At 37.3% G+C, this 69091-nt stretch overlaps 6 protein-coding genes and 1 long non-coding RNA gene across 7 annotated transcripts; 4 read left to right on the top strand and 3 right to left on the bottom strand.

Annotated features, from left to right (window-relative positions):
* Positions 1-6772: 6772 nt before the first annotated feature.
* Positions 6773-9579, bottom strand: LOC148767018 (uncharacterized). The gene has a single exon (XM_088825659.1). It carries the CDS (start codon positions 9464-9466, stop codon positions 6962-6964), a length of 2505 nt encoding a protein of 834 aa, XP_088681785.1. The 5' UTR covers positions 9467-9579; the 3' UTR covers positions 6773-6961.
* Positions 6773-9748, bottom strand: LOC148767019 (uncharacterized). Its single transcript, XR_016034424.1, has 2 exons — positions 9596-9748; positions 6773-6932 (listed from the first exon to the last, which is right to left on the bottom strand). It is a non-coding gene; the product is annotated as an uncharacterized LOC148767019 (long non-coding RNA).
* Positions 9749-11150: 1402 nt separating this feature from the next.
* Positions 11151-15463, top strand: LOC105971153 (Phospholipid/glycerol acyltransferase family protein). Its single transcript, XM_012996000.2, has 5 exons — positions 11151-11671; positions 12216-12343; positions 12900-12985; positions 13573-13710; positions 14884-15463. The coding sequence occupies exons 1-5, from the start codon at positions 11466-11468 to the stop codon at positions 15175-15177; spliced, it is 852 nt and encodes a 283-aa protein (XP_012851454.1). The 5' UTR covers positions 11151-11465; the 3' UTR covers positions 15178-15463.
* Positions 15464-17324: 1861 nt separating this feature from the next.
* LOC105971121 (uncharacterized) lies at positions 17325-18242 on the top strand. Its single transcript, XM_012995967.1, has one exon. It carries the CDS (start codon positions 17325-17327, stop codon positions 18240-18242), a length of 918 nt encoding a protein of 305 aa, XP_012851421.1.
* Positions 18243-19113: 871 nt separating this feature from the next.
* LOC105971120 (uncharacterized) lies at positions 19114-19603 on the top strand. Its single transcript, XM_012995966.1, has 2 exons — positions 19114-19513; positions 19557-19603. Exons 1-2 carry the CDS (start codon positions 19114-19116, stop codon positions 19601-19603), a joined length of 447 nt encoding a protein of 148 aa, XP_012851420.1.
* Positions 19604-29102: 9499 nt separating this feature from the next.
* Positions 29103-30538, top strand: LOC148767020 (uncharacterized). The gene is made up of 3 exons (XM_088825911.1): positions 29103-29312; positions 29459-30132; positions 30233-30538. The coding sequence occupies exons 1-3, from the start codon at positions 29234-29236 to the stop codon at positions 30536-30538; spliced, it is 1059 nt and encodes a 352-aa protein (XP_088682037.1). The 5' UTR covers positions 29103-29233.
* A 3210-nt stretch (positions 30539-33748) lies between these two features.
* Positions 33749-34896, bottom strand: LOC148767021 (uncharacterized). Its single transcript, XM_088825912.1, has 2 exons — positions 34758-34896; positions 33749-34644 (listed from the first exon to the last, which is right to left on the bottom strand). The coding sequence occupies exons 1-2, from the start codon at positions 34894-34896 to the stop codon at positions 33749-33751; spliced, it is 1035 nt and encodes a 344-aa protein (XP_088682038.1).
* Between the last annotated feature and the right edge of the window lie 34195 nt (positions 34897-69091).

Genomic DNA, 69091 nt, shown 5'->3' on the forward strand with positions numbered 1-69091 from the left:
TTTGAGACCTGATAAAGAAATCGAAGAAGATGAAGATGAAAATGATAAAGAAATCAAAGAAGATGAAAATGAAGAAACCAGTGTATGTATATTTGTGTATGTGTGCTGAATTTGTGTGTATGTGCTGATTAAGTGTGTATGTGTGTGCTGATTTTGTGTATGTTTGTGCTGAATATATATGTGTGTATGAAATGAAATGGCAACCTCTAAACATGATGTGAAAGACAATTGGCGGGTTTATAATTTCATTTGAAAGGGATACCAAACTGACCAGGCTTATAATTTCGATGGAATTTTTTTTCTATATTAATTAATGAATTATACATGATAAAAACAATACTTTGAATAACTAAAATATTTGTCATGCTTCTTTTCACCGGCATCAGTAAGAGTAATTACTTACTAAAAAATGGCAAAGGATAGGAGTTGGGTTTTGATAGATGATCATCGATTAGATGCATTTCTAAAGGGTTGTGAAGAAATTTTGGCTTTTGCTTTTAATAAGGCTGCAATCGAGGATAAAATATGGTGTCCATGTTGAGATTGTGAGTGTAGAAAAATTGGGAATCGGGAATTTTTCCATGGACATTTACTTTGGAGGGGTTGGGATAAATCTTATGGTTTAGGCCAATGGTTAATGCACCTAGAGTCTAAGGAAGAATATCTTCTCGGACATTAGGTTTGTGAAACAAATGAAGGTACTGATTTCAAAATTTCTGAAGTTGAAGATGTGAATGAAACTGATGGTAGTGCGAGCGGTCGTGAGAACATGGATGAATTGTTGCAAGCACGTCTTCATCTTGATCATCTTGATCATCACGAATCATTTGAAGACTCTACACCGGGAGTTGATGATTTTCGTAAACTCATTGAAGAGTGGTGTATCCCTCTATATGATGGATGCCAAGAAAATTCTAAACTTTCATTTGTGATGGAATTCTACAAAATTAAATCTCGAGGCAAGATGAGCGATAAGACGTTTTTAAATGCACTCCAACTAATCAAAAAGATTCCTGGTTTAAATATTTTCGACTCTTTTTATGACATTAAGAAGTTGATTGGGAAATTGGGGTGTGGTTATGTGAAAATTGATGCATGTTGTTCTAGAAGGATGATATAGGCATAGATTCATGTAGAGTCTGTAATACTTCACGATGGAAGACTTCCATGGAGAACCAGCCGCGTTCTTCAATCACTCGCCGCAAAAGAGTACCCAAAAAGTTTTGCGACACTTCCCCTTGATTCCGAGGCTTAAGCATTTATTTATATGTGAGAGAACATCCATTAACATGAGATGGCATGCGGAGACTTGATACAATGATGGAGTTCTCAGGCATCCTGCTGATTCCGATGCATGGAAAGAGTTCGATAAGAAACATGAGTCATTCTCTTTGGAACCCGAAACGTAACGCTAGGTTTGGCTAACTAGGTGCAAAGAAATGTTGGAATAGATGAAAATCTCAGTGTCTTAGCTAGTTCCCCTGATTTTAGAGTAAAGACTTTTAAGACATTTGATTTTTAAGGGTTTACATTTCGTACAAAATCATCTGAATAATCTCATTTTACTCAAAATAGTGGTGCTTTTGTCAAAGCATTGTATTTGCCCTCTTTTTGGTGTTGACCTTGAATCTGTTGATCATATCTTCATTTCGTGTGTGGTTATTAAACAACTTTTATTCACCTCTAATTGGAAAATTTCTCTTGAACCTTTCATTGATTTTGGTGTTAAAGATTTTATCACTCTACTGCTCAAGAAAAATGGTGGTCTGCTTTATAATGACCTTCTTCGTGAAGAATTATTAGTTTCGTTTGCAGTGTTTTTTGATGCTATTTGGTCTAATAGGAATATGGTCACTTATGGTCAACTTCGTGCTTCCTTCCAGGAAATGCTCTTTATCACCTCAAAAAAATCGGCTTCTCACTGGTCCAGCCAACTCTCAAGCGATCTCATAGATGGGAAGTCTCACTACCAGCATTAGAAGAAGCCCCCCTCCAAATGGTTTAAGATCAACACAGATTGTTCGTTCATTAATGGTTATGCTTCTGCAGTTTTTGTCATCTGAAATAGCAATGAATTCATTGTGTTTGCCCATGCCAAGCAATACCACTGCCATGATTCCCACGCAGTTGAGGCTTATGCTATTCGTGATGCCTGCCTCTTCATCAACACAAAAAAAAGATTAAAAATGCTATCTTCGAGGCTTAGTGCCTCAATGCTATTCTTTTCATTAAAGATTGTTCTTCCCGATCCATTGATCTTCAAGAGTGCTTATTGATGAAATTCGGAAATTTTGGTCTCATTGGGCAAAATGAAAATTCAAATATTGCCCTAGGAATGCTAATATCTCTGCCCACAATTAGGGCTCGCATATATATATATATATATATATATATATATATATATATATATATATATATATATATATATATATATATATATATATATATATATATATATATATATATATATATATATATATATATATATATATATATATATATATATATATATATATATATATATATATATAGTTATTAATTTAGTCGGATTTTATTTGGATTGAGCCATGGTAAGCTCAAACTGAACTCATAATTTAATGTGATTTAACGAAAATGCTCAAACTCGACCCGACTCATAATTAATCGGCCTCGGCTCAAATAAAATCGGGTCGAGCCATCGGGCTTCCGGTAGGCCCGGCTCAATTGCCGGTCCTACTCACAATCTAGCAAAATAGGGTTTTGTTTCCAAATGGAATGGTGTTGTATCTGCTTCGGTTATTCCTCCTTCTTGTTTTTGTGACTACTGTGACTTTGGTTTCCCGCCTGCAAACTCTTGTTTTGGTCTTAATTAAATTCATTTTTTATTATCAAAAAAGAAAAAGCAAAAAAAAAGAGGTGTTTATGCCAGACCAACCACTGGCTTTGTTTACGTAGGCTCACATCGAATGTTCAAGACGTAAGCGTTCTACAACTATCGACATGACAACGAATCTACCTAGATCACCTACTCGCGCACAACAACCTACATTTGTGTTGCTAATTAACATACCAAAGTAAGTAATACTACATTACCATTATAGATGCTCAATTAGTATATCACAACTTATAACAATGACATATTCAAAACTATTAGTCTTATAAGCAATTTTAAATAAAGCAAGTCAACCAAAATCCAAAAATCGCACTACCTAAAAAACTACATGATCTCTTTGAAGAAATTGATAGTGCATGTAAACGAAAAAACTACGAGTCCATCTTACGAATAACGAGAATCGCTATTGAGAATACAAATTATAAAAAAAAACTTTTTATTTCTTTTTTCTCCCTCTTCTTTGCTTTTTTATCTTCCTTTCTTCGTTATCTTTAATGATTGCAAGGCTTTTAAATGTTTTTTGCAAAAAATGAAGGAAAATAAAAACAAAAAAAATAAAAAAAATTAAGAATTTATGTCAAAAAAAAATTAAAGTAAGAATTTTTTTTTTATTAAAAATTGAAATCATAAAAATGTTTGGTGTTATACACTAATAACCTATACATCTATACTTATGGATGAAAATCAGACTGATTAGATTGGAATTAATATTTTATAAGAAAAAAATCGGAAGTAAAAAACTAATTCCGATTTCATTACTAATAATTTCATAAAATTATAAATCACAATTTTGGAAATTCAAATGAAAAAACATGTTACAAAATAAGAAATTTTCATATTGGAATCTACGGGAATTGAGACTTCCAAATTTGTAGTCACCTATATTATTTATAATAGGATTATTAGTGAGAATCTCCCAATACATTAGATTATATGAGGATGGATCAACCCTCTTTTTCATTATTAGTCATACCCCTACTAATTGATTAAAATTAATATTCTATTAAATTATTATTTAATATTCCTAATTTTTCCTTTTATTTCTTGTCAAACCCGATTTTTCTTCTCACATCTCCTAAGGTCTCTTCACACACCGCTCTTTCTTTTTTCTCTCCCCTTCTCCATCTCTCATCAGTTTTCTCTCATGTTTCGTCATCCCAATTTTCCGTCGAATTTCTCCCTGTTATCTTTTCCCTATCACCGCTGCCATCGAGGCTAATGAGAATTGCGCTGTTGGAGCAGCCGGAGAAGGACAATTGGACCGCGACCGACGTATTTGTTAATGATGGATTCGTTCAATGTGGAAGCTTTCAAAATTCTCGTCATCGTGTATTATTTTTATTACCGAGAGAAACAGGGCTACGGTGACTTTGTCTTTCTCTAGTCAAATTCCTTATTTTGGTTCTATATTGGCTCTCCTTGAGCCATTTTTTTTCTCTGTAGAAGTGTTTAATAATTTCGTAGTTGAATTGGTGGTTTTCGGGGTTGAATTGATGTTTTTCATAGTTGAATTTGTGGTTTTTGTAGGTGTTTTTGTGGTATTTCCGTAGTTGAATTGGTGAAATCAATCATAGGGACGTGATTTATGAAGAATTGTGTTGTGTTGAAGAGTCGGGGATGAAGACGGTGAATTGGAGAAGATCGTATTTTTTGTAGTTGTATTTGCTTAATTTTATAGTAGTTTGCTGGAATTGAAGGTGATTTTTTTGTAGTTTCAATACTTTGTAGTTGTTTTCGATAATTTTGTAATTGTTTTCAAATATTTGTAGTTGATTTCAAGAATCTTATAGTTGATTTTGCTAATTTGTAGTTGTTATTTTTAGGTAAACCTGCTAGTGAAAACAATAATTTTTTGTTGTTTTACAGTTTTTTTTTTATAGTTGATTCAGAAAAAATGAACAAAAAAATAGTTGTTTTTAGTAATTTTGCAATTAATTTCAATTTTCGGTAAACTTGTTGTTGAACGCCACAACTTCGTAGTTGTTTAAGATAATTTTATAGTTGATCATAGAAAAATATGAAATAAAAAAAATTGAAAAAAATTAAATTGTAGATTTAGGAAATATTATAGTTTATTTCGGAAATATTATAGTTGTTTTCGGAAATATTATTGTTGTTTTCGGAAAATTGTAGTTGATTTCAGAATTTTTTTAGCTAATTAAAAAAAAAAGATTTTTATTTTTTCATTTTTTAAAATCTATTTTAAATAAAAAAAGAAAAAAATAAAAAAGAAAAGAAAAAAAGACACTAAAATGGTGGGTAAAGGGTATTGAATAGGAGGACGGTTTTGGAATAAAGGAAGAGATGGATCAATTACTAATAAGTGAAAAGAAACTGCACACATCTTTATTACAAATAATAATATAGGGGGTTCTCACTAATAGTCCCTATTATAATACTACATCACAATAAACCGGAATTTCAGAAATTATTATTGGATTGGAAATCGGGATCTAATATGCGTTGTGAACGAGCCGAGCTCGGCTGTTTTGCCCAGCTCGAGCTCGAGCTTGAGTCCATGTTGCCGAGCTCGAGCTCATCGAGTCAATTTCTTTTGGCTCGAGCTCGAGCCAATTTTGACGAGCTCGGGCTCATTTAGTTGTTTTTTTTATTATTATTTATTTTTTTATTAAAATCATTTAATTTTTCATTAAAAAATATTTATAGGAAAATAAAAAAAAAAATTATAAAATAAATAATGAACTCTAGTATACATCTTTATTTAATTTTTATATTATTATTATAATATTTTATATTATTATGAATCATCTAAGTAATATAGATTTGTTTCTATTTAAATACTAGAAATATTTATTATTATAGACTATTAACTATTTAGTTAATAATAATAGTAACAATAATATATATATATATATATATATATATATATATATATATATATATATATTATTCTGGGGCTTTATGTCAAAACCCCCTCAATAAAATTTTATGTTATGATAAATCAAATTTTTAAGTCGAAATTTGATATAAACTCATTTGACTTAAATTATCTAAAACGCCCTTATTATACTCTCTCTTTAAAATAACTTCCCCATAAATCTTACGGCATTTCAGTTTTTTATTTTTTCATTCTTTTTCTTTTTTTATTGATTTCAAAAAAAATATGGTTTTCTTAAATTAATTTTTTTTAAAATACTTTTATTTTATTTAATCTTTCTATTTAGTTTTTTTTTTCCAACAGGTAGTTTAGAAAATATAGAAAATATGATTTTAACTCCCAATTTTTTTTATGTTTTTTTTTTCAATTTTTTAATTTTTTTTCACAACGGTTATAAAAATTAAAATCCACTGTATATTCACCGAAAATTACTATATATTTTTGAAAACCACTATATATTTTCGAAAACCACTATAAAATTACCCTAAAAATCACGGTAAAATTAACGTAATCCACTTTAATATTAGCATAATCACAACAAACTTATCGAAATCCAGTAAAACATATGAAATCCACTGTGAATGAACGTAATCCACTACTAACACAACTCAAAAAACAACGAAAAAAATCCGCAAATCCACTATTCATAAATCCACTAATTCGAAACCTAAAACCACTATTTGAAAAACACACTATTTGGTCCAGAAAAAGTGCAACACCACCTCCAACAACAAGGATCGCGGGCGTCATTCCGGGTGTTGTACTACGGCGACACAACCACTTAAGTTTCATTCACGAACGCCCAAAACACACGTTCAATGACAAACCCTCTCTCGTGAAACTCACAGTGGTGCGACATGTGTCCAACCAAGTATCCGCCTTCTTGGTGGCCTATGCACCCTTCTTTCCCCATTTGCACAAAACATCCTTAATCTTATCGCATTATCTAACACAGGGCCGGCCCTGCAGTTCTGAATGCCCTGGGCGAACACGACAAAATGTGCCCCTAATAAAATAAATTAACGAAAAAGAGTACCCGATCGTTTATCATTACAAAAAACAAAAAAAAAAAAAAAGGTTCATCTACTAACTATTTATCTTCTATAAACTAAAATTTTATAGCCGAAGAGCCACCATTTTGTCCTTCAAGTAGCCAATTACCTACAAGAATAAACCAGTAGTTAGATGAATCATAGAAGATGTCTTCGAGTTGCACATTTAGAGGCAAAATCATCAATGATATCATCATATTGAATATTTTCCAACATATCTTTTTCAATAGATAAAATTGCTAACGCATTCATTCTACCTTGGGTCATTGTGGTACGCAAGTAGGATTTTAATAATTTCAATTTTGAAAAGCTTCTCTCGGCAGATGCTACAGTTACGGGTATCGTCAACAATATTCTATAAGCAATCATGACATGTGGAAACATATCCATCTTTTTTACAAACTCTAATATTTGAATAGCGGCCCATGGCTTACTTCTATCACATGATTCATTCGGTAACATCACTCGTAACACTTCTAATTCTGAACATAAACATTTTGCATCAATATCAGAAGCATCACCATGTTTCAAAGCATTTTCAAGTTTCACACAAGCATTCATCAAATCACCATCATCCAATGAAATCAATTTCGTAACATCAAATAAGAAACCAAATATAGATTCAAAGTATTGCAATTGTTCAAACCTGCTCTTCAATTGACCTATAGCAATATCTACAATAAAAAGAAAATAATCAATTCTAAAAGATTCTTCGGCAGATTGATTTTCTCTTTCATTATTAGAAACCTCATCGAAGTTTCTTTTTCTACAAATTTTACGTTTCTCATGAAAAAGAGGTTCAACTTCTAGTTCGTAAGCTATGTTTTTTGCCTCAATTATGGCAGAAGCAAACCCGTTTTCTCTATATAATTCAAAAAATGAAAGAAGTCCGGCCAATTGTTTTACAGCAATGTCAAGACGCATGTCCTCGGATTGTAATTTTTTGCTGACTAAGTTAATTTTATGCAAAATATCATGCCAAATCACCAAACTTAAAATAAATTCGAAACTTGAAAGTTCACCGGATGCTAAAGTTTCGGCATCTCTACTTAATTTCGCATCCTCACTGATTTCTACCAACTTAAACAAAGCTTCTCTAATTTTAGAGGCTTGAGTTTTTATTGCTTTTACAGATTCAATATGACTTTCCCATCTTGTTGTAGACAGTGATTTCAAAGTTAATTCATCAACATACTCAAGCAAAACATTCCATCTCTTTGTAGAATTAGCAAATACGTTGTATATGCATTGACATGCTCCAAAAAATGATTTTGCTCTAACACAAGAATTTGCCATATCACAAACAACTAAATTGAGACAATGAGAACCACATGGCATATAAAATGCTCTAGAATTAATATCAAGCAATCTTTTTTGCACACCTTGATGTTTACCTTTCATATTAGAGCCATTATCATAGCCTTGCCCCCTCACATTATCAATATCAAGTTCTAAAGATTGTAAAATAACTTGCAATTCATTGAAAAGTCCCAAACCAGTTGTATCTTCAACATTCAAAAACTCTAAAAAATATTCTTCAATTTTAATTGGAGAATTTGACATGTCTACACATCTTATTATAAGAGTCATTTGTTCTTTGTGACTTGCATCCGGTGTACAATCAAGAATTACCGAAAAATACTTTGCCTCTTTAATTTTTTTAATTATTGCTTCTTTGACTTTTGAGGCTAAGCAACACATCAACTCATTTTGAATCTTATGACTAAGAAAATGATAATGAATTTTTTTTTCTCGAATTAGTCGAAAATGTTCTTGCATTATAGGATCAAATTCCGCAATCATTTCAAGTATGCCCAAAAAATTGCCATTGCCATCTTCGTAAATTTTTTCATGTGTACCACGAAATGCCAAATTATGCGTAGCAAGACATTTAACAACGGCAATTATTCTCAACATAACATGCTTCCAATGTTTTGTATTGCTTTTAATTTGTTCTTGTAATTCTTTATCAATTGTGCTATTTTTGTTCAATCTCATTTGTAGTTCAACACAAGCTCTTAAATTAGTAAGGTGCTCTACGCTATTTTCATGTTGTTTCAACTTGGCACCTAAATGTTTCCAATCATTCACTCCATCGGTTGCTAAAGTACTTTTGGTGTTCATAACTTTAAACAACTTACAACAAAAACAAAAAACTTTATCTAACTCCTTTGAGTAGACCAACCATTTTCTATCGCGAGTCTCACCATTTGGTAACATTTGAACATAATATGTATAGGAAAAACGTCTAGATTCTTTATCCATGGGAAACTTGAAATTTTCATCTCTTTTAGGACCATTTTCTACAAGCAAATCTCTCATTTTTTTATCTAGACCATCCCAAGTTCTTGGGTCATAAATATTCAAAAGATAACTTGGTTCTTCATTCACATCATTTTCATTCTCATTAACATCTTCATTAGAATTATTTTGATTTTCTAAAAGTTCTTCATTCACATTATTTTCACTCTCAAAAAATTCTTCACTCAAATTGTTTTCATTCTCTCGATTATGAGTTGAATTTTCTACCGTGACATTGAACTTCTTACTCCAAAGTTTTTTAATTGAATCTCTTAAACGTTTATCCTCCTCTTCTTCGTTTTTCTTTTTTTCTCGTTTTTGAAATCCAGAGAGTTGTTTCATGATTATAATATATGATTCAATAAATTTATTGCAACAAGCAAGCCAATAACGCCCAAACAACAACCAAGTTCAAAAATAAGAAACTAAAAAAAAAAAAAAAATTCAACAGTTAACAAAGAAGGATAAAACCTGATATTAGCAAATTCTTCTCAATAATCTTGACCCATGCCTTGTGCCCTTGGAGGAGTTGATAGTTTGTTGGAATTGAACAATTATATTGCTCAAGAATCAAGATTAATGGAGAAATTTGAAGAAGTCCTATGTAGAAGCCCTAAGCAGTAAAGAAAAAGAAATAAATTTGGGTCTCTCACCAGTAAACCCTTCAACGTCTCTTTCTCTTTTTTATTTTTTATTTTTTTTATTTTTTTATTCTTTTTCGTGTTTTGGGCTGAAATTTTTATTTTTTATTTTTTTTATTTTTTTATTTTTTTTCGTGTTTTGGGCTGAAATTTGGGCTGAAATCAATTTTGGGCCCCTCCTCTATTTCCAACTTCAAAATTGTTTAGACATATATATATTAAAAAAAAAAAATTATGGGCCCCCCAGGATAATGGGCCCTGGGCAGCTGCCCCACTTGCACTGCACCAGGGCCGGCCCTGATCTAACATCCCTCCCCGCCGCCATTGCTCGATCTGTCAAGAAAATGTAACAAGGAAAAAGAAATCAAAGACATGTCAATTCAATTCATTCAAAACATCTCTCTTTCCAAACAACTTAGAATCCACTCAAATGTTAACGAAATTCACAATAAAATTATCCAAAATCAATTATCGAAATTCACTACAAAGTTATCCATTCAAATACGTTATCGTTCAAAATTCGAAACGAAATCAAAAAAGAAAATTTACAGAATACACAATTAATGCGATAAATACGATTAGAATTGATTACCGAATCAAAGAACAAAAAACGCTAACTTCTGATAGGGAAGATTGACCGGTAATGTATGTAGCTTTTCTGATAACGAAGAACTACCGCAAAAACAATATAGACAATGTGAAAAAGATGGGAAAATAGGAAGATTTAAAAAAAAAAAAACAAAAAAAAAACTTTTTGTGTAACCCAATATTGAAATGACTTGTCGGTTAATTAAATCACTTCAGATTTCGGAAATTTGATTTGGAAGAGAGATAAAAGAGCCGCGGTGATGTCGTGGTGGCTGACAAGGAAGCAGACGGAGGCGGTCCATCAGAGCGGTGAAGATGGGGGAGGCAGCGGTCCATCAGAGCGATGAAGATGGTGGAGGTCTCACCCTCGGTGAAGGAATCGAGATTTGGGGGGATTTGGGGGAAGAGATCGATAATCTGAAGAAGAGAGGGGACGACAGCTACTGTTGAAAGGAGAGAGAGAGAATAAATCTGTAGAAAAAGAAAAGATTTAGAACGTGAATGTTATTGGGTTAGGTGAAGGGCATAAAAGTGAATTAAATTATTTATGATTAATTAAAAGATATTTTGGATTTATCTTGAAAAGAAAAAAAAAAATTGGACCTCTCTTAATTGGACAGTGCATATGAGGGGGTTTGTGAAATAATCCTTATTAATAAATACGAGCCGGCCCGCGAGCTGTCGAACAACTAAAACCCGAGCTCGAGTTCGAGCCTTTATCGAGCCGGCTCGTCGAGTTCACGAGCCGCCTCGACTCGTTTACCACACCTAGTTCCAATTCTATTTCAAAAACAACCAGAGATATCGGAAATGGAAACTTTCTTACTCCCAATTTTCACCCCTACCTATACCCAACTTCTCCAAGAACCTATACCCAATTTCTCCAATAAAATAATAATTATAAATTTTCAATTAAACAAAATGATGATGGACAGTTCTATGAATGTTTAGAAACTTATGTTCACCTTGCTTTCTATAAAATCGTCCAAACCCTTGTTCAGGTAAAAGAATGGGACTCAACCACAGCGGAGTAGTAGTTTTAGCTCAAGTCAACAAACACAGGAATTAAATAAATCGACAAGCAACGCCGTGGCCGCGGCGGAAGGTGGGTGATGAGGACGATGGAATGGGCAGCGCGTAGAGATCACCTCGGCGGAGTACCACGGAAGTTGATCTTCATGGCTGCCGGAGCATTCTCCAAAACTGTAGCCAATCTGCTCAACACCACCACCGTCTACAACCTCGAAACCCTCCTCCGCCACGTCCGCCACCGCCCTCCCGGAGTCCCTCTTCTCACCGTCGCCAATCACATGTCCACGTCAGTCACTCTCTCAAGTAAAGTAGTAGTTTCTTTTCATTTTATACAATCTGCATTATTTCCTATAAGGCTCTGTTTGGTTCGTGTTATTTTGAAAATGAGGAAAATGAAAATGCAAACGCGAATGAGATCAAATAATTTGAGAATCTCTAGAATGTTTGGTTCTCAAGGAATAAGGAAAACGGTGATGAAATTGAATTTGTGGAAATTCTGCCATGGAGGTGAACTACACCCATAATTTGGTGTTTTCTAGGAAATCTATTTTACCTAGAGTCATTTCATCTTTTTACTTGGCATTTTCATTGATCCAAACAGAGCCTTAAATCAACTTGACAAAAAAGGGGAAAATGTGGGGAAGTATTCCGAGTGGTGGCAGTAGTTATAGGGAGACTCTCATAGTAATTGAATTTTGTTATTTCATTCTTTTAGTGGGTAATGAATGTGTTGGATTTTGTAATTCACTATTTGAATTTGGCAGTAAAAGAGTATACTGGTTGAGTTATTTTACTGGTCCATTTGATCGTAAATTGTTCGACTGCTTCAGGTTGGATGATCCATTGATGTGGGGATTCAAGGATTTCCCGATAACTGATCCAGAATTGGGGAGATGGGTACTTGCAGCCGAAGACATATGCTTCAAAAATCCAGTGCTTTCATATTTTTTCCGAATCGGTGCGTACAATTTTAGTTGCCATATCTCTTTTTGATAATGCTGTATTTGATGCTGGACATTTCCCCTAGACAACTCGTTTAAAAATAGTAAAAATAGGCTAATGTTTCTCCTGTTAGTTGCAACTTTATTGGAACCCCGATTAAAATTAAATCAATAACATCATAACTAAAACGAAAAAATTGCATGGTCGATCCCGCGGACTACTCCAGTTCAAAACATGGTTTTCTCTAACCACTAGAAGGAGAGACTTGAATAGTGATGTATCTGTAGATGATGCACATTCGTTTTTTGTTGTCTTCTTATAACGTTTTCATATGCATGTTTCACTTCTATATTGTGTTTCGGCTTTTTATTCATTTGCGGAGTTCATTCTTATTCAAAACCTTGGTTTTGGAGTAATTATTCCGGCTGATTTGGGAAACGTTTGCAATAGGTGATGATAATTTGTAAGTAATTTTGACGGTGAAGATTTGTTTTGTTTCTTGATTTCAAGTCAGTTTTGTAACAGTTTAGTTATCTTTAACACTCCTTATTCACAAAATGTAAAATTGACAGGGAAATGTATTCCTATAACAAGAGGAGGTGGAATCTATCAGGAGCACATGGATGAGGCTCTTGACCGTTTGACCGACGGAGCTTGGGTACTCTTTCTTGCTTGCACGTATTTCTGGACACGTGTTTATATGAAATATTTATATTAGACTTAGTAATCAATTGTTGGTAATACAATTATGTTCAGTAGTATTTTTTTCGACAGCCCTGTAATACATGTGCAGGTATAAATACATATATCCGTGCATTTACCACTTAAAGAGGGCATTGATATATGTCTCGCATTATGACTTTGCGAGAAGTTAATTTAGTTGATTTTATTGCCACTGCTTTAACCACTTCATATATAGAGATCGTCCTTGGGTATTATGCTCAAACGTAATCTCATTTTATTGTGTAAATAAATAATAAAAGTTTTTCATGTGTATTCGGAGTAAATAATTTTTCATGGAATTACTTACCACAGTTGCGCATGCATGAATTTTTTTTTTATTTCTAGTTGACCTTTTCTCATGTCAGTTTTATTTTGTTAGTGAGTATTGAGTTGATATTAACTGTCATATGCATACCGAATTGACTGAGTGTAGTTGTTTTTGCAATATCATACTAGTTTGTTCAACAGATAGAAAAAACTTATTCGTATTTGTGGTCTCAATGTTTTATGCATAATGAACAGGTGCATACGTTTCCAGAGGGGAAAGTATGTCAAGAAGATGCACCTATAAGGCGGTTGAAATGGGGAACTGCAAGTCTCATTGCTCGTGCCCCTGTAACTCCCATAGTCCTGCCAATATTTCATCGTGGTTTTGAAAAGGTATTTCTTTATGTCCTAAATTCAACTTAGTTATCATCGAAAGTATATAGATATCTGGTGATTTATATTTCATGATACTATTTCGGTAGTGTTCGATTAGTTTTTGTAATGAAGTAGATCATCGATCAGCCATGCGTATGCCCATCATATTTAATTTGCTGAAGCCACGTTTATACCAATTAAAGCTTCATAATGCAGGAGATTTTAGCCTTTCAATCTTCTAAAAATGATTCGTTTGCTAGATTGGGATTCCTGATTTATTTTCTGCCCCTGAAATTGGAACAAATTCTCCACGTACTCAAAATTTAATAGGATTAGTGTTTAACTGTTTACTCAGTTTACTGTTAATGAAGACGGATCAGGGACCATGAACTGAAGAAAACCCTCTGTGTTTTTTCGAATTAAAAAAAAAAATACAATTTTTATTTTTATTAGTGTAATCCCCCGTGTTACATTTTTGCAGCTAATTGCTCCCCAAACAGTGATCTTTCTAAGAGTTTGTTTGCCTTTGATTTTCAATTATAACGTGGTTTATGATAATAAACATAACGAGTGATTTTTTTAGTCCTTGGAGTAAGTAAAGGGGTGCAGATAGCAAAAGAAAATCTATTTATAAAGTATAAACTCCGACACAATCATTGCATTAATTGAACTGTTCAAACACAACACCCGGATTGCACTCTTTATAATTGTAGTCGTCGTATTTAAATTGGTAGCTCGAGTAGTCCATTGCATATAGGTTAATCCTCCATAGACTAAGAGATTAATGCTACGGCATATGGCAGAATGTATAAGGTGCTTTCGGTGGTAATTGAGTTTGAGAAGCTCTTAGGGCAAGCTGAACTAGGGGTCCTAAAGATAAAATTCTGCTTTTTGGAGACTTTAGTCGATAATTCATCTAGTGGAAGTTCCTAGAGGGTCTTCCAATTCAGAAACCAACCTTTTCCTAAGTTGCTCTTTTTTTTTTTTTTTTCAAGATTCTAGAACAATTCATAAAAAGATTCAATTTACAGTGCCCATCACTGTATAATTGTTTTTATTTTTTAGAGACTTTGATATAAAAGTGAGTCTCGGAATGGGTCTCGAAAACAAGAAACGAAGACCCATTTTAGAGACACAATTAAGTTTTACCCTTTCGATCTGTTGTTCAGTCATGGTTTACAATATTTGCAGGTAATGCCAGAGAATTATATGTTTGGTCGAAGACCCCCTTTCCCTTTGTGTAAGAAGGATATAGAGATATATATCGGTGAGCCAATTGTGTTCGACATCCCTAAGCTGAAGCAGATGGCTGTAGACACGTCGAGGAAGGAATTTATATCACATTGTCATAGTGAATGGCCCGAGACTGTGTGTGGAATGGATGAGGCAGCACAAAGATGTCTCTACACCAATATATCTGACCGAATACAACTAGTCTTGGAGAAGTTGCGTACTGTTAGCAAAACATGTTTGAACACAAACTGATTCTTGATTATGGTTTAGGAAATACTGAATTAGCAGAGCAGGTTCTACGTTTTGAAACCCATTTTTGACTATGGGCATTTTTGTTGGTTCGATTTGTCAGGTTTTCGGATTGCCGTGAGAACCACCTCGAAAAACAAATCGTATTAGATAAAAAAAAATATGATCATTGTTTGAAGAAATATGTTAATTTTTTGTCAAGCATTTTAGTATGGCGAGATGGGTAAACTGTATAAAATCAATCACGATTGTTTCGAAATCTGCATTCTGTTCATTTTATTGTGTTAAATTTTCTTCGTGTTCTTGTTCCATGCACGAAACCCCCGTTCCGTTCAATCTGTAACTAGTGTGTATTTCAGACAACAAATGTGTGATTGACTTGGTTTTCGAATGATAAACAACTAAATTAGTCCGGCATATACAAAGTACTATATTGTTTTTCTGCACACAAAGTACCTTGTCATCCATTACTAACTTATTATGCAGTTCATTGAATGGTAAAATAAAAAAATTGCCGTGTACAACAACAATACTAATTCTTAAATAAGAAAAGACGCGCGCATAAAAGTATAACAGATAAAAGTTTGAAGGCGTGTCACTTGGTTCTCAAGACAAGATTTGACAAGATCGTATTATGCAATTTTATAAGAACTCAATTTTATAACTGGATTTGGGCAGTAAATACTCAATACAGTCTCTAGTAGAAAAATAACTTTTTACTATGATTTTTTTTTACTCCGGTAAAGAGCTGTAATAAAATATACATTTACTACAGGATAACTTTGAAGTCGTAGTAAATGTTAGGATTTACCGTAGCAAACAAATATTTATTACGAACATTTGCCGTAAAAAAGTTTTTGTCACGCCAGTGCCCGTATATCCTATGGGGCAAATTCGTAGGAAATATGTAGCGAAAACCTTTACACTACGGATTTAGAACATTTTACTACGGTTATGGTTATAGTAAAAAGTCTTTTTTCTACTAGTCAGTGAGTATTACACAATTTCTGAATACGCTCAAATAAGAGCTAGAGATTATAGAAAAATTTGATCCGTGAGTATATGATCCGTTTAAAACTCGTTATCAAAACTATTAGGGCCCTTTTGCTTTGGGTGATTTAGAGGTGATAAATTATATTGTCCAGTGAATCAAACGTTTGCTTGTTTTTTGAGCAAATGGACTATATGTGGGGCCCATGGACATATCCCACTGCATTATGATTCAATTGTCACACCTGGGAGGTGAGATTCCACAATCCACTCCTTCCCCGCGCTGGCCCACCCTGCAAAATGACAAAGTAGCCCTGACTTGTTTTTATAATTACACGGGAATCATATAAATAGTACTTCTCTTCCATTTCGATGGACGAAACTCACATCCTCCAGAAGATGACCATTCCGATTTCCGACTGAGAAGAAGAATTTCAAGATGAAGGAACAGAGAATGTAAAGCCGAAATTTTACGTATGCCTGAGATTGAACATAACGAATATGAAATGATCGAACAGGGCTAATGGCAGCTGAATAAGTGCTCAAATGCTGATAACACCATTTCCCATGTTTCCGAAAAAGAACGGCAACAACCCGAACCTACAGATCTGCCTCTCGAAGATTAATAAGGCGAAAAAAGATCGAATGGGACATAGCTATTTTTATAGGAAGTGTTGTCAGTAACTGTTCTCTTCCATATTGTTGGAACCCGAGCTCATCTCGAAATATTTCAAATTGGTGTAAGATAAAATGGATTGTTCCGTTGTTGAATGAGCGTCAAGGAATTTTAATAGCCAGAATGAGAAATCGAGCTTTGCGTTTGAAATGTTTTTGGCCTGTTTTGCATGTGTGAGGGTAAATTAGTCATTTCATTGACAATCCTTCCATGTCAGTCAAAACAAACATGAGGTTAAGATGTCATGCTTAATTTATTCAACACAAGCAAATATGAGTTCAAAAAAATTACATAATCATCTCCACTCCAAATCTATCTTATCTATATTAACCCACCAATCCATACCCCAAAAGCAAAAGGGCCCTTAGGGGTTTAGAAATGATTTTGAAGTCTTTCTTTTGGTGACAAATAACCTTTGATGCCATTTTCTTGATAACCAAACAAAGCAACAAAACGATTCTAAAAATAACTCATCTTGAAAATGATGGTCCTCAATTTACAGCAAAACCCTCATTCGGCACCCACGACCGCCCCTGTAATCGCCTTCACCACCCCGAAGAACTATGCCAGCAGACTCTCTGACGTCATACGCCTCAAGGGCTGGACTCCTCTGTGGTGCCCTACACTCTCCGTCGACACCACCCCACACACCACTTCCTCCATCCAACACTACTTTCTCTCTCTAGACCCCCCTCTCCGTCATTTCTCCGCCGTTGCATTCACTTCCAGAACCGGAATCACCGCCTTCTCAGAAGCTCTGTCCGCCATCGCCGCTGCACCTCCGTTCGGCCCAGATGGAGATCTTTTCACACTTTCAGCTCTGGGGAAAGATTCTGAGCTTCTCACTGAATCTTTCGTCGCTAAATTGTGCGTGAATCCGGCGAGAGTAAGGGTACTTGTTCCTCCAATTGCGACGCCGAGTGGGCTGGTGGAAGCTTTGGGATTGGGATTGGGGAGAAAGGTTTTGTGCCCTGTCCCTCTCGTGATAGGATTGAAAGAGCCGCCGGTGGTGCCGGAGTTTCTGGCGGGTTTAGCCAGGCGGGGTTGGGTCCCCGTCAGAGTAAATGCTTACGAAACGCGGTGGCGCGGCGGTGGTGTTGCGGGGCTGGTGGCCGGAATGATGGAGGAGCATTGCGGTGTGGATGCTATTGTGTTCACGAGCACGGCGGAGGTTGAGGGGCTGCTGAAGAGCTTGGAGGAACTGGGATTGGATTGGGGGATGGTGAGGCGGATGTGCCCGCGATTGGTGGCGGCGGCGCACGGCCCTGTGACGGCGGTGGGGGCGGAGCAATTGGGTGTGGAGATTGATGTGGTTAGTTCCAAGTTTCATAGTTTTTACGGCGTTGTGGATGCACTCGACTGCTGGTGGAAATCTTTCCACTGCTCAACTTCACCATCTTAGTCCTTTTACTCCCAAAAAAAAAAAAAAAAAAAAAGTATAGTTTATACTAGTTTTTATTTTATATTATTACTATTTTTCTTGGGATCACTATTTCAAATACTAACTTTTGCTTACTTGAATACCAAAAAAATAATAAATAAATAATTAATTGTAAATTACTTTAATGCTCTTAATGAAAATTAAAACCAAAAAAATATTACAAATACTATTTTTCTTTCTTAAATACCAAATAATCAAAAACCTAAAAAGAACATTTCCCTCCTCACTCACAAACCCCTCACCTCTTCCACCTCCTTCTTCTCCCTCCCCAAAAACCCTCCTAAAAAACCTCAAAACAAAAGAAATCAAAACCTTACACAACTTGCAAAATGGCGTCAAATGACAATAGAATGGTAGTTTACGAGCAAGGAGAACCCATTAAGGTATGTATTCATGTATTTTTTGAGCTAAAACATCGATTTTGATTTTTTTTTTTTAAACTCGCCATCAATTTTCGACACATACAGGTCGAAAATACTCTTATTTTTTCGACATGTATGTGTCGAAAAACATAACAATTCATATTTTATTCAGTTTCGACACCTAAGTGTCGAATTTTGATACAATTTTCGACACCTAAGTGTCGAACATGACTTATATTTTCGACACTTAAGTGTCGAAACTGACCTCTATTTTCGACACTTAAGTGTCGAAAATATGGGTCATTTTTGACACTTAGGTGTCGATTTTGTTCCTGTTGCAAATTTAGTTGTCTTATATTTTCGACACTTTTGTGTAGATCGATTGCACCCATTCATTTACCACGTCAGAAACATTCCCAACAAAAGAAGCTTTATTGGCATGGGTACGTGAAGTATGTAAAAGAATTGGAATGGTGTTAATGATTGCGGGTTCGAGTGACGGGGATAGAGGACGTAGGACACCGTATGTGATTGTTCGTTGTGAGCGTGGGGGCCATTATGTTGGCAAGAAGGTACCAGGTGAAGATGATCAAAGACTGGGAAAAAGGAGCACCGGTTCAAAGAAATGCAATTGTCCGTTTAAATTGAAGGGGACAAAAGAACACAAGGATGATGAAAAGGCTGAGTGGAAATTGGATGTTTATAGTGGTATTCACAACCACAACTTATTTGAAAACTTGCACGGACACTCTTATGTTGGAAGATTATCAAAGGAGCAGGTTTCCTTTGTTCACACTATGAAGAAAGCAATGGTGAAACCAAGGGCAATTCTAAGAGCATTGAAGGAAAAGGACCCGTCTAATGTAACTGGTATGAAGACAGTTTACAATACTATCTCTAAGTTAAATTTCAGTGAATTGGATGGGAGATCTCAATTGCAATCATTGTTCGTCAAGTTGAAAGAAGATGAAATTAACCCCAAATATATTTCAATATAACATAAATAACATATTCTAAGTGTTTTTTGGACAAAAAAAATAAAAATTTCAAATTATCGAAAAAAATTAAAAAATGAAACAGTTTAAATTCGACAGCTAGCTGTCGAATTTCAACTGTTTCAAATTTTTTTTTTTCGATAATTTGAATTTTTTTTTTTTTGTGAAATTAAGCCCAAATATATTGCAATATAACATAAATAACATATTCTAAGTGTTTTTGGACAAAAAAAATAAAAATTTCAAATTATCGAAAAAAATTAAAAAATGAAACAGTTTACATTCGACAGCTAGCTGTCGAATTTGAACTGTTTCAAATTTTTTTTTTCGATAATTTGAAATTTTTATTTTTTTTTGTGAAATTAACCCCAAATATATTGCAATATAACATAAATAACATATTCTAAGTGTTTTTGGACAAATTCATGTAGTCCGGCGAAGTATCCGCCTCCCCGAGTTCAACTTCAACAGACCTCGACTCCTCGTCCAGACAATACTCCTCCCACCGATCAGAGAAACGTTCGCCATACGCAACGAATATTGAGTTCTGGACTGATCGACCTTTGTTAACTAGAGCTTTGTACATATCTTTTGACATGTATACACGACCTGGAATAATTTGCACCCGGTTGAACTGCCTCAACACTCTGTCCGGATGATATGCCTCGAAGTGGTCCATGCAACATATCATCCCACTAAACCAAGCAGAATCTGGCATCGGGAAACGATCACGAATAGCCGTATACGGTGACCATAAAACCTAGTAAAATAAATAAAAAATTAGATTTAAAAACCTACTTAAGTAGTAATAACAAATTATTAAACTGGTATTTTACCTGATCGGGGATCAAATCATCTAATCGAGATCGCAGGTACGACGCTCGTTCAGGCGTTGAAGTAGTCTTTGACTGAGGCTCCCATCGGCTCGCTAATGGCCCCTCGAATTCCGTCTTCAATGTGCCACCCGCCAAATAAGGAAAGTGCTCGTAAATCCATGATTGAAAGAGCGTCAGCCAGCCAGCCATCGAGTTCGTTGATTTTTGTGAGGCTGACGAAAGCTCATCGTACAACCGACAAAGACATGCAGTGCCCCAAGCATACTCGCCGATCCGATCCAAATCAGAGACGAGATTTAGATACTCCACGCTTACCATGTTGCCTGTCTTGTCGCACAGTATAGTACACCCGAGCAAAAATAACAAATACGCCCGAATGGCGTATGTCCTCTTCTCCGCACTGTCTCTCATGGTCACTTTGCTAAATTTAGCCTTCAACCATTCCAACTTCACCGCTTTCTTCTTGTCTACATCGTCCGGGTACTCACCAAGCAACTCGAACATCAAACTACTGGGCTTCGTTTTGGAATCACGGATCAAACGCTCGCAAGATACGGTACGCCCAACAACTGGCAAACCGACCAACGTACTCACATCATCAAGTGTGATGGTCATCTCTCCAACCGGTAAATGAAATGTGTTGGTAGCTGGCTGCCATCTCTCTATGAATGCTCTAAGTAGATGGCCGTCCACAGTGTTTTACGATGCTTGTACAACTGACATTAATCCACCTCTTTGTACTACCTCTGTAATAAACGGCGCCGGCACCCAACCTTTCAAAGTTCCTGTGTGATTTCGAATTCGAAATTCTGAGCCGCGCTCCGAGCGCTCTGGACCTCCATTCACAATATGATAAGCAATGTGCTTATCAAAATTTGTGTACAATTCCGGTATCTCGGGACCTCTGACCGGTTCGTTGCTCGAATTACCAACGTCTACAGTCGAGGGAAGAGCCGGCATCAGATTCGTTGAGGAAGAACCCTCTCCAGACTTCTTCTTGGTCGTGGTCTTTTTCTTGGTCGTGATTGCCTTGCCCTTGCCCTTATCGGATAATTCCTTCCTCTTCTTACGGTTCGAGACAGTCGGAGGTATACGAGGTTCACGTGGTTCTTCCACTGCAAAATAACACAAATAAAAATAAATATACATAATATAAACACAAGGAAATAAAAATAAGAAAGAAAAAAAATTAATTAAAAAAAAAAAAAAAAAAGATTACACATAGTAATTTCGACAACCAACTGTCGAAATATGCTAGAGAATTCGACAATTAGCTGTCGAATTTTCTACAAAATTTCGACAGCTAACTGTCGAATTCTCTAGCATATTTCGACAGTTGGTTGTCGAATTATCAAAAAATCAAAATAATCGACAACTACATGTCGATTTTTGTAGAATTTTCGACATCAATCTGTCGAAAATCCAGCAAAAATTCGACATGTACAGGTCGATTATTTTGAACGAAGAACCGACCCACGAATCTCAAATCAATGCTCAAATCGACTGAAATTAGATGCACTCATTACTAATTAACGATCATTTCTACCTAAAACAATCAAATCCTAATTACCCATATCAAACAATCAAATCCTAAGTAAATATTAAAGAAAAAAAATTCGAAAAAAATTATTACTTGGATGAAACCGGAACGAAGAAGCGGCGGCGGGTTGATAACAATGGACGAAGAAGCGGCGGCGGCGTACGGTGGCGTTCGGCGGCATTCGGCGGCGGCGGCGTCGGCGGCGAGGCTTGGAGAGGGTTGGAGGTTTTTTTTTTACAACAAAGGTTTTTTTTCTTTTTTTTTTTATTTGGTTTTTGAATAGGTAATTTCTAAAAAAAATTGATATAATTGATATTTTTTGTATGAAAGGGTGTTTTTGTACTTTTCTTTTTATTTTGGTATTAAAGTAAGAAAAAACTGATAAATATGTACTCAATTTTGGTTTTAAACTTGGTAGTATTCAAGTAAGCAAAAGTTGGGATTTAAAATAGTTGCCCCCATTTTTCTTAGATCAATGGCATTTTTTTTAGAGTAAAAAGCAGTTTGCCCCCTAAACTAATGGCTGATTTGCACTTTACCCCCCAAACAAAAAAAATTTGCACGTTTTTACCTTAACTCGTTAATTCGTTGCACGGTGCCCCCTGAACTCAATTTTCCGGCAACTTTGACCGGAAAGTTAAAATATGTGCCTTGCACGTGAGATTTTCAGGGGTAAATTCGTCCATTCACTTACATTCTAAATATTAAATATAAATTAATCTTTAAAAACAAAAAAAAAAAAAAAATTGTTATCTTCTTCCCTTCACCCACCACCCTCCAAAACCCAGCCAAAAATCCCGTCAGCCACTTGCCGGCAGTTTAATCCGACGATGCCATTCTCTTAATCGTCCTCCACTCTCTCGCAACCCCCGACCACCAACCCCACCCCGGCAAATCATCATAACCTCTAAACTATTACCAACCCGCCGCGCCATTACTTGCCTCGTTTCCTCCTCCGTTTGCCGATCGAATCTTCCACCATAGAAGTATAAAAACAGAGATTCCCCAATTTCTATTTAAGAATTCACCACCTCCGGCAAATCATCTCCACATCCACCTTCCCCACCTTGATTCCACCTCTAAACTAATTTCAACCCGCCGCCGTCACATACCTCGTTTCATCCTCAGTCCGCCGACCGAGTCTTCGACCATAGAAGTAAAAAAAGGATCTTCCCCAATTTTTCTTTTTAAGAAATCACCATCTCTGCCTATGCTCCTTCGATGTGAAAGATCGTAATCTCATCCCGTTCTTCTTTGGATCTATGAGTAAAATAGGATTAGAAAACATTTTATTTGAACTGAATTTGGGGGTTGAATCTGGGCCGCCGAGGAGATGTAATGCACCAATTGACAGAGATGGATGTTGCTGTTGTTTTTTCGCCGGAGAATGTTGCGTGGCTCGCCCACGAAGCTATATCCGTGAAGAGAGGAGCGGTGTTGGTCGTCGGAGAATTTGGGATTTTCTTGAAATTAACGTTTGAAGTTTTTTTGGCCAGGGATGGGGTTTACCGTTTACTGTTTGGGAAGGAAGGTGGTGACATGGATTAAAGCTTTTTTTCCTTTTGTTTTTCTTTTTTTCTTTTTTCTTTTCTTTTTTTTTCTTTTAATATTATTTGTATTTAATATTAAAGATGCAAAAGAATGGACGAGTTTACCCCAAAAAATCTCACGTGCAAAGCACATGTTTTAACTTTCCGGTCAAAATTACCGGAAAATTGAGTTCAGGGGGCACCGTGCAATGAATTAATGAGTTTGGGTAAAAACGTGCAAATTTTTTTTGTTTGGGGGGTAAAGTGCAAATCGGCCCTTAGTTTAGGGGGCAAACTGTTTTTTACTCTTTTTTTTACGGGACTTTACAAATAAGCCCATCAATGGGTACTTATTTATAAAGAGATCAAGACAAAAAACTCTTTTACCAATACGTCCACACATGGTCCAGATTTTTGTAAAGGACTAAAATAACCCCTCATACTTTAATATGCTCCAATTTCATCCGTAACTTAATTTAACTTCAATTTGACCCCAAATTTCACAAATGATTCAATTTTGACCAAAACTTTTTTTTTTCAAATTTTTTTTTTTTTCAAAAACTTTTTTTTTTCCCGCCGGATTCCGGCGTTGACCGGCGGTCAACGCCGGTCTCCGGCATTGACTTTTTCAACTTTTTTTTTTTCTTTCTTTCTTCCGTATTTTTTCGCCGGATTCTGGTGTTAACCGGCGTTCAACGCCCGACGTTGACTTTTTAATTTTTTTTTTTCTTCTTTTTTTTTTCTGTAACTTTTTTTTTTTCCGTTTAAACAGCAATATTGTTGTGATTGATAGTAATATTAACTATCTTACTGTTAAACACAGTAAAATTAACTAAACTATAGTTTAACACAATAATATTGCTATATTAATCTCTAGCACATTAATATTAACACAACAAAACTCATTATTATTGTGTAATAAAGTAATATTACTATGTTGACCGTTCAACAAATGTAAACATAATAAAAAAAACCAAAAGAATTAATATTACTGTGAGTGACAGTAATATTACTATAGCAACAGTAATATTACCGTCAACCACAGTAATATTACAATAATATACAGTAATATTATTACGTTACTCCGTGAATAACTCAAACAAACAAAAAATCCAAATAAAATAATAATATTGATGTGGTTGACATCAATATTACTATAACAACAGTAATATTACCGTCAACCACAGTAATATTATTTTGTTTGCAGTAATATTACTATAATAGACAGTAATATTATTACGTTACTCCGTGAATAACTCAAACAAAACAAAAACCCCAAAAAAATAATAATATTGATGTTGTTGACAGTAATATTATTGTGTTTACAGTTATTTTACTGTCAACGACAGTAATATAATTACGTTGACTTGTCAACAAATCAAACAAAATAAAAAAAAACAATAAAAAATAAAAAAAAATAATATTACATTAATTTACTGTCAACGGCAGCACAATTACATAAATGTAATGTCAACGGCAGTACAATTACGTCAATTAACTGTCATTGACAGTATAATTACGTTAATTTACTGTCAGTGACAGCACAATTACGGTCAACGTTTAGCGGCGGACGTGGAAAAACAAAACAAACCAAACAAAAAAAAAAAAAAAACTTAAAAAAAACACTAAAAAAAGTCAACGACGGAGAGCGCCGGAAACCGGCGAAAAAATCCGGAAGAAAAGAAAAAAAAAAAAAAAAAAGTCAACGCCGGAGACCGGCGTTGACCGCCGGTCAACGCCAGAATCCGGCGGCAATTTTTTTTTTTTGAAAAAAAATATGTTTGTGAAAAAAAAAAGTTTTGGGTCAAAATTGAATAATTTGTGAAATTTGGGGTCAAATTGAGATCAAATTAAGTTAATGGATGAAATTGGAGCATATTAAAATATGCTCAAAAAAAAGTTAAAATTGAATTTTTGTGGTCAAAATTGGATTTTTGTAGACAAAATTGATTAAATTGGGGTTACAATTAAGAATTGGATATAAATGGTTGAGGGTAATATTGGGATATACATGAGTGTTTCATTTATTTATAATAAATATTAAAGTGATGGGTTTATTGGTGAAAGAGATATGTCCCATAAACCTAGAATAATAAAAATGCTTGGTTGCGGACTTTATCACAAAAACCCCTTTTTTTTACATAACTTTCTCCATTTAGATTAATCTTGGATGAACAACTTCTGATCATTTTTTAGTACTAGTAAGTGATACGTGAGTTTTTATGATGTTTGTTAATTATTTATATATTTATTAATAATTTACTTCATTAAAATTAAGATATATTATAAATAAATATTTAATAAATTAGTGATGTGATTTAGTATTATGTTAATGTAGATTTCCGATCGTATTGATTTTGCTTGATCTTGATGCAGCACAGTACATAACAAAATCTTCATATTCATTACTTCAAAACTTTTAAAGATTAGTGTAACAATTATCATTAATATTCTTCTTTCATCTAATTCATTTTTGGTGACGTTTTTTTCTCTCAAAATTCTAGCATCATCATTTATTTAATCAAATGTAGTATTTACTGAAAAATATTCTCTTGTGCGATTATTTTTTATTATGATATTTTTTTCTTATGAAAAATATACACTATAAGTGGGTATTTTTATTTTTTTAGAGGGTCATAGACTAAAATATAAAGATAAAAAATCAAAAAAAATTATCTGGAGGAACGGCTCCCCCCTTGGGGTGCCTCATTACGCCCCTTCTTTCATCTACTATAAACAATAGATGACTTACTTTTAACTTTAATCTTTTAATTTAATATATAAATTTATTGAATGCAAATTTCGCTTTCTCAATTCGTCCTCTGACCTCAAATTATTTTATCACCTCGTACTCTCAATTGCATCGATTTACCCCATGCATTTGTGCAATTGCCCCAATGTAACCCTCTACGTCAGTTTTTATGATTTTGACCTTGAAGCCGTTAGTCAAGATTTGAAAATTACAGGAATTTTGTGTTCAAGTTCTTTTGCTTTCAGTATCAATTATAAACTTTTTGCGCCTTCAGTTCCTTATTTGTATGTGAAAAGTGTTCAGCCATTTGCTGAAGCTCTTCGTATTTTCTTAAGCTCTAGCATCCTTTTGTTGATAATACAACCACAACCTCGAGCTCGTTCACATAAAGGAGGATCAACCATTTGAAAAAATCACAGTGATTCACTGGATAATTGCAGGATAGTTGCAGGACGTACATATTCTCCGTGAAAGCATATTGAACCTTACAAAAACTTACCATAGCAATTGTACAAGTTCCGCGGGAGTGGTGTGGAGGGGTAAATCGATGCAATTAAGGATGAGGGGGTAAAGTGATTCGAGGTTAGAGTAAAAGGGGAAATGGAATTTGCCCGTTTATATATGTTTTATCCTCAAGTTACTGTAGATATAATGATATTCATAAAATTAAAAATATTTTACAAATTAATTATTTTGATCTAAACAATAACATTACATGTATCTCATCCTCAAAAGTTTAATCAAAATCAAATAAAAAGCTAAAGAAATCTACTTAATTTTGAATAATATATTATTTAAATATTGAAGTATTTTGATAACTACTTATGATAGTGATGCTGCTTCGATGCTAACGAGTCAGCCCACTTGTCTTGAAGCCCAACGAGCCGGTCTCCAAATACGAGAATGTTGGGGGTCCTTTGCCATGTGTTGAAGGGGTCGGAAGGTGGGCTCCGCTTGATATCCTACAAAACCAATTAAGACTCTATGTGACTCATCGGGGGTGGGACCAACGATTACACTCCAACGCTCAAGTCAGATATTGGAAGTGATACTTTGCAAAGGCTAAAATATCACCCAAATTAGAGATAGTTCAACAAATGAATCATACCTTATATTTATAGGAGGAATAGACTACTAGTTTGTCGTGAACTTCCGATGTGGGACAATTGTGCTTGAATCTTAGCTCTAAGTAGATTTTCCCTCTAATTGGGCCAAGAAAACTACTTAAGCTCATCATTAAGCCCCCCACTCCCAATATGGGCCATAAGAGGATGGGGGAGTAGTATAAATAGAAGTGGTTGGTGCACTTGCATTAAGTAACATTTGACTTGAACTTTGAAGGAGAGCATATTTGTAGAGAGAGAATTTCCCACTTTGAAGACTCTGACCAAGGTAAGAAAACAATTTCCTCTCTTTCTTTAACTCTTCTTTTCCCTCGTCTCTCTCCTCTATCTTCTCCTCTCTTTCTTTTCTTTGTTTTTCACACTTTCCCTTCCCCTCTTGTTATTACTACATACATATATATTCTTCTTCCTTTGTCTTCTTTTTTTTTTTTTGGGTTGAATGGGTTGGACTTTGTTGGATGAGTCAAGTGATGAGTCGATGGAAGTAGGGGGAGAGGGGGGAGACGGTGGTGGGAAGGAGGATTTTGGTGGCGTTGGCGGCGGTTTGAGAGGAGAGGGGTGCCCGGGTCGTAGACAAAATGCAACGGGGCGGGGGATGTCGGATCGAAACCCTTCAGGTCAAAAATCAACCGGGGGATGTTTGGTCCAAGAGCCGTCGGGTCCGAGAGTTGCGGGCCAGGAGCTGTCGGGTCCGAAGTTAGTGGGCCGGGAGCCGTCAGGTCCGGGCGTAGTGGGCCGAGAGCCGTCGGGTACGGGTGTCGTGGGCCGGGAGCCATCAGATCCGGTTGTCGTGGGCCGAGAGCCATCGGGTTCGGGTGTCGTGGGCCGAGAGCCGTCGGGTCCGAGGGGTCCAGAGCCCGCGGCCGAGGCTAGTGGGGCGGCCGTCGTTGTTGATCCGTAGATTGATTTGGAAAACCCGGAGCATTGGGCATGGTCTCGAAAGATTGATATGTTCGGAACAAATCGCAATTTGCGGAAATTAAAAAGGCACAATGCGACGACGAAAAACAAAGAGCTCGAGTCTATTGGTCCATTTCTTTCGTCTTGGGGCGACGGCGTTCATGTCCTTAGCTCGGATTACTCGAAGGAAAAAATTGTTCGAATTTTATCCGAATGGATGGTCGACTTTCGCCGTTCGCGCCTACCCCGCCGCGGTCGCCGTCGGTGGAATCGTTGGAGTTGGTTGATGTGGGGATAGAGGGTAGTGATGATGGGAGTTGCTCGAATGAGTTGGGGTTGCCAAAAGTGACGCCGGATGAGGGCATTGGGCTGAGTGAGAGACTTGATCGAGAGCTCTTGAAGGAGTTAGATTTTGACACTTTGTTTGCTACGGATAAATTGGCGGATATTCGTGATTGCCTTGGGGTCATTGGAGAAGTGAAAATTAGAATGCCGGCCAAGGGTGATAGGTGCTATGCTCCGCCGGTTGGTTTCTTTACCTTCTATGGGGGCCCTTTCATGGTTGGCTTTACTCTACCGCCAAATCCCCTTCTTGTAGAAATATGTCAAGGTGCCGGGATTTGTATTAGTTAACTAACTCCAAATGCTCACCTATATTTCCTCGGTTTTTGCCATCGAGTGGAAGTTGCACAAGTTCCGGTATCCGCCGAATTGTTCCATAGTTTGTTTATCGTGAGGCCGTTACTATCGGGAGGGCCGCATTTTCATTTTTACCCCTGCCCCTCGTGTAAGCTCTTGCTAAAATGTAGCTATAAATGGGACGTTGGAAAATGTGGTTCTTGTATGCTCGAGATGTTGAGGGGTTAGTTTCGCCAAAATAGGATGGAGGTTCCCCCGTTTTGGTGACGGAAGAGATGCTTGGATATCAAATGTCGTGCGAAGGAATCGGTTTTTTTGAAAAACCGTTCGACCCATGGACTCTAATTCCTCGGGGTAGACTTGACACCATTTTTCTTAGAAACAACCTCATTTCCTTTTTATCCTTTTGTTTTTATTTATTATTAGTCCATTATATTATTTATTTAATATTAGTTACTTATCTTTCGTTTAAAATGCTCTTGCTTCCTCGTGGTTTGTAGGTGAAAGGATGAGCTACTCGGAGTTGAAAAAATACCGTGCCATGAGTGATGAGGAATTAACCAAGGTTGGTCGGCGGGACTCGTTACTGGTGTCTCGACCGAAGTTCGCTAAACCATCGACGGGGTGGGAGAATGATAACCGAAAGGGATCGGATAGCCAACGAAGTAATGGAAGGATGCCGACCGATGGCTTGGGTGGATCTCGGAGCGTGCCGACGGCGGGGGTGGCCGATGGGCGCGCGGGTGGTGGGCGGCGGCCGACGGCGAGTGGGGCTCGACCGGAGTCGGCGGGGTTTATATTACCCTCTCCCATCATCATTTCTCGTACTTCCTCTACTTACTCGAGGGAAACGAGGGTTCGATCTTTGGAGGACGGCGGGCCGGTCTCGGACTTAAGAGAGAAAAGACTTTGCGCCGCCGAAGTAGTTACTCCGTTACCCGCTAAGGATCTGGTTATTGATCCGGATCCGACGCCTTTGCCTATGGGAACCGGGAAAGGGTATTTCCTTTTGGGGACCAATCGAAACTTTGGCGGCGGCTCGGTTTTTGATACACTTGATGATAGCTTGGCGGTGGAGAAGGTGTTGAGCTTCCCGACGGAGTTTGATAAAGCTCGACTTGCGTCGAAGTCGTTTCATGAAATGATGGGTGGATTGGGAGGAGACCTCTCTTGGGTTAGTGGCTCATTGTTACCACTTGCTATATTCTATTATTCCTTATGTGTTTTTGATCGACATGCTTAGGCCCCCTTTTTTTTTTTTTTTTTTTTTGTAGGCTTTGACTTGGTATACGACGGTGCGTATGCATGGCAAAGGGATTGAGGAGGAATGTACAAGGTTGTGCGAGGAATCGGGTAAAACCAATTCCTTGTACGTGGATGCCCGATATCACAACGTGGCTCTTAAAGTTGAAAACGGCGGCCTCAAGGGGTCTCTTGAAGGAGAGAAGAATAAGTTGGCCAAGTTGGAGAAGAAATATAAGCAACTATTGGCCCTTTGGGAGAGCGAGAAGAAAGAGCGTCGCAATGCCGAGGCGGGGCGCAAAGAATTATGCGCCGAATTGGAGAGAGAGAGAAGTTAGAGGCTACCTCCTTCTTGTCGGCTCATAGTGGGTCGGCCGGGGTGTTGGAGACCCCGTTGGGTATCATGGTGATTGGGCCTTTTAAGGCGAGTCCTATTTTTGCAAAGTTGCAAAATGAGTATGTGGACAAATTCTTTGATGAGATCGTCCGGGATTGCCGCCAACAAGGCCGTCGCTTGGGTGTCGCCGAGGAGATTTTGAAGGCCATAGAGCCTAGTGTCTTGGAAGTCGGAGAGATGGTTGGGGCACTTGACAATGTGGACGATTGGGAGGAGCTCCTTGATGCCGCCGCACCGACGGTGGAGGGTGATCCCGCCACTTAGGACTTAGTATATATATTATATATATATATTTCTTTTTGAGATAGGTGCTCGTATGAGAGACGTATTATTGCTAGGGCGTGGTCTAGCTCTTATTTTGTCGGGTTGCCTTGGATATACCATTGGCTTCCTTTTCGCTCCGCCATCTATATATATGTTTTTTATTTTTTATTATTATTATTATTATTATTATTATTATTATTATTATTATTATTATTATTATTATTATTATTATTATTATTATTATTATTATTATTATTATTATTATTATTATTATTATTATTATTATTATTATTATTATTATTATTATTATTATTATTATTATTATTATTATTATTATTATTATTATTATTATTATTATTATTATTATTATTATTATTATTATTATTATTATTATTATTATTATTATTATTATTATTATTATTATTATTATTATTATTATTATTATTATTATTATTATTATTATTATTATTATTATTATTATTATTATTATTATTATTATTATTATTATTATTATTATTATTATTATTATTATTATTATTATTATTATTATTATTATTATTATTATTATTATTATTATTATTATTATTATTATTATTATTATTATTATTATTATTATTATTATTATTATTATTATTATTATTATTATTATTATTATTATTATTATTATTATTATTATTATTATTATTATTATTATTATTATTATTATTATTATTATTATTATTATTATTATTATTATTATTATTATTATTATTATTATTATTATTATTATTATTATTATTATTATTATTATTATTATTATTATTATTATTATTATTATTATTATTATTATTATTATTATTATTATTATTATTATTATTATTATTATTATTATTATTATTATTATTATTATTATTATTATTATTATTATTATTATTATTATTATTATTATTATTATTATTATTATTATTATTATTATTATTATTATTATTATTATTATTATTATTATTATTATTATTATTATTATTATTATTATTATTATTATTATTATTATTATTATTATTATTATTATTATTATTATTATTATTATTATTATTATTATTATTATTATTATTATTATTATTATTATTATTATTATTATTATTATTATTATTATTATTATTATTATTATTATTATTATTATTATTATTATTATTATTATTATTATTATTATTATTATTATTATTATTATTATTATTATTATTATTATTATTATTATTATTATTATTATTATTATTATTATTATTATTATTATTATTATTATTATTACTATTATTATTATTATTATTATTATTATTATTATTATTATTATTATTATTATTATTATTATTATTATTATTATTATTATTATTACTATTATTATTATTATTATATTTTTTTTTTTTTTAGAAGGTAATGTCCTTAACTTAAAAAAAATATGCGCGCTTTTGCTATATGAATGGATTGTTTCAATCGCTCTTCAATTTCGCAATTCTCGTGCCTTTGTTACATAGTGGTTGATCAGACCGCTAAGTTTTTATTTGAGGAGGCCGCTCGTACGCCTATGTTTTGATATGAACATTTTATGGCGGGGAGGGGTCCCTTGGACTTTTAGCCACTGTTTCTTTTGCTATTGCAGAGGTTATGGGAGGGAAATAACAAAGGCCGAGCTTCCCAAGCCCATATGGCCGATGATATTTCCTCCTCTACCCCGCGTTTTAGCACTTGACAATTGATCAAGTTTTTACTTATTTTATTGAGTGTGTCGACAAAGGGAAGTATGAGAAAAGTACGGCGGGCAGTATGCCCCCGGGAACTACTTCATTAATACTATGGAGAAAATGCGGCGGGCGACATGCCCCCGACTTGTTCGTAAAAAGCGGAAATGAATAAGTAGCGGGCCTCGCAGGACCGAGGGTTGGGAAATGGAAACCTTCTAAGAAAAATATTTCTTCAAATTACCGACATTCCAAGTCCTCGGCAAGTGGCGTCTATCAATATGCTGGAGGCGGTATGCTCCTGCATTGACAACTCGGGTTATTTTGTACGGTCCTTCCCATATTGGATCTAATTTTCCCACGGCTTTGGAGATTCCAACCTTTTGGAGTACTAAGTCTCCGACCTGAAATGTCCTTGGCTTCACCCGTTGATTATAGGCTTGCGCCATTCTAGCCTTGTAGGCCGCCGCTCGGGTTGACGCGGCCTCCCTCACTTCCCCTAAGAAGTCTAGAATGGCCCTGACTGCTGAGTCATTATGTTGGATTGAGTAGTTCGCGATTCACCATGAAGGTTGTCCTATTTCGGCCGGAACCACTGCCTCCATTCCGTATGCGAGGTTGAAAGGATATTCTCCTGTTGAACTCCGTGGGGTTGTGCGATAGGCCCACAACACGCTCGGCAACTCCTCAACCCAAACGCCCTTGGCATCTCCTAACCTCATTTTTATGTGTTGCAGGATTGTCCTGTTTGTTACTTCGGTTTACGGGTTCCCGACCGAAGTGAAGAATTGCTTGATCGAAAGCCCTTCACACCATTGTGCCACCTTGTCCCCGCAGAATTGGGTGTCATTGTCCGAAATTAAGGCACGGGATATTCCGAAACGGCAGACGATATTTCTCCAGAGGAATCGAATGACGTCAAGTTCCGCTATCTTGGCCAGAGGCTCGGCTTCTACCCATTTAGTAAAGTAGTCGACTGCCACGATGAGGAATTTTCGTTGCCCTGTGGCCGGTGGAAATGGCCCTACCAGATCCATTCCTCATTGGGCGAAGGGAATTGGGCTATCAATCGGGTGGAGCAAGGAGCCCGGCAGGTGCGAAATGTTGGCGTGTATCTGACATGGTCGGCACTTCTCGACCAATGACTTAGCATCTTGCTGCATGGTTGGCCAAAATTATCCTTGTCGTAAGGCCTTCACGGCTAAAGCCCTTGCTCCCAAGTGATTACCGCAGATGCCTTCATGAATTTCGCGCAAGACGTACTCCGCTTCCTCCGGGGCCAGGCATTTTAGGTAAGGGACCGAAAAACCTCTTTTATAAAGCTCACCTCCAATAAGTAGGAAACGGGAGGCTCTTATCTTTACTTTTCTTGCGGCCGCTCCATCTTGAGGCAATTCTGACGTACAAAGGTATTTGGTTATCTCGTCTTTCCAGCATGGTGTGTTGCTGGAGCAGAGGATTTGCGTGCTTGACCCGATTTCAGGGTGGCCCGATGACAGAAACGTGACTCGTCGGCTGTCGATTTTTGACATAGAGCTGGCCAACCGAGCTAGTTTATCAGCAGCTACGTTTTCGACTCGGGGCACTTGTTTGACCTCCACTCTCTCAAAGTCGGCTATGAGCTTGCACACAAGGTCTAGGTACTTATTCATTTTCTCATATTTGGCTTCGTACATCCCCATGACCTGGTTTACCACTAGCTGTGAGTCGCTATAGATTAACAAACTCCTAGCTCCCGCTGCTTGAGATAACTTCAAACCTGCTACGAGGGACTCATATTCTGCTTCATTGTTGGATGCCGGGAATTCCAACTTTAAGGCATATTCCATGGTGTCGCCTTCTGGACTTTGAATGAATATCCCTGCCCCACTGTCGCCAATGGTGGAAGATCCGTCAACGTGAAGGGTCCAAGTTAGGGAAGAGCACGTTGCCTCGTTTGACACCATCTCCACCAGGAAATCCGCAAGGACTTGCGCTTTTATGGTTGGTCGGGACCGGAAACTTACCCCATACTCACTTAGCTCGACTGCCCACTTGGCCAGCCTACCTGACGTCTCGGGGCTTCGAAAAACTTTTTTCAAAGGGAAATTTGTCAAGATCACTACCTGGTGGGATTGAAAATAGGGTCGTAACTTCCGGGTTGCGGTGACTAGTGCTAAAGCGAGCCGTTCTATCCCCGAATACCGTTGTTCGGCTCCTCGAGGGCGCGACTGACATAGTAAACTGGTTGGTGCCCTCTCTCTCCCTCGCGTACCAAAACTGCACTGACTGCCTCTGACGTAGTTGCTAGATATAGCAGAAGCTCATCTCCCTCTCTGGGCATGGTCAGGAGAGGGGGTGACGCTAAGTACTGCTTGAGCTCCTCAAAGGCCTTTTGGCATTCCTCTGTCCACTTGAAGTTTTTACCTTCTCGGAGTACCTTAAAGAAAGGGAGTCATTTCTCGGCCGAGCGGGAAATAAACCGGTTTAGCGCGGCCAAGCATCCGTTCAACTGCTGGACATTCTTGATTGATTTTGGTGGAGACATGTTCATGAGAGCATCGATTTTGGCGGGATTTGCTTCTATGCCTCGTTGTGAAATCATGTATCCAAGAAACTTCCCTCCTCTCACCCCGAATGTGCACTTTGAGGGGTTTAACTTTAACTTGTACTCCCGTAGGATGGTGAAGCATTGATCTAAATATCGCACGTGACTCGAGGTCTTTTGGCTCTTGACAAGCATATCGCCTATGTATACCTCCATATTGCGACCAATAAGTTTGTCAAACATAGTGTTCACAAGTCTTTGGTAGTTGGCTCTTGCATTCTTGAGTCCGAATGGCATCACCTTGTAACAGTAGATGCCCTGATCTGTAACAAAGCTGGCATTCTCCTGATCCTCCGGTGCTAACTGAATTTGGTTATACCCTTGGTAGGCATCCAAGAAGCTCAAAAGTTCACATCCCGAGGTGGAGTCCACCAGTTGGTTTATTCTCGGGAGTGGGAAAAAATCCTTTGGGCATGCTTTATTGAGGTCCGTGAAATCTACGCACATGCGCCACTTGCCTCCTGCCTTAGCCACGAGGACAACGTTAGACAACCACAAAGGATATTGGACCGGCCTAATGTGCCCGGCTGCTAAGAGTTTGTCAACTTCTTCTTTGATATGTTTGTTCCGCTCGGGGCCGAAGGTTCTTTTCTTCTGCTTAACAGGTCTAAGTTTTGGGTTGACGTCGAGCCGATGTAATGCCCTGGAAGGGGGAACTCCTTCTAGGTCTGCCGCTGTCCAGGCAAATACATCTCCATTTTTCCGAAGGAATTCAACTAGGTCGGCTTCTGTGTTGGGGTCAAGGCTTGCTCCAACTCTAAGAAGTTTCTTACAGTTGCCTGGGATTAGCTTCACTTCCTTAACCTCATCCGCTGCCGCTAGTCTCATGCTTTCGTCGTGTTGATTAACCAACACCGTGTTGCGCTCATCTTAAACCGCCAACACCCATTTCCTCTTCAAGTGGCCCGGGGTGTCGTCTCCCCCACCTGTCTGATTCTTGGCTCGAAATTGTGGCGTCTTCAGGGTATTTGTGTAACATTCACGAGCGATGCGCTGGTCGCCTCTCACCTCCCCTATGCCATGAGGCGTTGGGAACTTGAGCTTCATATGGTAAGTTGAGGGAATTTCCTTGAATATGTTGATGCTTGGTTGCCCCAAAATCACATTGTACGTAGATGGGGCCTTGACAACTAAGAAATTTATGGTGTTTGTGACCCTTCACGGAAACGAACCTATAGACACAACCAGAGGTATCTCTCCCATGGCCTCTACCACACTTCACTGAATCCCACCAGGGGAGTCTTCACCGACGTGAGTTTGGCGTTTGAAATTCGTAACTTTTCGAAAGAATTGTGGTATATGATGTCAGCCGAGCTCCGCCCATCTATCAGGATTTTCTTCACCAAATAGTTGGTGATTGAGGCGGAGATGACCAAGGCGTCATTATGATCGTTGCGCGGTCCCTCGAGGTCGGCGTCCCCAAAAGAAATCTCCGACTCCGGTGAGTAAATGTGCAGCATCTGCCCTGCAGGGCGTTCTGACGTAGAGATTGATCCGCTGGCAGCTCTTATTAAATCTCGACGGGCGCTGGGCGTGTCGCCTCCTGCCGGGCCTCCGGAGATGACGGCAATGATGCCTTGTGTTGGCAAATTATCCTCTTCTCGGCCCTTCCGGGGCTCGCGTCAATCGTCCTTGCCTTGGAATTGGGGCTTTCCCTTGAACTTTGTGTTCGGATGCTGGCTCACGAATTCTCCAAGGTGTCCTTTCTTTATCTACCTCTCAATTTCTTGCTTAAGTTGGAAACATTCGTCCGTCATGTGCCCACGGTCCTTATGATACTCGCAGTATTTATCCGACTTGCTTGGCTTCGGATTTTCTTTCATGGGTCGGGGAGGTAGGATTAGGCCTTTTTGCTCTGCCACCACCCACACGTCTAACAGCTTGGCCTTTAAAGGTGTAAACTTGGGATGGGATGAGGGTCGGTCTAGGCGCCTTTCGTCTCTCCTCCTTGGCTCATACCGGTCTTCATTGCGATTTTGAGGATATGGTCTATCTTCATCCCGTTTTCGTTTTACCGTCAGCCCCATCTATGTGGCTTCTTCAATTCGAATATACTTCTCAGCTCGACTAAGGAGCTCATCTAAGGTTGAGGGAGGTCGACCGGCAAGGGAGTCCCGAAAGCGCGCGTGCCGCAGGTTCTTCATCAGGATGCCGGCCTGTAACTCATGGTTAACGTAATGAACCTCGTACACCACATTGACGAACCGTTGCACATAGTCTCTCAGAGCCTCGCCCTCGCGTTGTATTACCTTAAAAAGATAAATGCCGGTTTTGGCATACTTTTTGTTGATAGAGTACTCTGGCTAAGGAATTGCTCTGTCAGCTGCGCCCACCCGTCGATCGATCCTCCAGGTAGTTTATTGAACCAACCCAACGCTTGGCCAGTCAAGGTGGTTTGGAAGACTTTGCAGTATGCCGCATCTGTGAGCCCGTAAAGGTCGACCTTTGCATAGAAGTTATTTATGTGTTCCTGAAGGTCCACGCTCCCATTAAACTGTGGTAGGTCGGGAATTCGAAACCCGAATGGCAAGACTTCTTCTAAGATGATCGGAATGAAGGGGCTTATTCTTGCTGGATGTGTTCCCACTAGGAGGAGGGGCGCCTACACCCGACGACTTCTTGCATTATTATCGTCGATCCTTGAGCGACGTCAGCCGCTCTCATCGCACTGAGACATCATGCTCTCCTCTTTGGCTTGATCATGGCCTCCATGGAGGTTTGGACGATGGGGCCTTCTGCCAAGATGGTCGCGCTCGTCTCGATCCCGGGAGCGCGCCCTGCGCCGGCGGTCGCCCCTTCGGGTGGGGTAGCTTGATGAGATGCTATCCGCCGGCGAACCGTGGCGTACGTTCCTTCGGGGTTCTTGGTATGGGGATTATCTAGGTTGTGGTGTTCGGCTTTGGGCATTCCTCGGGGAAGTTGAAAACTTCCGGTCACTCAATGACACTCTTGTTGGTTATCGTGCATGTATACGCAGCGGAATTTAAAAATTTTAGATCGAACTAATTTCGATTACATGCATAAACTAATCACATAGTCAACGTACCTTAACGCTTCCGCCATACATATGGTAATTATCGATTTTTATTAAAAACATGTAAAACCGAAAAATATAAAACATGCTTGTTCATCATATTACAAATATCGAAACACGTAATCACATATTACTCATGCTCGTAAATTAAAAATCATACAAACATGTTCGAATTAATTTACAAAAGTTTCGATTTAATTACCTCTTGTAGCGTGAGATTTCGGCGAATCGAAACCTAGAACCGAACACGTACAAGCTGCGATATACAACTCCTAGGGGCTGCAAGAATACCACCAAACGGCAGCTGGTCCGAAGGTGAAGCGACGGCGGCGCGTGCGTGTCAGCGGCGGCGGCGCGTGGGCGGTGCAGCGGCGCGTGCGGCGGTGCAGCGGCGGTGTGGCGATTCCGTCAGGGCAGCAGCTCCTCTCCAATTAGGTTTCACCTCGAATAAACCGATCTCCCCCTACTGTAGCACTAGATACAAAGGGGTTAGATAACAAGGGAATACGATAGAGAAAGGAGAGGGAAAAACCGGCGGATTCCGGCGGCGGACGGCGGCGGTGCGGCGGGGCAGCGGCGGCCGAGAGGCTGGACGGCTAGGGCTGGACGGCTAGGGTTTTGGGGTGTAAAAATCTGATCTCAAACTCTTGTTTGAGGTCTATTTATACTTAGGGTTCTCAACCCTTGTGGGCTTAAGTCATTGGGCTTGACCCACTGATGCATTAAGTCCATTCCCTCGTCAGCCTCGTTTCTAATAAACGATCGTCCACAAAATTATAACAAAATTATATTTGTGACGAGCTTAAAGTCCTCGTCGATACGAGTGCCTCTTCGAAATTTCCAATTTCCAAAAGTGGAAACTTCCATTTCAGTGGACCTGCTAAATCGGGAAACTTCCCAATTTTGAAAGTTCACTAATTTCCGCATGTCTCTTTCTCTACGTTTATTCCGACTCGTAATCCACAATCACGAATCTTGGACTCAATCATATTGACCTCCAACTTTGCAAAGATTAACATATTAACCTATGCTCATTGTTATCAAGGATCCGTGTTACACGAGAAGTGTGACCCTCAATGGTTCAGGTGTATGCTAGCCGTGGGCTCACAACTCTTTGTGATTCTAACAACACATTGTTCTTATTTGAACTCCTCCCAAGAGTCCCGATTAAAGTAAAACTCATTTTACTTAATCGCCGATCAAATCGGTGCCCAACGAATCAAGATTGGCGTCTAGCAACTACGCATCATGATTCCCTAGATACAAGTGAAGTGCCTGCAAGAACCTTATGATATAGTTAGCGTACAGTACGATCCCTTCGCAGCACATGTCCCGATTGAACTAGAGACATTGGTTCACCGAGACCTCTTATAAAGTTCAATAACCATGCGAACGTTCTAGGTATTATAAATCCGTTCGTGTGCGACTTAGGGAAACACATTTCCCTAATCACCCCACTATCAACTCTGGCCAGAGATTCCTTGGATTATAAACCATCAGAACACACATAGAATTACAAAAAATAATATCGAAAAAAACATATTAATCCGATTAAAATGTAAATTACGGTACGGTATGGTATTACCGTGGTATTAGAAATACAATACCAATACCGTACCATATTGTAATGGTACGGTACTAATACCGTACCGTAGACAATGGTAACCGTTCTTTCGGTAATCCTTGGTTGGTATACCATGGTATATGGTAATCGGTATTTTTTTTCCAGCCCTAGTTCTAGGTATTATAAATCCCTTCGTGTTCGACTTAGAGAAACACATTTCCCTAATCACCCCACTATCAACTCTGGCCAGAGATTCCTTGGATTATAAACCATCAGAACACACAGGACATCCATGACTACTCAAGCGCTCGAATCCCCTACTACAATGCACAGACTTCACACTAGATTTCGGATTGCACGAACGTTGGCCCTTGGATTGGTCCGTTGTGGGACTCAGGGACAGGTCACGATACAATCGGTCCTCTAGTGAAGTCACGGTGATGTCTGGGTCTTAAGGACTAATGGTGTACAACTATATCTTAGAAACCTATTACTCGATGAATGAGAACCACTTATAGATTTCTAGGGCGAGGGAGTTCAGTGAACTCATCTAGTATGAACACCCACTCAAGTATGCCGATGTCACAACACCGAGGACTGATGAGACGCAGTACACATACACTAAGTGCTAGTCTCAAAAGGGAAAGGCCGGTATCCTCATTATTGGCGTAACCCATCGACTAGGAACAAGGTTTAACAGTTACATTACATTGCTGAGTTATCTCATGATTCTACTAGATCAACTCACAGTAATAGAGTAACTCGTTAGGACTATATCTATGCTGCTTGCATGGGATAAGAGATATAGAATGCCAAATGAAATGTTTTATTATTACGAACGAAAAACGATTGTTTCATTACAAGGAAAAAGAGAAAGACCATAGCCACAAGTTGGCTTGTTGGTCACCTGCTCTAACAATCTCCCACTTGACCTAAAGCCAACTACTCATAAATATAAGTCCCATCGACTCTCGATGTTTCTCGTGGACTGATCCTGACAATGGCTTGGTGAAGGGATCTGCAATATTGTCCTCCGAGGTGACTCTGTCTAGCTTGACTTCACCTCTCTCTATGATCTCTCGGATCACATGGTATTTTCTCAACACGTGCTTCGACTTCTGATGAGCTCTTGGTTCCTTAGCTTGCGCTACGGCTCCGTTGTTATCGCAATATAGCCGTACTGGATCGCTAGCGTTCGGAAATACACCCAACTCTTGGATGAATTTCCTAATCCATGACCCTTCATTTGAAGCATCTGATGCTGCAATATATTCAGCCTCGGTGGTGGAATCAGCCGTTGTGCCTTGTTTGGAACTCTTCCAACACACGGCACCCCCGTTGAGTTTGAATATATACCCCGAGTTTGACTTCGAGTCATCCACATCCGATTGAAAACTAGAATCCGTGAAGCCTTCTAATTTCAACTCGGTATCCCCATAGACCAAAAACAAATCTCGAGTTCTTCGCAAGTACTTGAGAATGTCCTTCACAACCTTCCAATGAGCTGGGCCGGGGTCGGAGTGATATCTGCTTGTGACACTCACAACATACGCAATATCAGGTCGTGTACACAGCATGCCATACATTATGCTTCCTATAGCGTATGCATAAGGTGTCCTTTTCATCTCCTCGATTTCCATTTGCGTTTGAGGACGCATGGATTTCGAGAGACGAACCCCATGGGACATTGGCAAGAATCCCTTCTTGGATTCTTCCATGCTAAACCGTTTAAGAACGGTGTCTATGTACATGGATTGGGACAAGCCAAGCAATCTCCTCGATCTATCTCTATAGATCCGTATTCCCAATACGTATGATGCTTCTCCCAAATCCTTCATCGAGAAACGTGTGGATAACCATACTTTAGTTGACTGTAACATCCCTACATCATTCCCAATGAGTAGTATGTCATCAACATAAAGTACAAGGAAAGTCACTGCACTCCCACTAACCTTCTTGTAGACACAAGGTTCCTCCGGGTTTTTCACAAATTCAAACTCTTTGATAGTTGTGTCGAACCTTTTGCTCCAACTACGGGATGCTTGTTTCAATCCATAAATGTAACACCCCACGTGTTCAAAACACGATAATTTCTAAACCGAAAAACCTCCAGTCACGTAAATGCTAGATTTTACCAAATTAGGGCTATACGTGAAATATTGATATCCGAATTATTAGATATCAAATTTATTACGTGACCTTATGTGCCTATGTGTTTCGGTAATTATGCATGCATATTAGGAATTATTATAGTATATAATGTAGCATAAGTATATGTGTGTGCCGTGTATGTGTGTGTGTGTAATTAGGGGTGGATTATTAAATAATTTGAAATTAAAATGATTATCCTAAAGCCTAGCCTAACCCCTACTAAACCACTCCTACACTCCATGTCAAGCATGCTCCATAAGAAGTCCAAGAGTCTCTCTCTCCCTCACCATTTCGGCTGCAACATACCCCCTCTCTCTCTCCATTTTTTGCCTTTCTTTCTTCACCTCCGAAACCACCATTTCCACCGGCACCACCAAGCTTGAACCCCTCTTCAAACTCAGCAAGATATTTATCAAACCAACCATGAGAATTCCCTATCTCACCCTTGCACTTGAATACTCAAAAAATGCTATAAATACATGGTGCCCCTTCACAAATGAAAACACTTCTCACCTAGAAATCTACACGGTATCTTTCCACATTAAGGTAGCTTGGTTAAATCTGCAAGCTTGAAGAAGGCTCCCAAGAACCTTTCCCTTTTCATCTAGCTTTTTCCTTTCTGTTTTTCAAGGTAAGGAATCGAAATCCTTGCTGCAAATGGAGGTATCAAGTAATAAAAAGGGAAAAAAAAACTTCGAAATTAATTAAAAGACACCCCTAATTCTTATTTGTGTTGTTCTTGCATTTAAATTGTTTCTTGTGGTTAATCCGTAGGATTTATGTTATTGCATGTATGATCAGAGGTCTTAAATGGTAGATTGAGTCGATTTCCTTCATAGATGTTCGGTTCTTTCGAAGAATTGTGAAAAAGATTGAAATTGGAAAAGTTTTGGGGTTGCATGTGTAAATCGGCATATTTTCGGGCCAGATCTGTAATTTGTGAAAAGTCAGTCTCATATAAGTTTTCAAAACTGGTTTTTAACATTTGTTGAACTAAAATTTCAGCTTGAGAAAGGTTTTTAAGAAAAGAGTAATTTTTGGAACTTCTAGTGGTTTTGCATGTATGGATCTAAAAGTTTTGGGGTGAAAAATGGAATTTTCAAAGTTGCTGCATAAGTTAATATCTTAGCTTCGTTTTCTGCATTTTTAAATTAAGATTTCGAATTTTGGGGGATTTTCATGAAAAAGTGGATTTTGAAATCATAGTGTTGTTGCATGTGGAATTTGAAAGAGTTTTGGGGTAAATCTGTAATTTTCGAAGAATTGGTTTCAATTTGATTTCCAGGTCTGTTTTCCAGCATTTAGTAAAGTGTAATATTCAGTTTTAAAGGGGTCTTACTAGAAAAGGGTGAATTGTGCATTTTAGAGGTCTTGCATGTCTAAATCTAGAGAAACTAGGGTGAATTATGTAATTTCCGAAAATTCGGCATCAAATTAAGTTCAACTGAGTTTTCTGCATTGATCTGAAATTTAAGCTAAGTTAAGGGTCAATTTTCATAAAAGTATGAATTTTTGAACTTTAGAGTATATTGCATGTGTGAGTCTTGAACTTTGGGGGCAGAACTGTAATTTTCAGAAGTTATGGGGTGTTGTGCTGAAAACCCGAAACCTCCACAACTAATATGGTTCCTTGATTTTGAATTTTAATTGATATTAGGCAGTTTAGGGAAAGATCGAAGATAGATTAATCTTTAATAAGTGTGTGTTATATTCTTGGATGAATATGTGAGAATTCACAATTTGATCATGTTTAATCTTTTGTGAAATATGTGTCTAATTGTCACTTGATTGATATTTGTGATGTTTTGTGACTTTTATATTTCTTATGGGCTATTGTGGAATATTGATAACTGTATGTGCTCAACCGAAATTCTTAATACTTCGGCCGTGCCATTTTGTAATTAAGTAAAATAAATTGGGGAAATTAATGAAATACTTAGAAAGGATGAGAAAGGATACGGGGGGCCGGTATTCCAACCATAGATACTACAGTTGAGTGGTTTGATTCCACCAAAACGGGCTCAGAATAATCTTCTCATGTTCTAAGTAAAGAAGTTGATTTCTCATCGGATCCGATAAAATGAAGATTTCTTATGTTATATAGTAAATGAACTATATGTACTAGAATGTAAATTGTGCTAATTGTTGTTGCGCTTGTGCTATTATTATATAGTATATGTAGTACGACTATATTTTTAAATTCTCGTTATCTTTCGATAACCTTACTGAGCTTTGTTAGCTCATATAGATATTCTCCGTTTGCAGGTACTAGTACTACTCACTCCACCGGATTGGACTAGTCGACGTTTCGAGAGGACGATTCCGGGTTTTTGTTCGTATGGAGGATCTACTTATGTTGCTAGTAGTGCCATCTTTTGTGTACATTGTCCTTAGGACAATTACGATTTCTATAGTAGCTCACGTGTATTATTATCCGTGGTAGAGGAGACTAAGTTCTCCAAATGTGGGCCCCTTTTTGTTAAACTATGGTCCATTTATTTAATATGTAGTTTTAATTATGGACTTTAATTCTTTTCCTATGTTCTATCAAGGTGACACCACATAGAAGTTTATATTACGCAATTATTGGGTAATTGGGCGTACACTCCACCATTCCACTAAATCACTTCGCCGAAACATTTCCCGAAGCCGTCTCCGTCCTTAAATCCCGAACCTCAAAGGAAATAGTAATAGTATGAAATAGGTTTTCTAAACCCCTTACCCACATACCCAAACACTTAAATAATATCTTCAAAGCTTCCGTGCCTGGCAAACCCTCTCGGTTTGCTATACGTATTCTAGGGGGTGTCACAGATATGGTATCAGAGCAAAATTTGTAGAAACTCTATACGAGCACCGAACCGGATTTCGAAACCCTTGAAGCGTGAAGACTCGGTCGGTCCGGTAATTATGTGCTTACTTGTGTTTATATTTATTTTTCTATTAATCTAAAGGTATTTTTGCAACACATACACTAAGACATGACAGGAAGACAATCACGGAACACCACCGCCGCAAACAATCTCCCAGACACCGCTAACGTTATTCTTGGTCTTTCCAACCTTATCCGCGAGCAAGCACAGAATCATCACGATCAGATTCAACAACTTCTTCAAAGCCGCCAAACGCCATCTACGCCTCAACCAAATCCTCAAAGTCTATATGAACGTTTCCTTCGCATGAAACCCTCTGAATTTCATGGTGATCCCGACCCGGTCATAGCCGAAGAATGGGTCAAATCCTTGGAAGTGATCTTTGACTACATGCAAATGGATGACCGTGAACGAGTGCACTGTGCCCTCTTTCTACTTCGCAACGAAGCCCGGAACTGGTGGGAAGGAGCTAAGGAAGGTGTTGAACTCGAGAACTTGTCATGGGAAGCATTCAAAGTCCAATTCTTCGAGAAGTATTTTTCCAAAGACGTTCGGGCCAACAAACTCAAGGAATTCCTGGAACTCCGCCAAGGAGACCTCACCATGACCGAATACGTTCGATTATTCGAACGAGGATGCTTGTACGCCCCATTCATCGCCAAGGACGCCGAAGAAAAGAAGAATCACTTCACAAGAGGACTACAACCTGAAATCCGAAGGGATATTCACATGTCCGACGCCACTACCTTTCGCCAAATGGTAGACAAGGCACTAACCGCCGCTCAAGACGAAAACGATATTCAACAAGGGAAACGATCCCAGCCACCCGCGCCACGACCTTGGAAGAAGGCCAACTTTGGAAATCAAAAATTCAAAGGAAAGAAGGTCCAAATTTCAAACTCTAGACCAGTAACACCGGCAGCCAAGCCAACTTGCTCGAACTGCGGAAAGGCTCACTTCGGAATCTGCGTAAGGGATACCGAATTATGCTTTCGATGCAAAAAGCCCGGCCATAAGGCGAGAGACTGCCCCAATGCCCAAACTCGAGTCCCAGGCCGCGTGTTTTCCATGACCCGAGAACAAGTGCATCAAGACCCGACGATGATCGCAGGTACCCTTCTCATTCTTGGAGAACCCGTGTATGCTTTGATCGATTCTGGTTCTACACATTCTTTTATTTCAACCAATGTGTGCGTACGCCTTGGCCTAATACCGACCCAAGTAAGCCATGAATATCGCATCTCTATGCCCTCGGGCGAAGAGATGATTACTAGCGAGGTAGTGAAGGATTGCCCTATTCAGATTAAATCCCAACCCATGAGGTTCGATCTCATCGTCTTAGCGATCGAGAATTTCGACCTTATAATGGGCATGGACTGGCTGACCAAGTTCAAGGCTCAAATCAATTGCGCTCTGAAGACCGTAAGCTTTTCTCTTCCGAATCACGCTTCCCTAGAATTTCAAAGCGACACCAAGACCCAGATTCCCATAATCTCAGCAATCAAAGCCACCAAACTCATCAACAAGGGACATACCGGCTATCTAGTCGACCTTCTAGAGACTAACTCAAAACCTCCACCGACAATGTCCGAACTTCCCGTTGTTCAAAAATTCCCCGACGTTTTCCCCGATGACCTACCCGGACTACCGCCTGATCGCGAAATCGAATTCGAAATTCATCTCATTCCGGGAACGGAACCAATCTCAAAGGCTCCATACCGTATGGCTCCGGTGGAACTTAAAGAATTGAAAAATCAAGTCCAAGAGCTACTCGATAAAAGATACATCCGCCCCAGTCACTCTCCATGGGGAGCCCCGGTTCTATTCGTTAAGAAGAAAGACGGATCTTTCCGCCTTTGCATCGACTATCGAGAACTGAATAAGGTGACCATAAAGAATAAATACCCTCTGCCCCGCATCGATGATCTCTTTGACCAACTCCAAGGGTCATCCGTCTTCTCCAAAATCGACCTCCGGTCAGGTTACCACCAGCTGAAAGTCAAAGAAACAGACATTCCGAAGACTGCTTTCCGAACTCGGTACGGCCATTATGAATTCGTAGTAATGCCGTTTGGGTTAACCAACGCACCAGCCGCTTTCATGGACCTTATGAATCGAGTCTTTCATCAGTACCTCGACAAATTTGTCATCGTCTTTATCGATGATATTCTTATATACTCCAAGACCCAAGAAGAACATGCCTCCCAACTGCGAACAGTACTTCAAACACTCCGGGAGCATAAACTCTACGCCAAGTTCAGTAAATGTGAATTTTGGCTATCACGCGTCGTTTTTCTTGGTCACATTATCTCCGCCGAAGGACTTTCCGTCGACCCCAGCAAAATAGAAGCTATCTCAACGTGGCCAACTCCAAGGAACGTCAGAGATATCCGAAGCTTTCTTGGTTTGGCCGGATACTATCGCAAGTTCGTCCAAGATTTCTCAAAAATCGCATCACCTCTCACTCAACTCACGAAGAAGGGAGTCGCCTACCAATGGACCCCAGACCGTGAGGCTAGTTTCCAAGAGTTAAAGAAGCGTTTAACCACCGCCCCAATTCTCTCATTACCCGATGGATCCGGAAAATTTGTGATTTACAGCGACGCATCCAAACTCGGGCTAGGTGCCGTACTTATGCAAAACGGAAAAGTGATAGCCTACGCGTCCCGCCAGCTCAAGGAATACGAGAAAAATTACCCAACTCATGACTTAGAGCTCGCAGCAGTAGTCTTTGCACTTAAAATCTGGCGCCACTACCTATACGGAGATAAGTGCACCGTCTACACCGATCACAAAAGCCTGAAGTATTTCTTCACTCAGAAGGAATTGAACATGAGGCAGCGAAGATGGTTAGATCTGGTTAAAGATTACGACTGTGAATTCCTATACCACCCCGGGAAGGCGAATGTTGTGGCAGATGCCCTTAGTCGGAAATCGATAAACGCCCTAGTGGTCGAGTCCGAATTTCGAGGCCGCGTGAGGACAGCCCAAGATCAAGACCCCCAACTTCAGAAAATTCGCACAAACCTCGAAACAAACCCTAATTTTCGAATTTCCAAAGACGGTTTCCTCCAATTTCACAACCGCATCTGCATTCCCGACGATGCCGAAATCAAACGACTCCTTTTAGCCGAGGCACATCAAACCACATATACTTGCCACCCCGGATCAACCAAAATGTACCAAGACTTGAAGAAACTTTATTGGTGGCCGAGAATGAAAGAAGATATAGCTCGATTCGTCGCCCAATGCCTCACTTGCCAACAGATCAAGACCGAACACCAACGGCCCGGAGGATTACTTCAACCAAATTCAATTCCCGAATGGAAATGGGAAGAAATAACAATGGACTTTGTTCAAGGGTTTCCAAGGACCCAACGCGGATCCGACTCTATCTGGGTAATTATCGATCGGTTAACCAAATCAGCCCATTTTCTTCCGATCCGCAAGACGTTTAGCCTAGACAAACTCGCGGAACTCTATATGCGAGAAATCGTTCGGCTCCACGGAATTCCGACGACTATTATTTCAGATCGAGACCCACGTTTCACCTCAAGATTCTGGAAAAGTTTGCAAGGAACTCTTGGTACCAAATTATCGTTCAGCACGGCCTTTCATCCCCAAACCGATGGCCAGTCAGAACGCACGATTAAAACCCTTGAGGACCTACTTCGAGCCTGTATACTCGACTTTGGAGGCAACTGGGAATCTCGACTACCGTTGATCGAATTTGCATATAATAATAGCTTCCAAACATCAATCGGAATGGCACCCTACGAAGCACTCTACGGACGAAAGTGCCGATCTCCCCTCTACTGGGATGAAGTGGGAGAGAGAAAACTTCTCGGGCCCGACCTAGTTCAACAAACCGTGAACCTAGTTCGAGACATCCGCGAAAATATGCGAGTTGCCCAAAACCGACAACAAAGCTACGCAAATAATAGAAGGCGAGATTTGGAATTTGAAGTCGGAGGGTCGGTATTTCTAAAAGTAGCTCCTTTTAAAGGAATTTTGCGATTCGGAAACCGAGGTAAGCTATCTCCACGTTATATCGGTCCGTTCGAAATACTCGAAAGAATAGGCAGTCGCGCTTACCGTCTAGCACTTCCGCCTAACCTATCCCGAATCCATAACGTATTCCACGTCTCCATGCTTCGCAAATACATTCCCAGCCCCGAACACGTTCTCAAGGCCGAACCTATTGAGCTACATCCGAACCTTTCATACGAAGAAAAACCCCTCCGAATTCTCGACTCCAAAACCAAGACACTCCGAAACCGCGAGATTCACCTAGTCAAAGTGCAGTGGCATAACCACACAACCGAAGAAGCTACATGGGAACGCGAATCAGAAATGAGAAGTCTCTATCCCGAATTGTTCGGGACAGGTAACAAATTTTGGGGACAAAATTTTTTAAAGGGGGGAAGATTGTAACACCCCACGTGTTCAAAACACGATAATTTCTAAACCGAAAAACCTCCAGTCACGTAAATGCTAGATTTTACCAAATTAGGGCTATACGTGAAATATTGATATCCGAATTATTAGATATCAAATTTATTACGTGACCTTATGTGCCTATGTGTTTCGGTAATTATGCATGCATATTAGGAATTATTATAGTATATAATGTAGCATAAGTATATGTGTGTGCCGTGTATGTGTGTGTGTGTAATTAGGGGTGGATTATTAAATAATTTGAAATTAAAATGATTATCCTAAAGCCTAGCCTAACCCCTACTAAACCACTCCTACACTCCATGTCAAGCATGCTCCATAAGAAGTCCAAGAGTCTCTCTCTCCCTCACCATTTCGGCTGCAACATACCCCCTCTCTCTCTCCATTTTTTGCCTTTCTTTCTTCACCTCCGAAACCACCATTTCCACCGGCACCACCAAGCTTGAACCCCTCTTCAAACTCAGCAAGATATTTATCAAACCAACCATGAGAATTCCCTATCTCACCCTTGCACTTGAATACTCAAAAAATGCTATAAATACATGGTGCCCCTTCACAAATGAAAACACTTCTCACCTAGAAATCTACACGGTATCTTTCCACATTAAGGTAGCTTGGTTAAATCTGCAAGCTTGAAGAAGGCTCCCAAGAACCTTTCCCTTTTCATCTAGCTTTTTCCTTTCTGTTTTTCAAGGTAAGGAATCGAAATCCTTGCTGCAAATGGAGGTATCAAGTAATAAAAAGGGAAAAAAAAACTTCGAAATTAATTAAAAGACACCCCTAATTCTTATTTGTGTTGTTCTTGCATTTAAATTGTTTCTTGTGGTTAATCCGTAGGATTTATGTTATTGCATGTATGATCAGAGGTCTTAAATGGTAGATTGAGTCGATTTCCTTCATAGATGTTCGGTTCTTTCGAAGAATTGTGAAAAAGATTGAAATTGGAAAAGTTTTGGGGTTGCATGTGTAAATCGGCATATTTTCGGGCCAGATCTGTAATTTGTGAAAAGTCAGTCTCATATAAGTTTTCAAAACTGGTTTTTAACATTTGTTGAACTAAAATTTCAGCTTGAGAAAGGTTTTTAAGAAAAGAGTAATTTTTGGAACTTCTAGTGGTTTTGCATGTATGGATCTAAAAGTTTTGGGGTGAAAAATGGAATTTTCAAAGTTGCTGCATAAGTTAATATCTTAGCTTCGTTTTCTGCATTTTTAAATTAAGATTTCGAATTTTGGGGGATTTTCATGAAAAAGTGGATTTTGAAATCATAGTGTTGTTGCATGTGGAATTTGAAAGAGTTTTGGGGTAAATCTGTAATTTTCGAAGAATTGGTTTCAATTTGATTTCCAGGTCTGTTTTCCAGCATTTAGTAAAGTGTAATATTCAGTTTTAAAGGGGTCTTACTAGAAAAGGGTGAATTGTGCATTTTAGAGGTCTTGCATGTCTAAATCTAGAGAAACTAGGGTGAATTATGTAATTTCCGAAAATTCGGCATCAAATTAAGTTCAACTGAGTTTTCTGCATTGATCTGAAATTTAAGCTAAGTTAAGGGTCAATTTTCATAAAAGTATGAATTTTTGAACTTTAGAGTATATTGCATGTGTGAGTCTTGAACTTTGGGGGCAGAACTGTAATTTTCAGAAGTTATGGGGTGTTGTGCTGAAAACCCGAAACCTCCACAACTAATATGGTTCCTTGATTTTGAATTTTAATTGATATTAGGCAGTTTAGGGAAAGATCGAAGATAGATTAATCTTTAATAAGTGTGTGTTATATTCTTGGATGAATATGTGAGAATTCACAATTTGATCATGTTTAATCTTTTGTGAAATATGTGTCTAATTGTCACTTGATTGATATTTGTGATGTTTTGTGACTTTTATATTTCTTATGGGCTATTGTGGAATATTGATAACTGTATGTGCTCAACCGAAATTCTTAATACTTCGGCCGTGCCATTTTGTAATTAAGTAAAATAAATTGGGGAAATTAATGAAATACTTAGAAAGGATGAGAAAGGATACGGGGGGCCGGTATTCCAACCATAGATACTACAGTTGAGTGGTTTGATTCCACCAAAACGGGCTCAGAATAATCTTCTCATGTTCTAAGTAAAGAAGTTGATTTCTCATCGGATCCGATAAAATGAAGATTTCTTATGTTATATAGTAAATGAACTATATGTACTAGAATGTAAATTGTGCTAATTGTTGTTGCGCTTGTGCTATTATTATATAGTATATGTAGTACGACTATATTTTTAAATTCTCGTTATCTTTCGATAACCTTACTGAGCTTTGTTAGCTCATATAGATATTCTCCGTTTGCAGGTACTAGTACTACTCACTCCACCGGATTGGACTAGTCGACGTTTCGAGAGGACGATTCCGGGTTTTTGTTCGTATGGAGGATCTACTTATGTTGCTAGTAGTGCCATCTTTTGTGTACATTGTCCTTAGGACAATTACGATTTCTATAGTAGCTCACGTGTATTATTATCCGTGGTAGAGGAGACTAAGTTCTCCAAATGTGGGCCCCTTTTTGTTAAACTATGGTCCATTTATTTAATATGTAGTTTTAATTATGGACTTTAATTCTTTTCCTATGTTCTATCAAGGTGACACCACATAGAAGTTTATATTACGCAATTATTGGGTAATTGGGCGTACACTCCACCATTCCACTAAATCACTTCGCCGAAACATTTCCCGAAGCCGTCTCCGTCCTTAAATCCCGAACCTCAAAGGAAATAGTAATAGTATGAAATAGGTTTTCTAAACCCCTTACCCACATACCCAAACACTTAAATAATATCTTCAAAGCTTCCGTGCCTGGCAAACCCTCTCGGTTTGCTATACGTATTCTAGGGGGTGTCACAATAAATGGATCGCTGGAGTTTGCAAACCTTTTGCTCATCTCCAGAAGATATGAAGCCTTCCGGCTGCGCCATGTAAATTTCTTCCTCAATGTCCCGATTAAGGAAAGCGGTCTTCACATCCATTTGCCATATCTCGTAGTCATACCACGCAGAGATGGCCAGCAAAATCCTAATGGACTTAAGCATAGAAACTGGAGAGAAGGTTTCCTCATAGTCAACTCCTTGCTTTTGAGTATAACCCTTCGCTACCAATCTAGCCTTGTAGGTTGATACCTTTCCATCTACTCCAATTTTCTTCTTATAGATCCACTTGCAGCCTATGGGAACGATTCCCTCGGGTGGGTCTACCAAGGTCCATACCTTGTTGGAGTACATAGAGTCCATTTCGGATTTCACGGCATTTAGCCAATGTCCCTTGTTTGTATCCGATACAGCTTCGTTGAAAGTTCTAGGATCACATCCTTGGTCAACTTCATCAACGAGGAATAACCTATCGGGCGCTCTCCGAACTCTTTCGGATCTACGCAGCAACGGTTCAGGAGGTATATTAGTGGTTTGTTGAATTGGTTCATTATCTGATTGTTGTGCTTGAACTTCAGATTGTGGTTCTCGAACTTCTTCGAGATCAACTACACGACCCTTTCTATCCGATAGAAATTCCTTTTCAAGGAACACGGCATTTCTCGAGACGAACACCTTTGCCTCGGAAACATAGTAGAATTTGTATCCCATGGAATTCTCGGGATACCCCACAAAATAGCATAAGTCGGATTTTCTATCCAACTTATCTCCCACTAGCCGCTTCACGTAAGCGGGACAACCCCATATCCTAATATGTTTAAACGTGGGTTTCTTGGAGTGCCAAAGTTCATAAGGTGTGGAGTTAACTGCTTTGGTATTAACCCTATTCAGCAAATACACGGCAGTTAGGAGTGCATGACCCCACAGGTATGCCGGTAGCTCGGTGAACCCCATCATAGATCGAACCATGTCTAACAGTGTTCGATTCCGACGTTCGAAAACTCCATTAAGTTGAGGAGTTCCAGGAGGAGTCCATTGAGACAGAATCCCATTCTCTTTAAGATAGTCTATAAACTCAGTATTTAAGTATTCGCCACCACGATGGGATCGTAGTTTCTTAATACGTCTACCGAGTTGGTTTTCTACTTGGTGTCTAAAATCTTTGAACTTTTCAAAAGCTTCAGACTTATACTTCATTAAGTACACGAAACCATACCTAGAATAATCGTCGGTAAAGGTAACGAAGTAGTTAAAATCACCCCTAGCACTAACGCTTAGTGGACCACACACGTCTGAATGGATCAAATCCAAAAGACCCTCGGCTCGTTCCATCTTCCCTTTGAAGGGAGTTTTGGTCATTTTTCCTTTAAGGCAGGATACACAAGTTTGAAGTGATTTCACGTCCTCCAAGGAGAACAATCCTTCACTCACAAATTTGTTCATCCTTCTCAAGGAAATATGACCCAGTCGAGCGTGCCAAAGTTGTGCGGGGTTAAGACTTATATCTTTTCGTTTTGCTGATATAACGTTAATTGGTATTTCATTTGGATTTAGTTCATATAAGTTGTTTATAAGTTGTCCCTTACAAATCATATTTTGATCCTTTTGTATAATGTAAATCGAATTTCCACAAACAAAAGTAAAACCTTCATTATCCAAAACAGGAATAGAAATAAGGTTTCGAATAAGTGACGGAACAAATAAACAATTGTTCAAAACAATGGAAAAACTAGAATCCAAAATAGAAAGATAAATCGTCCCAATGGCTTCAGCAGCAACCCTTACTCCGTTGCCCATTCTTAGGTAGGTCTCACCCACATTAAGTCTCCTACTTCTTGTCATGAGCTGCAAATCATTACAAAGATGTGAGCCACAACCAGTATCCAATACCCAAGAAGAAGATTTAACGGACAAGTGAACTTCAATTAAATACGTACCCTTTTCAGAACGTTTCTGATCGAGGTAAGCCTTGCAGTTGCGTCGCCAATGGCCCTTCTTTCCACAATGATGGCAAGCGTCATCAACTTGCTTGGTGACCTTGTCATTCTTCACTCCGCTCAATTCGCCCTTCTCAAGTTTCTTGCTCGGGCCGAAACTCCTTTCTTTCATTTTCTTCTGGAAAGAACCTTTCTTCGCAGAAGGAGCAACTAGGAGAACAGATTTCTCCTTCTTGACCGTGGACTCATAGCTGACCAACATGTTCAACAACTCATCCAATGGTGGATCGAGCTTGTTCATGTTGAAGTTCACTATGAACGATTCATAAGAACTAGGAAGGGACAGTAGGATCAAATCCACCGAGAGCTCGGCCGGGAGGGTGACATCAAGGCTCACCAGCTTCTCAAGGAGAGTGATCATCTTGAGACCGTGCTCGTGGACCGAAGCCCCTTCACGCAGCCTCATGGTGATCAACTCCTTGGAAGCTGAGTACCTCGATGCCCTATTATTCTCACTGTACATGCTTTCAAGATGATGCTTGATATCATAAGCATGCACGTGAGACTCATACTTCCTCGCGAGCTCTGGCACCATGGATGCTAACATGTAGCACCTCGCATGGAGGTCGTCCTTCTTCCATGCCTCGAAAGTGGCAGTCTCGTCAGCAGTAGCAGTCGCAGGGAGAGCAGCGGGGGGACGTTCATTGAGCACATAGAGGCGTTCCTCGACTTGGAGCACAAGTTTCAGATTGCGAAGCCAATCCAAATAGTTTGGACCGGTGAGTTTGTTTTGGTCGAGGATAGAGGAAAGGCGATGTTTGGACATTGTTGCTGAGAAAATTTTAAGAAGACAATAATTAGAGTTTAGTTCGTAATAATCGTTACAATTAAAATTTTGGACTTTTATGTTTTAATTGTTCTCCCACTAATTTTATCGAATTCCACCACCCTCTAGCAGACAATCGAGAAAACTTATTTTTATTTAATGGGCTTTAGGTCCAATAGCGCTAATGTAACCCGTAGTTAATCTATCCCGATTACATAAGCCTAAAGGTAGAGTACTATCAATCACATCACTATGTGACCCTAAAGTTTGTTTTACCTCACACTTGATAATGACCTAAGTTAATCTAGCGAATATCAAAATCTTCGTGTGTCAAGTCTAGCCTACCAATATGAGATGTCACAGATCCAACTATATCAAACTAATGCAATCCCTAGTTAATCTAGCCGACCACATTAATCCAATATAATTTTATCTATGACCGTATCTCCATCTAATGTCAACTAAATTACAGCTTATCCCACAATAGCACTCCCCGCTAACACGGCTTACTGCACTATTATGAGAGGCTACACATAATTTAATTGTTGGTAGAAGGAAAGAAAAATTCAACAATTTGGTTTTTCTTTATAGCTTGATAATTATTCTTGATTAAGAATGAGGGATTTTATTTATTAAATCTTATTAGCTCATCAGAAGTTTTAGGTTATGATCGTTTGTGATTCCTACAACTATGTTCTCTAGGTATGTGGAAACGCATATTGATCCTAAGAGAGACATACGATCATCATCGTACTTAATAACAATCATTCATCACATGAATTAATTAATTAATACGATTAACTGCAAATATAATTAACGGACTCCCTTCATTCATAAATCAATCAAATAAGAATGAAGTCCATTAATTATTTGCCATTTAATTTGTGTTCCATTAATTAAACTAATTTAACGATTAAATTAAATAATTAATCCAACACTATTCTTTGAATTCAAATTAAATTAATGGATCAATTATCTAATTGGGTTTAATTGATAAATAATTTCAAAAATTAAAAATCAATTACTTTTAATATTAAACCACCCAATTTGATAACACCAAAAATTCAACAATTCAACAAATCGAAGCATGCTTTCGAAAGCGATAAACACGTTGACAAATAAACGATTAACCCGTGGCTCTGATACCAGCGATAAACACGTTGACAAATAAACGATTAACCCGTGGCTCTGATACCACTGTTGGTTATCGTGCATGTATACGCAGCGGAATTTAAAAATTTTAGATCGAACTCATTTCGATTACATGCATAAACTAATCACATAGTCAACGTACCTTAACGCTTCCGCCATACATATGGTAATTATCGATTTTTATTAAAAACATGTAAAACCGAAAAATATAAAACATGCTTGTTCATCATATTACAAATATCGAAACACGTAATCACATATTACTCATGCTCGTAAATTAAAAATCATACAAACATGTTCGAATTAATTTACGAAAGTTTCGATTTAATTACCTCTTGTAGCGTGAGATTTCGACGAATCGAAACCTAGAACCGAACACGTACAAGCTGCGATATACCACTCCTAGGGGCTGCAAGAATACCACCAAACGGCAGCTGGTCCAAAGGTGAAGCGACGGCGGCGCGTGCATGTCAGCGGCGGCGGCGCGTGGGCAGTGCAGCGGCGCGTGCGGCGGTGTGGCGATTCCGTCGGGGCAGCAGCTCCTCTCCAATTAGGTTTCACCTCGAATAAACCGATCTCCCCCTACTGTAGCACTAGATAGAAAGGGGTTAGATAACAAGGGAATACGATAGAGAAAGGAGAGGGAAAAACCGGCGGATTCCCTCTCCTTTCTCTATCGTATTCCCTTGTTATCAGATAGTGATAGTGAGTATTAATAAGAAAATATAATATGAAAAGTTGCTATAATCCACCCAAAATAAATATTAATTAAATTATCTGGTGACAAGTTTATAAATGTGAAAACATACGTTATTCCTCTCAAATAAAAATAAAATAAAACATAGATTTACTTATATAAAAAGGAACATTTCTAAAAGTTTGTTTTAATAAGAAAAGAAATATTATTTAAAGTTTAGAGTAGTTTAAGAATTATGTAAGATACTACAAAAACATATCAAAGGTAATTTGTAATATCAAAGATTGCATACCATTTAACTTAACTTTATATGTTTGTCCTTACTTTATTTAGCATCTCAAAATTTAGGATTATTTACTTTATCTAATATAATAAGTTGTGGAATTAATTTTTCTATTTTATCTATTTATTTTTATGTGGAATTTTTCTTCTTCTTTATTCTCTTAAAATTACTATGAATGATTGAATATTGACAAATTAGAATATTTCATAACTAAATTATTTGAGCCAATGATGATTGAAATATAGTCAAACAATATCTTATTAGAAAACTCTCTTAATGTACTTTAATATGAATAAAATATGTTTTCGAGCTTCAAATAGAAATAAAATATTAAAAAAACACTTTGAATTTAAAAAGTTACTTGTATAATTAACCTTTGAATGAAATATTAACTAAATTACGTTATTGTCCTTTGATTTCTATAAACTCTAAAATTTATGTAGGGATAATTTTGACCCTACATAAAATGGTAGAAACCTTCCTAGCATTCCTCCTTTTATAAATAGTATAGATTGTATAAATAATTTTATTCCAACAATATGAGTACATAGAAGAGGGCTCTTCTGTTGCGTTTGATATATGAGATGGATAAATTTTCCAGGATTATATAATATTACACTATTCATGATTATATAGTAGCTAAAAAATGAATTTTGGTTTGTATGATTTACTTACTAAAAATAACTATATTATGAAGTTTGTTTTGCATCATTCAAATAAACAACGTGAAATGACATAAATGTCATTACCAATACCTTCTAATCGATTTCTTTTTCAGAAAACCTTATGTCGGAATCGAAAGAAGGAAACCGTAGCTATGTTTGGACACATCCTCATACTCTTTTCTTGATTTCGGGAACTAGAAGAATGTTTGGTTGGATTTTGAAATTGAATTTTGATATTATTTTTGGAAATTAATTCAAATTATCTCTCGATATGTCCACCCATTTTTCAAACTTTGTCCCCCAACTTTTCCTTTGTAATCTCTCTCTCTCTCTCTCTCTCTCTCTCTCTCTCTCTCTCTCTCTCTCTCTCTCTCTCTCTCTCTCGCTCTCTCTCTCTCTCTCTCTCTCTCTCTCATATGCCCAATCACTTTTTCTCCGCATTTATTTTCTGAGTAAGGGTTCTTCATCACATTTCTCTCTTTGCAAGCAACTGTATTCTTCTCTCACATCATCCTAATTTTCTGATCAAGTCAATTATCGTATTGAAGAAGAAATCTGATTCCTCAATTAACTTAATGTGCTTTGTTGTCGTTTTTATGAAAGTGAGCGCTTACTATCATTTACTTGCTTATAAATTGCATTTTTTGTGGATTGTATGTCTTCATCTCCCTGTAAAACTCTTGTGTTCGTTATTCAGACTCCAAAACGGGCTTCCGACAACCAGTGTTCTTCTGTTGGTAGTAATATACCATTGTTTGGGTTCTCAAAGAAAAGAAAGCTACAGGTAATGGTTCTTCAGTTGATTTATGCAAATCGATTTTTGTGTTATGCTTTGTGAAAAAAATGATGTTGCTTTGTTTAGTAAAAATTCATATTGATGCATGAATTCATTTTTTACAGGTCTTTTTCTTCGTTATAGTTGCTATGAATTGTCCGAAACTTGTTTGTTCCATATCTAGGATATTATACTTGTATTCTTCCAGGACTGCATGAGATCTTTTTAACATTAGTTTGAGTTTGTTTATCTTCTTTGGGGATTTTTTTTAAATACGATTTTTTTTTTTGGATTTCAAGGAGAAGTTCCACACTCAAAATAATGATATGTTGTATTTTTGTGTACCTCGTTTATGTAGCATTTTGTTTAGGTTTCTATATGTACTTTGTTTATGTGTATGCTCTCTCTTAATGTGTAGTCTTGTGCCTGTTTTGTGAAGTTCTATATTAATGTGTAGTTTTGTGCCTCTTTTACGTACTTATTTGCTTATTTGTTCCTTTAAAACTGATTTGAAGGTAAATAACAATGACAATCTATAACATAAATTGGAAATATATGATACTTGATGTTTGACTAATTAATAGTCAAGTATTTCACCATTATCCAACATTTACCTATTTTATTTACCTGTAAAATATGTCTCACAATTATGTATAACTAATTTTGTAATGATTATCTTATTTAGATGACTAGAGGTGTAAGCAGTCAGAAATAAACTCGGTCTGAAAGGCTCGCTGGAGTGATTGATGTAAGTGTAGTCTAGTTATATTTCCAGTTTATGATTTCAGTTTCCAATGAACTTCCTTGTAATAATTTATTTTGTTTATTGAATATGGAAAAAAGGGGTATGCTAAGATGCTTAGTAATGGAATTCGATGTCACGATAATTGCACCGAGATGTTTTACAGAACTTATGCAACGGGTTCATATGCAAGGTTCGGATGTCAAGGGCCTCTTGAAAGTGCTGATGAGGAGACCGTAAGATGTTGTATAAAAAATAGGTTTCTGAAGGCAAAATGGTCAGCCCTGACTTTATGGCTAGTTCAGACCAGGAATGTGGACCAAACAATCGTAGCAAAAGCACTATAAGAAGGATAAGGGTAACAAGACAGAGTCCATGACCAGTCTGATGCAACAAATTGGTGAAATGATGCATGCTAAGAATAACAATTGGCACATGTGAATTCTAATGACGGAATGGATGAATGCTATCGCGTCATTAAGAGGCAGACTGATTCAAATTCATTGCTTTGTATGAGGGCATTAACATAAATTAAAAGTTCCACTATGAGGAGTTTGTTTCTGACCATGGATGATGAGGATATGCTGGTTTGGTTGAATTCTTTATAGTGGTGACGGGTGCATGGGTATTGGGTTGAAAGGTTATTTTATTAGGAGCGATTAAACAATTTTCCAAGTATTGTTTTAATTATCGGTTTGTATGAGTATTTTTAATTGTATGTTTCTAACATTGTTTCCTATTTTAATTTATTTTTTGTTTATGTTCGTACATTTATCCATTATTCACGGCTCTCTTGAATTTTATCATTATATTTACGATGTGCCAACAATCTTTGATGAAGGAAAATGTCATATGGGAGTGAAAGTAGCCCAAGTAGCCCACGAAGTCCAACAAATAATTCAGATGAAGAATCCAGTAATGAATATCAGATATATAAGTTGATAATGGAAGTTGTGATACCATATGTTTTTTCCTATTCGGGTTCTTAGTAATACGCCTATGCTTCGTGGAAATGATTGGGTAGGTGAGATACTACACGACCATGATGGAATGTTATACGATAAGTTTTGAATGAACAAACCAACTTTTATGTATTTGCTTCATACATTGACAAGTCGAGGCTATTTAACACAATCGAAATACGCTAGGGTATCTGTTATCCAAAATTGGCCTTATTTTACCGTACTGTTGGAATGCATCATCGACAACGAGATAGTATGGAACAATTTCAACATTCATTAGGAACAATAAATTATCATATTTGTAGAGTGATTAAGGCATTGAACTTATTGGCAATTGAGGTGATAACTACTCCAAACTTCAGCGAGATACATCCAAGAATTGCCGAGGAGCGTGACTTTGCGTTCTTGGAGGTAAGTCACTCGTATTATACTTATTTTTGGCCGAGGAGCCTGTCTTTTTCCAATTATTTTGTTATACATATTATTTAAGCCTTAAATATTAGTCAAATATTTTACCAATATCCAACATTTACCTATTTTATTTGACTGCAATATATGTCTTACTATTATGTATAACTGATTATATATGATTGTCTAATTTAGATGCGGTGTAACTAGTCAGAAACAAACCCGGTCTGAAACTGCTCAATGACTATTTTCTAATAAGGTATTTTTAATTCGACATTGCTAACTCACCACATTAAGGTATTTCTGTCACAAGAAGTGTGATCTTCAATCGTTCAGGTATAAGCTAGCCGTGGGCTCACAACTTTTTGTGATTCGAAAAACGAACATTTCCCAAGTGTTCCAATGGAAATCAAAACTTCTTTTAATGTCAATCACCGATCATATTGGTTAAAACCCAACAAATTATGGTTGGCGGCTAGCAATTACGCATCATGATTCCCTAGTTACAAATGAAGTACCCGGAAAAACCTTATGTTATAGTTAACCTCTAGGCCCCTTCTGCTATCCATGATCCAGGAGTGATAGATTGTATATTATCAATTATCCCATGTTTTCTTGTAATTTGTTGTATGTGAACTAATTGTGGATCCCATCCACCAATCCCACAAGGCTATGATTTGGGGGGTTGAGATTCTCCAATCCCCTTGAAATCTCGGTGGCCCACATTGATGTAAGACAAGAAACCCCCCAATTTGACAGGTGATAAGATGACCAAACCCTCCAATTTCTTTCTATTTACTACCACACACATATATAAAGGTTTTTTTTTCATTTTATCAAATCCGAAACCCTAGCAGCTGAAATTTAGGTCAAATTCTTTAAATCTTGTATCTTTCTTTATCACACGTTTTCCTTGATTTTTGCTAACCGATTTTCACTCCTACATTCTTGTCACATTCTGTAGAAATTGATCGGATCACCGTTTTCTGTAAGTGGATTTCCGTGCTTTCTGGTGTTCGTTTTTTGAAGAATTTGGTAAGTATAATTATTTGGTATTTGTGATGAATGCCTGGACGTTTGTTGTTGTGTAAAAGCATTCGATTAAATTTTTGAATCATTATGCAGTTGAGTTTATTATTTGGGTTTTATCGGTTTCGGGTTTCCCTATACATTATTCTAGAAAAAAATTGTAGCGTCGATTTTATTGGAGTTTTTTTTTTAAGATTAATTTATTTGGGTTTCCGATTAAATATTATTCAAGTAAATTCAGATCTGAATGGTATTATGTGGTTAGAATGTACTCGCTCAACCATGCGTGAATTCATTCTGGTAAATAAGTTGCCGTTTACTATGTACTATGGTTTTAAGGTAATTTTATTAGATTTTCCAATTGCATTTTGTTCATGAAATTACGATCTTAAATTAAGTTTTTGTGCGATTTATACAGTTTTTGATTTCCAACCTATGGACAGTGTCACCAATGAGGGAGAGGTTAATGCTGTGTTGGATCAAATTTTGGATGACATCAAGTTACGCTTGTTGTTGTTTCTTCGTATTTATATGTTTGTTAGGAGTCATCGTTTAACTAATACACCGAACAATGGGAGAACATACAACATAACAGCAAAGATACCTAAACAACTAGAAAAACTACATGATCTGGTGGGTATTGACGATGTCACGTGTAGGAATAATCTTAGAATAAACATGGACACTTTCAAACAATTATGTTATCTACTTAAACATATGGGTGGACTTTTACCAACCAAAAATGTTCAAATATCGTTCTTCCTTAAAACGATCTGGATTCACTGTTAGCAAACACTTTAATAGAATCTTAGCTGCACTTCTAAAGTTGCATTCTATATTATTGGTGTTGGGAATCGGGCACGCGGAAAACAAAATTTTTATTTTATTTATAAAAACTAATTTATATAATGAAACACGTGCATAATTACAATTAATTGCGTACCTTTTCGCTTCCAATCACCGACAAACATGCTCGCATATATAATTAATTTAAATAACATAAATTAAATCATCATAGGATGCTCGCGAAATTAAATCAAATAATAAATATGCTTAACGAATGATTCACATAAACACATAAACACATAATCAAACATATAGATTCATGTGATTCAATAATCAATTGAAATACATTAATCCCAATTAATATAAATTAATTATTATATATATATATATATATATATATATATATATATATATATATATATATATATATATATATATATATATATATATATTAGGGAAAACGATATTTTACCCTTGAAGCGTGAATCGAACGAAGACTCGAGAAGATGGCTAGCTACTCTTCCCACTCCTAGTGATCCAACCTATTTTCTGATCTGAAATTACAGGCCTACTCCGACTTCAATATCTACATATTTATTGACTTAATTGACAATTCCTTCTAGCGTATTGTGTATCCATGAGTCTTTAAGCTGGTGTCAAAATTTTACGTCCATCCGATCACTAGTTGATTAATCGCGAATTTTCTCGCTGGACTGTGCAGAAATTCCGAGAGCCGTTTTTCAGAATTGCCTTCTCACATCACCGGCTTGTGGCGGCGCGTGGAGGCGCTTGAAGGCGAACCTGGTTGCGACGTTGGCGGCAGAAGAATCTTCATTCTCTGCGGTTTTACCTCGTATATTCAATTCACTATCCACGCAGCACACTAGATACGTGATAGGCCAAGTATAACGAAGAAGAACGAGTTGAAAAGGAAGATGCCGATGCGTCGACGACTGGCGGCGGCGCGATGGCTGTTGGTGGAGGTAGGGTTTCGGCTGCAAGGTGGACAGCTGATGGAGAGAGAGAGGCTAGGGTTTCAAGATTGTATTGTGTGTGTTTCACAAGACATATAAATCCTATTTATATGGTCCTTGTGAAAATCCTAACATGCCTTAAGTTGGGCTAAGCCCAACAGCTCAAGCCCACTCTCTTTCTCAACTCGTTTCTAACAAACGAATGCTCGCAAAAAGTATAACAATTATATTTTAATTAAAAATTACGAATGTTGGACTCAATCACATTGATTTCCAATTACACTACGATTAACTAATTAATCTTAGCTTGTTGCTTTAAGGATCTCAAGTACACGAGCAATGTGACCCTCGATGGTTCAGGTGTAAGCTAGTCGTGGGCCCACAACCCATTGTGGTTCAAACTCGTCCCTAGATTTATAATTAATTGAATGTAGTTTCAACTTAACTACCCAACGAATCAAGATTGTGTTGGAAATTTTATTTATTAAAATAAAATTATTTTTTGAATGAAAATTAAAAAATGTTTTTAGGCAACTATTTGATCAAATAGGTGTGACAATATAAAGAGGTGTGGCAACACCTCTTCACTTGTTTAATTTCTTAAGGGTTTTGTTCATTAATCACAACCATTGGAAACTTATAAATAGAAACTCCACATGTTTGATTCAAAAACAACATAAAAATCAATTCAATTCTATAATTTTGTTCTATGGAATTCTTCCTTCTTTAGCCCGAAATATTTTTCGTAGAATATTTTCTTCCATATTCGATTCGAGAGTTTGAGACACATGTAACGTTCGTTGTACTCGGGATTTTGAGTGTTCATATGCCGAGTTAGCCGTTGTATCTTGGGATACCATTGCCAAATAACCGTAAGCACCGTAGCGGGGCAATATTGTCTTAAGGAAAGAGTTTTCTCGCCTCGGCTAATCTTTTCGTATTTCGACTAATTTATTTGATCATTTTACTAAATCACTACCCGTTTTATGTATCGGGAACAACAATCTTAAAACAATATTTTTGTTTAGTAAAATGATTTTTCTGCACACGTTGGTAAACGGGATGGAAAAGAAGATAATCTGCCAAAAATCAAGAAGTTACAAAATCAAATTGGAGGAAAAAATTCATTTTCGGACAGAACATGAAGTCCACGTTCCTTTCCATTTTCGAAGCTGTTAAAGTCCGAATATGAATAATTAACATTTCACAGAAGTTGTAGATAATCAAGTTGGCTTTCCAGAACATGTTAAATCGTCACAATCGGATATCGTATGGAGGAGTTATGATAAAAATACGAAAGGGTGTCAGAACTGCCAATGCACCTTTTTGCATTAAATTACAACCGTTCGTGACCAATGCAACTTATCGCATATTAAATGCCTCACCGATGTCCAGTTCACGAAATTTTGGTGAAAGGAGACTGAGTCGAAGAATAATGATGAGGTTTTATATTATTTTCGATTCATGAATATGAATTTATATTTTTTGTGGTTCCATTGTAGGCGCATTTTTACAGCACACCTATTCCGACTTCGAGACTTACTTTGATCATGATCCAGTCGGAATCGCAGAAAACGTGAAAGATAAAAGTTGTAGAAAATTTTGTTGGCTTTTCGGATCATATTGAATCAACACAATCGGACTTCAGACGGAAGATATATGATTAAATCATTCAGCACTGCCATAATATTGACACGATTTGGTGCTACCCACAAAATTATGAATTGACGAACATATAATTTATCGGGTACGCTATTTTATTATAAGATATCTATTTTTGAAATAAATTGATAATGTTATAATGGTGGATTATTGCATGATAGTTCAATTTTCATATGTGGAAGAATGGTAAACCATATACAATATATATGCTTAATGAATATTCTTTATATTTGTGTATCTACATTAATGATATAAATATTTTTATCCTAAATGCAATAAAGTGATAGCGTATATGGTAATTATTTAAATAAGTTTATCATAAACCGCATGATATGTGCTATACTACATAACATTTCTCATGAAAATGCAATATTTATTTGCATAAATTGCATATAGTTTTGATAGGGGACTGGCTTTCTCCCAATTTTCATTTGATGTGGAACCGTCCAGTTGATTAATTTTCGAATATGTTATATGAAATTTGTGAGTACGTGATCTTATTAATGTTTTTATTATTGTCTATGAATGATTAGACTTGTCTCGTATATTATGAGTTACCTAGTAAGACGAATACTATTATATATATTATTATTTGCGTAAGCCATACTAATTCCTCAAAAGTATGTTATTGCATGAACATGCATTGATTACGTGCTATATAATTTATATCATCAATTCATTATGTTGGACATGAATTAATTTATGCCATGAAATATATCCAAACTTGATGTTATTATATACTATTGTGTATACTATGTATGTTGATAAAGTATGTTTGATCTATTGTTTCTTTTTATGATCAACTAGTGTTGTTTCTTTCTACGATCAACTAGTATGAAAGTAGTGGTCACATGTCAAATAATATGTTTATTATAATATTGATGTACATATGTTTTATATATGAATCATACTAAAGTGCAATTAAAAGCATGATTGAAATGAAATAGAAAGGAAGAGAAGCTCAATTCATGAGAGCACATGAGTAGTTCTTGTCTCAAGAACATAGAAGAAGATCGAATCATTGGTTCGATTTGATTTTTTTTTTTTTTTGATATCACATTTGCAAGATGATGATCTACAATGTGAATGGATGAGATTGGATTTTGATTTTCAAACATCCAAAATAGTTGTAAACAACAATGGATGTTTTGTTGAAAGAAAATTCGAGCAGTTTACTTAAGAGCTCATTTTTGTAGAATTAAATCGTTGGATTTGGCTGAATTTTGAATGGCATGTTTAGGACATACAATCCTAAATTATGAACGATTAAGATTAGAATTTGTATATTCTAACTTTAATATTGAATAGTGGAGATCAACCACCATTTGAAGAGATTAATATTCTCTTGTTTATTGACAAGATTTAAGTATCTTGACGAGTTTTCTCTTTTTGAGGAAAAGAAAGAAATCTTATTATCTTATTTGTTGACAAGATTTAAGTATCTTGAGAAGTTTCCTCTTTTTTTTTGTGATTTCTTGAGAGAAAGAAATACAGTTTTTTGTAATTAAATCATATCGGTGATCCAATATATTTCTTTAACTAAAGAAGAAATGAATTTTGTTACATTGTGTATCCTTATTAATAAAAGAAAAATAAGGATTTCAAAGAATTTAAATGCTATGTGAATGAAAGTTGGAAATGCCAACTTTGACAAATGAATTAAAAAATGAGTACTGAAACTCTTGAAAAAATTTATGAATATCATATTGATAAATTCTAGAATACATACTCTAGAATTTATGGGGGAAATTAGATATCCCGAGCTAACCACGTTAATATTTAGAAATGTGGGGGTATTTAGGCCCTAACCACATAAATTAAATATTCCGAGCTAACAACATAAATATTTAGAAATGTGAGGGTCTTTAGGCCCTAACTAGTAACCACATTAATATTTAGAAATGTGGGAGTGTATAGGCCAAGGTAAAAAAGTACATAAGTTAATATAAGGCCTATTATAGTCAAGTGGATAAATATTGAATATATTTATAATGATTGTGCACGAGATAGTCACTCTTGATGCAAATTGATTATATTGTGGTTTCTTGTAAGATAAGAAAATAAATAAGTTCTAAAGAAGAGAACTTATAAATGTGTAAGTGGTAAATCATCAAAGTGATGAACAACCAAGTTAAATTATGTGAGTGGTAAATCATCAGTGATGAACAACCAAGGTATAACAAGATGGCAAATAAAATCAATATGTTTGATTTTGATTTGATTTTATAACTTATGAGTTATAAAATGAACAAAAGACAACTATTGAAATATTGTCTACATTGAAAAAATGTACGTGGAATTTAGTTTGTCTTCTTCCAAGTAGTAAACCATTAAGGTTTAGATGGACTATTCAAAGAATGATTAAGGGTGGTCCTATAAAGCTAAATTAGTAGCTATGGAATTTTTGATTATTTATAACAAGATATTGGAATCCGTTAAGTCCTTCTAAAGTAATATTTGATAAAATTGTGTTATCAAATAATTCTCGTAATAACGAGTGTGACCAGTGTGTTTATATTAAAAGCACATGGAAGTATATGTCTATAGATGCATTATAATCATGAGATAGTGATCATGATATTATTTTGAACGTTGAGAAAATATTGGAAAAAATAAAAATTAAATTTTTGATGTGAAAGATGGGGTCTTGACGATGTAATCTTATAGATTAAATTCACTAAGACAAAGATAGTCTTATTGAAAGTCTCATGTTGAGACACTACTAGAAAATTGATCTAGTTGTCTAGAAAATCAAGTCTTTACTTTGCCAAAGATAATGATGAACAATGGTTCAATTACAAATAATTTTGGATAGTTTGGCAGTATATTTTCTTATATGTAGTCCTAAAATAAATAATCATTCAATGATATTGTAAGGGTTCTTAGGTAATCTAAGTATCGCATTTAAATGGATTACACTAAAGAAAAGATCCAACTGTATTAGGAAATTACATTGGATATATGAGTCCATTAAGATTATGTATCTTGGAAATCCTCAAAGAAAAATGAATATCTCGATCCATGATGGAGTTCGAATATATTGTTTTAGATAAAGTTAGAAAAGAAGTTGAATAAACTTCATAATATTATTGGAGGATGTTCTGTGTTGGACTAAGTCGGTGCCTGCAATTATGGAAAAATTGCGATAGTCAATCAATTACGATAAGGGCACAAACGACATGTATAATGGCAAGTATCGACGCATTCGTCATACACATAAGACCGTTAGGCAATTGATCTTAAAACAAATAATTAACATTGATTATGGAAATCAATGGTTAATAGCGGATCCGCGACTAAAAGTCAACTAAAGAGATCAAACATATTGCCTGTCTAGGGGAGTGAGATCAAAACCCACAAATTAAGAATTTCTATAGTGGAAACCCAACCATGATGACTGGAGATCCCAAGAACTGGTTCAAAAGGGACAACTAAGTTATGGAAAATTCAGTGATGCACTAAGGAGTATATATTCCTATGGAATTATATATTTCCAACTCATTCCCGTGATAGACATTAGTGTTGCCTGCAGAGAGGGTAAAGGATAAGCGAAAGCTTTTAATGATTCCAAAACCTTGACAAAAGGTGAGGTATTGGCAGGATACCTTTAATAGGACATCACCTATCTAATTGTAGAAGTGTGGGCCGCTTCAAAATGACAAACACTTATGAATCCAAGATGTGCTCCAGGGCCAAAATGGACGCAACCATGAGAACTGATGAAATGAGAAAACTATTGTGTGGATATCATTGTCTTGGTTTACACAAACGGCTGGTAGTTCAAGACATCGCGTTCACTAACTAGCCAAGTAAATCCGATGGTATACCGCTAAGGAAGGTTCAAAGCCAAAAGCTACCTATCCCCATTGCAATAGTTTCCACTTGAACTCTCGATAGAATCCATCGTTTTTCGTTAATTTCATTCATGTGGGGGGTTGTTGGAAATTTTATTTATTAAAATAAAATTATTTTTTGAATGAAAATTAAAAAATGTTTTTAGGCAACTATTTGATCAAATACGTGTGACAATATGAAGAGGTGTGGCCACACCTCTTC

Source organism: Erythranthe guttata, chromosome 11 (assembly GCF_056151865.1).
Source record: "Erythranthe guttata isolate IM_541 chromosome 11, IM_541, whole genome shotgun sequence".
Lineage (NCBI taxonomy): Eukaryota > Viridiplantae > Streptophyta > Magnoliopsida > Lamiales > Phrymaceae > Erythranthe > Erythranthe guttata.

Bases quoted from the DNA above. Each gene is read 5' to 3' on its own strand.
- LOC148767020 (XM_088825911.1), top strand. From the start codon at position 29,234: ATGCTTGGATATCAAATGTCGTGCGAAGGAATCGGTTTTTTTGAAAAA. The intron at 29,313-29,458 runs GTAGACTTGACA...CGTGGTTTGTAG, and splicing joins ATGGACTCTAATTCCTCGGG to GTGAAAGGATGAGCTACTCG. The intron at 30,133-30,232 runs GTTAGTGGCTCA...TTTTTTTTGTAG, and splicing joins TGGGAGGAGACCTCTCTTGG to GCTTTGACTTGGTATACGAC.
- LOC148767018 (XM_088825659.1), bottom strand. From the start codon at position 9,466: ATGAAACAACTCTCTGGATTTCAAAAACGAGAAAAAAAGAAAAACGAA.
- LOC148767021 (XM_088825912.1), bottom strand. From the start codon at position 34,896: ATGCCCAGAGAGGGAGATGAGCTTCTGCTATATCTAGCAACTACGTCA. The intron at 34,645-34,757 runs GTATTCGGGGAT...CTTTGAAAAAAG, and splicing joins CCTCGAGGAGCCGAACAACG to TTTTTCGAAGCCCCGAGACG.
- LOC105971121 (XM_012995967.1), top strand. From the start codon at position 17,325: ATGGTCCTCAATTTACAGCAAAACCCTCATTCGGCACCCACGACCGCC.
- LOC105971153 (XM_012996000.2), top strand. From the start codon at position 11,466: ATGAGGACGATGGAATGGGCAGCGCGTAGAGATCACCTCGGCGGAGTA. The intron at 11,672-12,215 runs GTCAGTCACTCT...CGACTGCTTCAG, and splicing joins GTCGCCAATCACATGTCCAC to GTTGGATGATCCATTGATGT. The intron at 13,711-14,883 runs GTATTTCTTTAT...CAATATTTGCAG, and splicing joins TTCATCGTGGTTTTGAAAAG to GTAATGCCAGAGAATTATAT.
- LOC105971120 (XM_012995966.1), top strand. From the start codon at position 19,114: ATGGTGTTAATGATTGCGGGTTCGAGTGACGGGGATAGAGGACGTAGG. The intron at 19,514-19,556 runs GTATGAAGACAG...GTTAAATTTCAG, and splicing joins GGACCCGTCTAATGTAACTG to TGAATTGGATGGGAGATCTC.